General features: G+C 35.6%; 5 protein-coding genes across 7 annotated transcripts; 4 read left to right on the plus strand and 1 right to left on the minus strand.

The window, feature by feature from the left end:
* Nucleotides 1–2741: 2741 nt before the first annotated feature.
* Nucleotides 2742–13143, minus strand: LOC120084731 (syntaxin-42-like). Of its 2 annotated transcripts, none has more exons than XM_039040552.2 (8): nucleotides 12757–13143; nucleotides 5455–5728; nucleotides 4805–4894; nucleotides 4398–4475; nucleotides 3980–4051; nucleotides 3836–3901; nucleotides 3642–3722; nucleotides 2742–2987 (listed from the first exon to the last, which is right to left on the minus strand). In XM_039040552.2, exons 1-8 carry the CDS (start codon nucleotides 12945–12947, stop codon nucleotides 2880–2882), a joined length of 960 nt encoding a protein of 319 aa, XP_038896480.1. In that variant the 5' UTR covers nucleotides 12948–13143; the 3' UTR covers nucleotides 2742–2879. The 2 variants fall into 2 exon arrangements, with proteins under 2 accessions (XP_038896480.1, XP_038896479.1); XM_039040551.2 differs by having other exon boundaries at nucleotides 5455–5731; nucleotides 12757–13092.
* Nucleotides 13144–18224: 5081 nt separating this feature from the next.
* LOC120087191 (protein DEHYDRATION-INDUCED 19-like) lies at nucleotides 18225–21638 on the plus strand. Its single transcript, XM_039044097.2, has 5 exons — nucleotides 18225–18544; nucleotides 18655–18797; nucleotides 19657–19734; nucleotides 19884–20140; nucleotides 21266–21638. The coding sequence occupies exons 1-5, from the start codon at nucleotides 18466–18468 to the stop codon at nucleotides 21372–21374; spliced, it is 666 nt and encodes a 221-aa protein (XP_038900025.1). The 5' UTR covers nucleotides 18225–18465; the 3' UTR covers nucleotides 21375–21638.
* An 11743-nt stretch (nucleotides 21639–33381) lies between these two features.
* LOC120086731 (Myb/SANT-like DNA-binding domain protein) lies at nucleotides 33382–36574 on the plus strand. 2 transcript variants are annotated; one of them, XM_039043517.2, is made up of 5 exons: nucleotides 33382–33523; nucleotides 34308–34644; nucleotides 34750–34843; nucleotides 34945–35447; nucleotides 35839–36574. In XM_039043517.2, exons 2-5 carry the CDS (start codon nucleotides 34309–34311, stop codon nucleotides 36388–36390), a joined length of 1485 nt encoding a protein of 494 aa, XP_038899445.1. In that variant the 5' UTR covers nucleotides 33382–33523; nucleotide 34308; the 3' UTR covers nucleotides 36391–36574. The 2 variants fall into 2 exon arrangements, with proteins under 2 accessions (XP_038899445.1, XP_038899446.1); XM_039043518.2 differs by having other exon boundaries at nucleotides 34975–35447.
* Nucleotides 36575–45709: 9135 nt separating this feature from the next.
* Nucleotides 45710–50113, plus strand: NDT1 (NAD+ transporter 1). The gene is made up of 9 exons (XM_039040182.2): nucleotides 45710–46316; nucleotides 46532–46615; nucleotides 46828–46934; nucleotides 47182–47230; nucleotides 47329–47438; nucleotides 48764–48858; nucleotides 48967–49055; nucleotides 49139–49233; nucleotides 49559–50113. Exons 1-9 carry the CDS (start codon nucleotides 46247–46249, stop codon nucleotides 49793–49795), a joined length of 936 nt encoding a protein of 311 aa, XP_038896110.1. The 5' UTR covers nucleotides 45710–46246; the 3' UTR covers nucleotides 49796–50113.
* A 921-nt stretch (nucleotides 50114–51034) lies between these two features.
* LOC120086588 (uncharacterized) lies at nucleotides 51035–53395 on the plus strand. The gene is made up of 5 exons (XM_039043314.2): nucleotides 51035–51268; nucleotides 51367–51454; nucleotides 52761–52834; nucleotides 52923–52979; nucleotides 53066–53395. The coding sequence occupies exons 1-5, from the start codon at nucleotides 51173–51175 to the stop codon at nucleotides 53258–53260; spliced, it is 510 nt and encodes a 169-aa protein (XP_038899242.1). The 5' UTR covers nucleotides 51035–51172; the 3' UTR covers nucleotides 53261–53395.
* The last annotated feature ends 18694 nt before the right edge of the window (nucleotides 53396–72089 follow it).

Here is a 72089-nt window from a genome sequence, read left to right on the forward strand (position 1 = left end):
ATAAGTCACATCACCTGTTACCATACCACAAAGCGGGTCGCATCCATAGCGTTACCAGAATAAAGTTTCCCTCCTATATTCATATACTACAAACCATTTTGGTTATCACTTAAGACATGATCCACTTGTATGTCATCACATATATGTTTAAGTTACATCTAGATAACCAGGGATTTTAGGTTTATTGGTTTGTGGTAAAGCAAATAAAACAATTAACTTAGCAAAATCAAGAAGTGAAGTAAAATATCATATATTATACATCACAAGCGCTCGTACAAACTGTTTACAAATTACACGACACAAGACTTTAGGGCATCAACCCCAACCAGCTCGAAATCGATGACGTCCGCCTTGTGGGCATATTGATTTTTTTAATTATTTTTATATAAGTGAGATAATAGTTGTATTAATATGAATATTTTAATTTACATTTTAATATCTTTAAATTATGGAAGAAAACGTGAATGAGATGTTATTTTATATGATATTTCTTACTCACGCTAAGAACCACAGACACAGATACAGATACATGATACGAATAAGATACGACGATATGTTAATTTCTAAAAAACTAAGATACGGATACATTGAAGATATGTTATATATATATATATATATATATATATATATATATATATATATAATACTTGTTTTAAGTTAGATTAAAATAGATTCAAGAAGATAGTGAAAACTTGAAAAAGAAATCTAGTAACGTCGAGTGATTGTTGAGCGACTAGAGTAGATGGTAGAAAATAAGTAGAAGATGAAGATTGAAGAATGAAGTTGAGGATGAAAGGAGTGTGAATCATGATTTAAATTGTGAGAGAGAAGGGAAGAATGAAGATTTAATTACGTTTCGGTTTTTTTTTAATTTTTTATGTTTCATCATTTTTAATTTATTTTGCTTTGGATTGCTCCATTTAAATGGACTTTTATGTTTGGAAGTAATTTTAAAATTGTTGAAATCACTTTTGTCATTTTCAAAATCACCGTGAAACATGTTTAACTCTTCAAAAATAATTTTGATGATATGAAAATTGCATTAAAAAGTGTAAAATTGAAAATTAAATTAATTTTGAGTAACTAAAAATGTGTTTTCGAGTGATTTTAAAAATGGAAAAAGTGATTTTTTATGATTTTAAAATCACTCCTAAACATACACTAAAATAAAATGGTTGTGGGTTAGGCTTTTTAAATGATTGGGCTTAAATTCGAAAAAAAAAATGACCTATGTATCCTCTTCACGTATCTACCGACACTACACTACGTAGGTACCTGTGCAGGTGAGGCGTCGGTCGGTCCTAGAACCCGATGTCGTAGGTTCAAATCCTACAGAGCGTGATTCCGTTCTTGTTAGGTCTAATTACAATGAAATAACTTCACTAACTTGAACAGCAACCTGATCTGAAAAATAAAAATAAAAATAAAAAAATCAGATACTTCAAATCACGTATCAGACATGTATCTGGACGTATTCATATCTGATACTAATTCTCTGCACAATTAGAAGTATATGTGCTTCCTAATCTTAGAGTTAAGTTGAGAAAATGGTGATAAAAAATAATAACAAAGTGAATGAGGTGAAATATAATAAATAATAAAATGAAAAAGGGAGGTAGAGTATTAAAATAATAAAATAGGGAAAAAAAAAAAGATTGAATAAATGAGGGAAGGAAGTCGAGTGTTAAAAACTCGACTTCGACTTAGCCTTGTCGAGTTTTGAACACTCGACTTCCTAAACTCGACAATACTGAGTTAAAAAAAATACAATATTTTTCTAAATAGTTTTAAAAACCACAGTATTTTTCTAATTTTACCTAATCAAATCTATCTTCATCCAATTAAATATCTAACCAAACATCGTCATTCTCTGTCACACTCCTTCCAAATAAAATTTTAAATGTCTAAAGTTTCAATAGATAGATATAGTATATAAATAGATAGATATAGTATGTATATCTTCCTTAGTGTTGTCTGTCTAAAGTTTCAATTATTTTTTCTGAACTTGATTCTTATGGAATCATATTTAAGATTGTCAACAAAGTGTATTTTCTAAATACATGTATCTCACCCGTAAGTGGAAAATGCACCCATTCGATATTTTGTTTTCTCTAAACTTAGATCTTATGAAATTATTTTTTAATACTATAAACAGGCGCATGTTTTTCTCGCCATACATGTACTCATCCCGTTAGTGGAATAAAATTTTATTCTTATTAAGTTACAACTTAATTTTTATAGATTATAAATAAATTTGATTTTCAATCAATTTATGAATCTATATACATAAAAAAAATTTCATTAAAATTTTTTCAATAAATTTGATTTTCAATCAATTTAAGTCATAATAATATTTTCAAAATAGTGACTAAATTATAATAAATTGTAAATTAGAAAGACTAAACTTTTACTTATTAAAATTCAAAAGCTAACTAAGTTGTTACTAATTAGAAAATACATGAACTTAATCAATACTAACTAAAGTTTATGAATTACTAACTAAAGTTTATGAATTAAATTGTCATTTTTGTGAAAGTTTAGATATCAAAAGCATCTTTAAATGAATGATATGTCACGTTCCTGACTTCCCATTTTATACTAACTTTTTCCTCTCCGTATACAAACACATTATCCAGTTTTTCTGTACACATTTGTTTTACTAATTAATGACAAAACTGAAATTTTTATTTTTGAGTAAAACTTTGCTTTTCATAGTTGTGGAAACGAACAAGGTAATGAGATATTTCAAAGCAAATGATTTCTACAATGCCACATTCCAAAACTTTGAGAATAATACACAACAGGAAAGGCATCTGCTGATTGGCTGCCTACAGTTCTCAAAATGTTAAGCAGCGATAAGCCAAAAGGTAAAACATTAGTTACATAATGATCTCCTTCAGTATCAACAGAACCAGCATTACGAAACACATAATAACCAGCACTGTTGCACATTTTACCATTCCTCCATTCTTCTGACTCTTCTCTGCCTGCAGATGCCAAAACATCCAACCCATCAGGTCTCATACTTTCCCCAGAATCATCATTAAATCACCAATAATGAAATTTTTAAGCTCATCCCATTTGATAATCATTTGGTTTTTTAAAATTAAGCTTATATACACTACTCCTAACTAACGGGATCTTTGTTTTGTTATCTACTTTTTAAGAATGTTTTCAAAATGAAAATGTATAGTTTTCAAAAACTTGAAGTGGAAGTGAGGATGTCAGTTTGAGTGATGTAAACATTGGTGAGAATCCAATGTCTCGAAAATTGAGGATTCCTCCACAAGGATTGTTCATGGAGGGTGAGTCGGGACCTAAGATCAGGCCAAAAGAAGTAGTCGATAGACAACAGGTGAATATTCCTCCACTACATCTTGGTTGATCCCAAGGGACGAAGGATGCTAGGTCAGCCGAAAGATGGTTATGGTTCAAAGAGGTGCCCCTGTTTTTTTTTTTTTTTTTTCAGAGTGTTATTGAAATTTGAATTTAGTTACAAGTTTTGATATTTCTTTACAAAATATGAAAACCATTGTGAGAAGACAAACATAATTTTTAAAAACCAAATGGTTATCAAACGGAACTATATGATATCTCAGTTTTTCGCTCACAAATGAAAGTTTTCTTTGAAAGAGAGAGACCTTCTGTAGCTGCTTAAAGCCCTCTTCAACTGAAGCAGCAACATTCTGAATATTGTGGTCAATTCTATCGACAATGGTACCCTGATAGAATCAACATCGTTCATTAGTGGATTGTAAACCCTGATTGATGATCATGTTAAAAAAAAAAAGGGAAAAAAACGCTTAATACACGTTAAAAGAGTATGGGTTTTAACCTGGTCTATAACAAGGGTTGAGAGATCCTTCATAATTTGGGCGAGCTCATTTACCGATTTCACAACCTACACGGTAAAAGGATACATTTATCACATTGTGAATAGTTAGTCTCGCGATTAGGATTTTCAAGAACCTTCCATAACCTGTTTAATCTCTTTCTCCCTTCCCTGAATGTGCTGCCCATCTAATGTCATCGTTTGGTTTTCATTGGTTCCCTAATTCCCACACAACAGAACCAATCAAAGAGAAGTGATAGATAATGATATATTGTACCATAAAACCACATCCAAAAGAATTATCAGTCGAAAGTTTGCTATCCAAGCATACAAAACAATAAGACATTCAGCCCAGGCATGTGAATAACGAAATCAACCGTTATAAAATAGGGGGAGACTGAAGCACCATCCACTTATCACATGGAACACCCAAAAAGATTTGGCAATCATAAAAACATTGGAGTTAAAACAACATGTTATTTTGTGCTTTGAGTTTTCGAATATCCCTTGCAGGAGAAAATTTCGGTCTTAATATGCCTAAGTAGCCAAAGATATGAGCACATACAAATTCATCATATCCATCATCCTCCTGGACAGTTCTGTTTCCATTTAGATTTATCTCCAAATCAATTCCATCTTGTCCCTGCAATACAAAAGTAATTAAGCGTCACTTACTAAAAAGAACAGTGTTTCAATTGACATGGCTCCAGAAAAATTACTTACTATTCACCAAATTACAGATTTTACCAAGAATAGAACCCTAAACGACAGACGAACAGAACAAATGTAATGGGGAGAGAATTCTCAAAATGGTAAAGCAGTTTCTTATTCCCATATGTAACCCATTTTCAATAGACGAATGTGAAGTATAAGAAAACTGTGGAGTGGGAACAAAAGGATGAAACTCATTTTAAATATGCCAACTTCCAAGTCAAAACTTTTAAACATCCATTGTGAACACAAGGAACTAACCTCCTTTTGCTGCTGCAGACGTTTCAGATACATTGACTGTCTTCTACGAAGGTCCATTGAAAGATTCTGAAGCTCTGTAGCAAGAGAACGCTGTTAAGAAAAGGAGTCAAATCATCACAAAAAGGAACAAACTGTCAAAAGAGCTCGAACAACAGAATCCAGAAGCACTTGAGGGAGGTGAAAGGTTTGTTGGAACTTTATACATTAGTTTCCCCGCAGCACAAAAAGGGTCCAACAACAAAGACTATGAACAATAGCTAGAAAAATGTAATGACATAAACAAACTATACCAAAAGATGAACAATAACTCAGCTCCAAAATCGAATTATTTAGCCTCCATAACCATTTTGTTTTTTATTTTTGTTTTTGAAAATTAAACTTATAGACACTACCTCATTTCTAAATTTAGTCCTTTGTTTTCTATTTTTACCAATAGTTTAAAAAATCAAGCCAAATTTTTAAAACTAAAAAATGTAGCTTTTAAAATGTTGTTTTTGTTTCTAGAATTTGGCTAAGAATTCAACCATTGTACTTAAGAAAGATTAAATCATTGTAATAAATGAGGAAGAAATAGGCTTAATTTTCAAAAATCAAAAACTAAAAACGAAATGGTTACCATAAGCACAAAATTTAGTGAGGTTCAAGCATACCTGGACATTTTTTCTTATGTTAATATCCTCTGAGGACCCAGTACTAGAAATTTTCTTCAACCTCTTCTCAGAGGTTTTCAAAAGATTGGTAATCTCTAGCGTAAGTGCCTCAATTGTATGCTCATCTTCTTTTCCATCAGCAAAAGAAGGCATTAAAGCTTTAGAATGAGCTTTGACTAACTCTGCCATCTTCCTACGAATCTTCTGTATATTAACAGTTATTTCTTCAGAATCATCCACCCAAGCTGGAGGTAGACCCACCATAAATGCGTCACTGCTGCACCATAGATACAATATTAACAGTCAGGAGGGTAGGAGTTAATATTTTGCTAAACATATGTCACATACTCAGACAGAAAACTTCGGATTCTAAGCAGATTCATTCTAAGTTGAAAACTGAAATTCCCGGTAGTTCTCAACCAGTTGGAATGTATCCTGCAATTTTGGTAAATTCATTAACCTCAACTCTCTGACACCATTTTCTCAGCGAGCGTTTCCTTCCTTCCCAAATTCCCAGTCCCTTAATGAAACATCGAGAAGACACCTATATTGTCATTTGCACCTCATCCTAAAGCGAAGAAAAAGGCACAAGAAATTCCTGCTGAGGCGTTTCCTTCCCAAATTCAGAGTCCATTAATGAAACGTCATAAGAGACCTATACTTCTCATTTGCAACTCATCCTAAAGCAGAGAACAAAGCACTAAGAAATTTCCTGCTGAGGTCTGATTATGTCAAACAGCTTGAAGAATTACAAATCTTCAAGTCCAATTCCAATTATCTTTATAATAATAATAATTGGAGGACATGATACTTTCCTAAAACTAAAACTAGTTGTTGAGATACCAGAAATAAATGGTGTACTCATATCTAAGAAGCACAGACACTTTGATTTGGCTGGCGTGTCAGAAGTGTCGGACACGTATCCGACACTTGTTGATGGAACAAAGGTGTTACACGTGCATAGAACACTTATTGAGTAGACTAAAAAGATATATGACAATAATAATAAATTTTGAATGTAAAATACATCAAACTAATTTTCTAAGCATATAAATGTATCAACCCATTTACTTTTAATAAAGTGTCCTTATCGTATTGTGCCCTAGATTTTTTAAAAAGGGCGTGTCGCCTTGTCCTATTCGTGTCTCGTATCTATATCTGTAGACTCGAATGCGGAACACAAAAAAAACTGATTGTGGATTCAGAAAAATAACTTCCAAAAATGTAGAATATGTTGAAAATAGGGTTATTAACCTAGGGGTATTTATGTAATTTTGTAGGCCCCTAGGGTTTCCTACTGTCTATTTATATATTATGCTCCTGTATACTCTGGGTATCAGATTAACTAATAAGAAAGAATTCTATACCGTGGTTTTTCTCCCTGTACTAGGTTTCCACAGGACTGTGTTGTTTTCCCTCTTTTCCTCTTCTATATTTCATCATGGTATCAGAGCTGGCGACGAAACCCTAGCCGTCATGGAAGAGAACCAACCACAGTCTTCTTCAGCCGATGGAACGTCAAGTGTTGACATGAAGACAGCCATTCAAGCGGCTATAAAGGAATGCTTTCAAGCAGCACTTCCGGAGCTGATTTCAGCCGTCCAGTTGCAGTCAATGGAGAGTCGAGGCCAGCCGTCAATGGAGAGCCGTAGTCGATGGGAGTCTCTGCACCAGACAGAAGCCACGATCGGAGATCAATACCAGAGAGGTGCTGCCTTCGATGGTCGAACGGAGACGAAGCCGATCGAGTCCAGTAATGGGTTGCTGCTGTCCACGCCGCTCGCGCCGTTCGAATCCTCCACGCCAGGTCTGATCGATCGCCATAGCAGTAGGGTGTTGTCGTCTGCGTCAAGTACTTCGTTTGAGCCTTCCAGTCGGTCAAACCAGGTGCCAATCGAGCCATTCAGCCGCTCGAACCAGCTGATGCCACCTTATGCACCGGGCAGATACGAGGACCACTTGCAGCCACCGGCAACATCTGTCTAGCCGTCGGTGGCTGCTTCTTTTTCAGCCCCTCGTTGCTCGACCCAATGCCCTGATGACGTTCGATAACGGTTGGCTTATCTCCAACAAAAAAATTTTTAGACTTGGATACGATTCTCGACGCAAATCCCCAACCAGTTCAACCAGTCTACTCGGAGAATTCGGTAAATTCGTTCTCTATTTTGCCAAATGCTTCTTATTTATCTGGCTCGATAGGCAACTCTACAGGATTTTTTGTAAGAAAAAAATTAAATGGCCAAAATTATTTCTCCTGGTCTCAATCGATCGGAATGGCCTTGGAAAGACGTCACAAATTTGGGTACTTGACGGGGGAGATTCCAAAGTTGGTCCCAGGCAACCCTCAAGAACGGATCTGGAAAGGGGAAGATTCGCTGTTACGTTCTATCCTCGTTAATATTATGGAACCACAAATAGACAAACCATTATTGTATACTGCAACCACCAAGGATATCTGGGAGGCTGCACGGGATTTATACTCAAAGAGACCGAATGTTCTCGACTATATACACTTCACAAGCAGGTCCATGAATGCAAACAAGGGTCCATGGATGTTACATCCTATTTTAACAAATTATCAATGCTTTGGCAAGAGATGGACCTGTGTCGAAAGATTGTCTGGAACTGCACGCAAGACGGGGCCCAATACTTGAAACTTGAAGAAGCAGACCGTGTGTATGTTTTCTTGGCAGGGTTAAATCCTAAGTTCGATGTTGTCCGTAGTCGAATATTGGGCCAACGTCCTATACCCTCTCTTAGAGAAGTTTGCTCCGAAATACGATTGGAAGAGGATTGGTCATGCGCCATGAATAACCCTATTACTACAACTAATGCAACTGCTTTCATTGCAAAGTCACCCAGTGCTGATGGCGATAAAAAACTCCCTCCTGTGTGTGAGCACTGTAAGAAGCCCTGGCACACAAAGGACCAGTGTTGGAAATTTCACGGGAGACCCCCAAACAGCAGACGATGACAGTCTCATGACAAATCAAACACTGGTCGTGCCCTAGTGAGTGACTCAGCAGATGAACATACTCAGAAGCAGTCTTCAATTGACAGTAAGAACAGTTTGAGTATGGTTGGGGTGAGTGTTATTGCACAATCAGGTAATTTTCCTTCATTTGGGCTTGTTAGTATCAAATCAATGGTAAAAAAACCTTAGATTGTGGACTCAGGGGCCACATATCATCCTACCAACACTTCAGATCTGTTTATTTCTTACAACCCGAGTGCGGGAAATGAGCGTATTCGAATTGCAGACGAGTCCTTTGCCCCTGTTGCAGGGAAAGGTCATATCTCTCCGTTTGACGGTTTAGTTTTGTGTGATACTTTGCATGTGCCTAAAATCTCTTATAATTTGTTATCTGTTAGTAAAATTACAAGGGATCTGAAGTGTAAGCCGATTTTCTCACCTGACTCCATTTTGTTTCAAGATCTGAAATCGGGATGACGATTGGCACTGCTCGACACGATAGGTAACTCTATTTCCTTTCTAAAGATGCTTCCTCTAGAGATGATCATAGAACTGGTTTTATGTCATTAAATTTTTCTACTTCTGAAAATGACTTTATGTTGTGGCATTTCCGTTTAAGACATCCAAATTTTCAATATATGAAGTATTTGTTTCCGCATTTATTTCGCAATGTTAATACTTCCTCTTTAAATTGCGATGTGTGTATTCGTGCCAAACAAAATCATGTTCCTTTTCGATCTCAGCCTTATAAATCCTCGAGTCCTTTTACTCTTGTTCATAGTGATGTTTGGGGCCCTTCACCAATTATCACTTCTACTGGTAAACGTTGGTTCGTCACGTTTATAGACAACCACACTCGCCTTACTTGGGTCTTCCTCCTCACTGACAAATCTGAGGTGTCATCCATCTTCCAACAATTTTATACAACTGTCGAGACTCAGTTCAATGCGAAGATTGGAATTTTACGGAGTGATAATGGGCGAGAGTTCTTCAACACCTCCTTCAGGGATTTTCTTGTCTCTAAGGGTATTGTCCACCAGAGCTCATGTGCTTATACTCCGCAACAGAAGGGAGTAGCCGAGCAGAAAAATTGTCATCTGGTGGAAGTAGCCCGATCACTTATGTTATCTGCCACTCTTCCGTCATATCTATGGGGATCCATTCTTACTGTTGCCCATCTTATTAATCGGATGCCCTCTCGTGTCCTTAACCTTCATACTCCCTTGGATCTGTTTAAAGAATCCTTCCCAACCACTCGGTTAATCTCCAATGTCCCCCTTCGGGTCTTTGGTTGCATTGCCTTTGTTCATTCCCATGGTCCAAACCGCACAAAATTTACTCCTCGTGCTCAGAAGTGTGTCTTTGTTGGGTATCCACTTCACCAACGTGGGTATAAGTGTTATCATCAGTCATCTCGTAAATACTGTGTCTCCATGGATGTCACCTTCCTCAAGGATCAGTCGTTCTTCCCTGTTAGTCATCTTCAGGGGGAGAACATGAGTGGAGAGACTAATTGGTCCTCTTATGCTATTCCCTTAGAGTCAGCTCCTATTCATATTTCATCTAGTCCCAGTTCTGAGCATGACGACTCGGTCCTTCCTACCAATCAAGTTCTTTGGATAACTTACTATAGGAAGAATCTTAGGAAGGTAGTAATGTCACCTGTCGAACCAGAACCGCCGGCTCCAATACATGAGTTAGACCCGCCATCAGATCCAGGCACGTGTATTCCTAAAACTAATGATGTTGATGTGTGTACGGAGACTGACAATTGCAGGCAGAATAAGGGCGAAGGAAGTGGTAATATTGAAAGTATGGCAGAAGAGGAGACAGCTGAGAATGAAATTATACCGGTTAATGATGATGTGGAGGATACTACTGAAATTCTTGATACACAGATAACCGATCATGGTGAAAAGCCTGGAGAGTTGAAGGATCGTGATGCCTCGCTCGATCTTCCTATTGCTTTAAGGAAAGGCACTCGTTCATGTCCTAAATATCCTATGCACAGTTACATGACGTATAGCAATCTGGCACCTGAGTTCAAAGCTTTCACTACCGGTCTGGACACTTTGATGGTTCCAAATAACATAAGTGTTGCGATGGACAAACCAAAATGGCAGTCTGCTGTTATGGAAGAAATGAGAGCTCTCGAGAAGAATGGAACTTGGGAACAGGTGGTTCTACCTGAAGGGCACAAGACAGTTGGATGCAAATGGGTGTTTACTATAAAATACAAGTCAGATGGGACGATCGATCGGTACAAGGCTAGGCTTGTTACAAGAGGCTTTACTCAGACCTATGGAGTGGACTACTCTGAAACCTTTTCTCCCGTGGTCAAAACTAAACATTATCCGAGTGCTCTTGTCGGTTGCCGTAAATAAGGATTGGCCCCTACACCAATTTGATGTTAAAAATACGTTTCTGAATGGGGAGTTTGAAGAGGAAGTTTATATGAGTCCTCCTCTGGATTCGAGAGTCAGTTCAAAAACAGGGTGTGCAGACTAAGAAAGTCGCTATATGGGTTGAAACAATCTCCAAGGGCCTAGTTTGACAGATTTACAACATTTGTGAAAGCACAGGGGCATGTTCAGGGGCATTCTGATCACACTCTATTTACAAAAAAGTCGAGATCAGGTAAGATAGTTGTTCTTATTGTCTACGTTTATGATATTGTTCTATCTAGAGATGATGATGAGATTATGAGGCTCAAAACAAAGATGGCCGAAGAGTTTGAAATTAAAGACCTCGGTAAGCTAAGATACTTTCTTGAAATAGAAGTGGCTCGATCAAAGGAAGGTATCTCAGTTTCTCAACGAAAATACACTCTGGACTTACTAAAAGAAACAGGCATGACTGGGTGTAAACCTGTTGACACACCTGTAGAGTACAATGCGAAGCTCAGTGAGAAAAATGATAGAGTTCCTGTTAATAAAGAGAGGTATCAGCAATTGGTCGGAAAGTTGATCTACTTGTCCCACACAAGGCTAGATATTTCTTATGCAGTAGGTGTTGTCAGTCAGTTTATGTAGGCTCCCTGTGAGAATCATATGACAGTTGTTGAACGTATCCTTCGGTACCTGAAAGGAACCCCTGGCAAGGGACTGATGTTCAAAAAATCCGATAAATGATCTATTGAAGCCTACACTGATTCTGATTGGGCAGGTTCTGTTGTTGACAGAAAGTCGACGTCTAGGTATTGTACGTTTGTCTGGGGTAATCTAGTCACCTGGAGAAGTAAGAAACAATGAGTCATTGCTAGAAGTAGTGTTGAGGCTGAGTATAGGGCCATGAGTCTGGGGATATGTGAAGAAATATGGTTGAAGAAAGTGTTATCTGATCTCCAACAAGATAATGAACTTCCGATGAAATTGTTTTGTGACAACAAAGCTGCCATCAGTATTGCAAATAACCCGGTTCAACATGATAGAACTAAACACGTAGAGATTGACAGACATTTCATTAAGGAGAGACTGGACAGTAGAAACATATGCATCCCTTATATTCCTTCAAATCAGCAAGTTGCAGATGTGCTTACAAAGGGGTTACTAAGACAAAGTTTTGACTATTGTAAGCAAGTTGGGCCTTGTTGATATCTATGCCCCAACTTGAGGGGAGTGTTGAAAATAGGGTTATTAACCTAAGGGCATTTATGTAATTTTGTAGGCCTCTATGGTTTCCTATTGTCTATTTATATGTTATGCTTCTGTGTACTTTGGGTATCAGATTAACTAATAAGAAAGAATTCTATACCGTGGTTTTTCTCCCTGTACTAGGATTTCCACGTAACTGTGTGTTGTTTTTCCTCTTTTCCTCTCTATATTTCATCAAAATACATAATACATTTGATGCAAGAAATGTATAATACAAAAGGAGAATTTATTCTACTCGGTGACAAAACTGAAGCATCTTCAAAACATAAATGAACAGAGCTAAAGCATAGATAAACATCCGTTCATTAATTTTCCCAATTCTGTATTTCCTTTCTAATCTCTTATGCATGCGTCGATAAGAATTCCTAAAGGCACAAAGTTAGAACATTTTAAGTGAGAGCCCCAAGTAGGTATGGGAAGGAGAAAAAAAGCAAGAATACGTTGATAATGTCCGGTTATCTACTGTTCAAAATTTCACCAGAACTATTCTAGCAAAATAATGTCGCAGATAAGCATTTGATTCAAGAAAACTTCCCTGGCGCAAATAAGTAAGAAGTTCTAATTCACAGCAGAAGTTCAATTTTCCATCCTGATACTCCGCATGGCTAAGGAAAGAATTTAACAGAGGAAATTTCAACTTTGGGAGAAATGTTAGGAGAGAAAAGGAATATATACCTCGAAGGACCTGGATCTTCAGTGCTAAGAGGAGCATATGAAGAAGAGCGCTTTGAACGAAGAAGAGATGAACTCACCATCTCAATAACCGGCCCGCTCGAACCAGCTGCGGAGGAAGATAAAGGCGCACGGACGCTCTTCACAGCGTCCCTGTGCCTTCTAAACTGTGCAGTTCGATTCCTTGTCGCCATGGGAAAAAACAGCCGAAGAGAGAATCAAGAAAATTAGAGAATAGAGAGTTCAAATGATCAAAATCGATGAATTCGAGTCAGTTTCTGCGTAAAAATTAAATTAATTGAATAATTGAATGCGGAGAATTTTCGTGGAGGTTTTACACGTTAACCTTCGCCGGAAGTAATCAGATCAGGATTCAGGCGGGCCTTCATTGGATGTTGAATGGGCTCTCGTAATTGGGCTTATGGTCGTGGATTTTTTTTTTCTTTTTTTCTTTTTTAATTAAACTCTCGTAACTTTATGTCTAATATTTTGTCCCTTAATTTTTAAACATGTTTGATGAGTTGTCTTACTTTAAATTTTATATCTAATAAATCTTTAACCTTTAAATTTTGTTGTCGGTCCTAATTTTTCAATTTTTTATCCAATAGTCTTGATATATTCAATTTATAAATAAATAAATTGGCAAATGATTAACTACCTATAAAATCAATTTTATATCTAATCAAATCCTCAAGTTGTGATATATATATTACGGACTATTTTGGCTTAGGGGTATAAATATAAAGAATGAAAACTATGATAGAGCGATAAGCTAAAAGACGAAGCCCAAATCAAAATAGAGATTGGAGAAACAAAATGACATGGGCGGCGACCCATATCACAAGGCTCGCCCTAGGCCCATGTCGAGGCCGAGCCAATGAAGATGCACCCAAATGGGGGCTGCCCAAGGAGTTAGGCCCAAAGAGAAGGTTTTAGGGCTAAAAGGATGACTCGAAAATCCTAAAGAAAAAGGTTATGTCAAGAGAATTCTATAAATGGGAGGATGACTCATTAGGTGAAGTAAGTCCATTTTCACACTAAAATTTCCTTCTTGCTACATCTTTTCTTAATTACAAATTTACCCTTAATTACAAACTTACCGTCATTGTCACATAGAGGCCTCGTCGAAATTTGGCAGCAACATATATTAGGCAACTTATAAGTTTGAGAATTTCATAATCTTAAAATTGAAAGTTCAAAATTTATTAGACATTTTTAAAAATTCAATTATCTATTAGACACAAAATCAGAAGTTCAATATTTGATACTTTAAAAGTTTAGAAACCAATAGAAATATTCATTGATTAAATAGACATAAATCTGAAAATTTAATAACTAAACTTATATTTAGTCCTTTTTTCTATTTTGGTCCAAATAATTTTAAAATGTCATTTTGATATCTGAACCTTTTGTTTAGCTTAGTTGGTGTATTTTTAAGATGTTCATTTTAGTTCATATAAAAATAATAATATAAATAAATAAATAAATCGCAATAAAAAGTTAAGGTTACATCTCCGATAAATTTATTCGGCATATTGTTGTGCTTGAATATGATCCAAAAAATATACAAAAAAAAAAATGAAAAAAAAAAAAGTGAATACCCTATTTATAGGGTATGGATTAAAATGGACATTTCAAAATTGTGAAAATTAAAATGGACAAAAGTTGAAAATACAATGCTATATTGAAAGTTAATTGTAGAAACCAAAATAACCAATTTTTGAGTCAAAAATTTTCTAGTTGCAAACTAAAATTTGGATTGACCAGATAAATGACAAAATTTAAGGTTTCATTTGAAAAAAGAGCAAGATATTTTTAAAATTGTGAAAATGAAAAAATCGAATTGAATAATGAAAAATAGTAATGCAAAATTGTTAAAACTACTTTTACGTAAATAAAAGACCCAACATTCACAAATTGAAGCTAGAGAGTTTCTAAACCGTTCAAAAACAACAAATACACTATAACTAAACATAATTATGATGGTAAACAATACAGGCTACCAAACCTCAAATCTACACCAACCTGATATGATTAACCTGATATGATTGCTATACAAACCAAGGCTTGCACTCAAAATACAAAAAATATCCCAAACATACAAAGAACTCTAATCTCACAACAAAATAAATTAGGAAATTTTTACTTGCCTTGGCGGAAATCAAGACACACCAAAAGTGTGAAAAACGAAATCACTTTTTGTTTGGGCGACCAACCAAAAAACCTCTCTACTCAAGAACACACCACAAAATCTCTCTGTCCATTCGCATCAACACTAACAAATAGAATAGAGAATCGCTTCCATTGCCACAAGGTAAGTGACTATAAATCATGGACGAAGCTTTCACCTTCTAATGTTCACTCTTCTCTAGTCCTTGTTTATCTGTTCAGGAAAATCAAAATTGATCCCATTGCAAGGAAACCAGAAACTGATTCTTTTGTGAGCAAAAGGATAGGTCCAATGAATCTTTATTGTGGGAGAAGAAAAATCGACAATACCATAGGTTTTTCACAACAGTACCACATAATTTTTCACAAATAGGGAGACCAATCCGTGCACTTTAATCTGTTACATTGTTTACACGATTAAAGATAAGAAATAAGGGCTTAACATAAATATTTGGATATAATATATAGAGTTGTTTATTTTTCATAAATGATTAAAGATTTACCAAATTGTTTTAAAATAATATTTTTTAGCATTTTAAAAAAGAAACAAAACATTAGTTATTTATCTTCGTTTTTTAACTAGAGTCAATGAAAGATTGATGGCTACTGGAATAATTAGTGGGAGAAAAAAAAAAGTAAACAAAGACCCAAGTCCCAATAATTATCAACAGTGAAGATGAAGACGAAGTAACTCACTATACATTGTATTTTCAAAAGCTTGGAAATCAATTATTTCAATATTACGATTAGACTGTTGGATGGAGTCGTCTATTCCTACTAACTCATGTGCCAACAACTACACATACATCCTTATGGGGAAGTTTGATAAAACCAACATCAACCACAAAACATCTTTATCTTCAACAATTTGAATAAGATTCGATTTGTTGGAACCGTACAATATCAAATAAAATAAAGAGAAATTAGAAGATAGAAAAAGCTTACCTTGCATATAATCAACAAATTGTTGGAAGGATGAATTGGATGGAATAGAAGTCTTAACAATACAATAATCATGATAGTATGAACTTTCATCCCATTTAACGTTGAAAATAATCCTTACTCGTAGTAGAGCCATAACAAAAATAGAAAAAGATTAAAATGACTACTTACTTGTTTGGAAAAAAAAAGATTACTTTTTTTAGATAATGATAAAATGAAGTGTATATCAAAAAATATAAAATGATACAATAATATAATAAGATGATAAGTAATCAAACGTGATAAAAAATGAAAAATGAAAAAATTTGAATATAATATATCGTTTGTTTGATGATGATAAGTATAAAATAATTAATAAAATCTTAGTCGGAATCAAATATACTAATACAAATTTAAAATAATAAAAAATTAATAAGATAATCTAAAATTTGAAGATCTAGTATAAATAAAAACCAAAATGGAGATATACAAGTTAAAGATTGATTCATTTTGAATAAATTCGAAAAATGGTTATATCAAATCAAATCAAATATTAAACTGCCAATTCGAGATTCAAATTGGTCAAAAAAATGTGTCACATTTTTCTCTTGAATCCGTTTGGTTGAAATCTCATGCTTCCCATTTACATTGTATTTCTATTCAAAATTGATACATACTATAACAATTATATTGTATTCAATAATGTTGCTAGCCGACCATACTAGGGGTAAATACGGTATTATAAAAGTGGATGTCAAATGAGCGGCACACGTTTTGTTAAAATTCTTATTATTTTCAGTTTTTGACATAAATCCGAAGGACCTCTCAAATTTTGCCCGTTTTCACCAATTTTTCTTTAAAAAAAAAATTATAGGCTGTGTTTGGGCCAAAGAATTGGAAGTAGGAGTTTATAAACTCTAGTTCTTATTTAGCCTAAGGAGTTTGGTGGACCCCACTACTAAAAAATAAAATATATATTTTATCAACTCCTGTGAGCCTCGGAGTACATCCCCTACTTTTCCCATGTGTGGGATGTTCTATGTAGAAAAAATATTTTATGACAAAACTGTTAAAAATATTTATAAATAATAACAAAATACCACAATCTATCTGTGATAAACCGTGATAGACAGCGATAGACTAGTATTTGTATCTATACGTGTCATGATAGACACAGATAATCTATCGTCGATAGATAATAAAATTTTGCTAGATTTATAAGTATTTTGGTTTATTTTCCTATATTTGAAAACAACCTTTTTATGTAATATAATTTGATTTAGTTCATTTTATATGATGGTAGATCAAAATATTTATGACAAAACGAGGATAATTCAATTGACATATAAAATGTGCTAGTGATTAGAAGATTTAATTCAAAATTTTCATTCTATTGTACTAACAAATAACTAATGATTTGATTAGAGAAAAAAGGGTTTTTCAAAAGAAACATTTTTATTTAAACTCTTTTGATAAAAATTATTTAAAATAAAGTTTGAAAATATTTTTTTAAACCATTTTTAGTGGTTGTCTAACCATTTTTTTTCAAAATGATTTATTTTTAAAATTATATAGTTGAAAAGTTAATATAAAAACACCCTTAAAATCACCATATTTAAAACTTTTTTCCAAAATAAACTCCCACTATTTAAATATCAAGTGATTCATGATAAAATAACCATCCATATCTCATCTTTTTTATAGACTAAAAAAGTCATTCTAAAAGTTTTTATATGCTAAAATAAAAGGAACTAGAATGTTGATAAATTTAGACTTAAAATTATTCTGAAATTTTGAAGATTTCACCACAAATACTATTAAACATTTTACTAAAAAGAGATTAAAAAAATTAGCAAGAGTGAAATTATTTATTCAGATGTGTGATGTTGGAAATTTATTGAACTTCACCTTCTTTTACAATGTAGGGAGTTAACAAGTCATAAAATCAATATTTTTTAAATAGATAGACTCGTAAATACCTTAAAACAAACAAGTTGTAAAGATAACTTTTAAATATTTATTTTATTTTTAAAACATATCTTTTTTTTAAAGAATTTTAATCTATATTATAGATTATCTCAAATTAAATATGTATACAAGTTAGAGATTCAATTCCACTCACGACACTATCATCTGGGACATCATTTATTGAGAGAGAAAAAAAATGTCATTACAAAAAAGTTTTAAGACGGCAAAGGAATGAAAAAGACAATAATAACCCTACTACCTTTTCTCCCAACAAAATACTTTTAGGGAAATTTCCAGTAATATTTAGAAACGCCGAGGGCAAAAGAGTAATAAAAGTCCTAATCCAAAATCGTCGGTCCCTGGTTGTTGAGAGATTGAGAATAGTTTTTAATGATAAAACGCGGGAGTTCTTTTTTCTTTGGTCGTGTTAGAGTCAGAAATCGTGTTCGCTAAGGATCACGAACCCAATCTCTCATTGACCTTATAAATTCTTCAATCATAGTTAATTTGTTCTTCATTTTTCCAAACCCACCAACGCAGTGCTGATTAAGAGGTCTTGGCGAAGTCGTGTTGAAGAATTCATCTAAGTTTCGAACGGATTCAGCTCCCTGAATCGAATTCGTGTTGGGGTTTTCTTTTTTGTTTAATCTGAGAATGGATAGTGAAGCTTATAGTTATGGTCTCTCTGATTCTGCTTCTGCTTCTGCTTCAAGGAGCTCTAAATCCCAGTCGCGTGAGTCATGTCTCGATCTTAATTTACCGATGATTTGTTGTTTAGGTTTTTATTTGGGGTTTTGCTTTGTGGGTTTTTGTTTAAAATGATTACTGTTTGGTTTTTTCTAGATTTTTATTTTGATTACGAGGAGGTGGATGGGGATGATGATTTGAATTCGGAATATCCTTGCCCGTTTTGTCCAGAGGAATTTGATTTGGTTGAGCTATGCTGCCATATTGATGACGAGCATCCCGTAGAAGCCAACTTTGGGGTAAGAAAAAACGCTAATTTCTAACTTTGGAAGCAAGCGTTTTTAAGTTTGAAATTCCTTTATTCGGTTCCCCTAGTTTCAGTAGGAGAATATTTTCCTTGATATATGATATTTTCTCTTGGCTTACTTAATGGTTGAGGCAAAGTTTTGAGAGTCTTATCTGTCTAGCGTCGTTAAGTGAAGTAACCTTACTTGATAATAGCACCTAAAGCAGTAGAAAATTGGGATAACACTCGATATTTGGTGGCAGTTATATTTCTAACATATCATTGATGGCTATAGACTGCAGTCATTTCTTGCAGAATGCTTGATTTTCTTCCTTGAGTAACTATCTTGAGTAACTATGAACTACAAGTTCAAGGCATAAGCTTGTCGGCTGTTAATGTTTATGCAAGTCTTTTCATTCTAAGCTTTTGTTGGAAACTTGTTTCATGAATCAGAAGTTTCTTTCTGATCTATCCTCTTATTCACTGTTTATAGAATCTATCATCTTTCAAGTAAATGAGATGTTGGTACTGCACTGTTGCTTAATGGATTATTCTATTGGGTTTGACCTGGAACATTATATTACTATGGTTGCCTTTAGCTTGGATACCTTGGTGATATTTTGCTTATATTTTTCAATTCCGAGATATACTTGGTTGGATATTGTACTTCAGTACTTGTCGTGCTTCTAGTCAAGAATGTTTGTCTATGGTTATTGGTTATTATGTTAGTATCAATGACAGAAGTTTAGAAACTGTTTTTGGGCAGTAGTTTATATCCTCTTTTGTAAGTAAAGCTTGTTTATTGGTTTCTGCTTGAAATTAGTTTGTCTTTTTTGTGCTTTTTCACAAAATTGGTTTTCGTTTCTTTTCAGATATGCCCTATTTGTTCTACAAACGTGGGAGAGAATATGGTTGGACATATAACGATGCAGCATGGAGATGTATTTAATATATCCTTTTCTTTCATTGTTTAGATATTGTTAAGTTTCTGCAATTTTTTAAAGCTCTCAGCTTTTTTTCTGGAGTATTTTGTTCAGTTTCTTGTTTATATCCATGGCATACCGGAATCTATGAATTGAATTCCTTAACTTGAGGTTACAGTCAACAAAGATTGAAATTCCACAAAGACGATTTTCCTCAAAGTCTTTCTTTTGAGAGAAAAGAGTTAGAAGATGATCATATAAGAATTCTTTCGGGGTTCTCTTCACTGCATTCAACCTCCAAGATGGCACCTGATCCATTGTTGTCATTTTTATGCAATGCACCTGTCAGCAATGAGTCTAAAACTGTTCCGGCCGAACCTTCAAGTAAAGAAAAATTGGAGGAAAAAGATGCGGATAATACATTGTCTGAAGGGTAAAACACAAATATACTTCTAAATGTCTCGTTATATAAATATATGATGTTTTTTAATCTGACTTGAAAATCATGCACTTCTTACATCATCTGTTTGACCAGAATTATGATTTTTGCTGCTTAGGTATGCATTCTGGTTGGTTGTTTAAAATTGTTGTTGTAGACATCAGATACGTTTTGCTTGTTCCTATGAGCTTTAGTTAAACTTGAGTTACCGTTGTGAGCGTGACAATATGTTTACAGATGTTATAAACTTCTCTTAATATCAATTCATTGGTGGTACATAGCTCATATCTTTTCTACTATGGGTGGAAGATGAGGCCTTGGAAATGGTACTTGCATCACTAAAATATAGTATTACTAAAATCCATTAATAATGTAGGAGTTGAAGTCCATCCATGATAGCCCTGAATTACTAGTGTGTATGTATGTAAGCATGCGAAGAGAGGGGGTGGTAACATGTGTGAGGAAAATATGCAAGGTGGTGTTGGCCCGTTGGGGGGGGGGGGGGGGGGGGGTATTTGCTCTCTGTATGAGAACTTGAAGAGGGGGGGGGGAACTCTCAAATTCTCCCTCTGCTTGATGGAACAAATTGGGGAGAATTCCTTCTAATAAAAATGCTTTTGGACAATTATAGTGATAATGCCTAGAATTATATTTAGTTATGCTAAAAGTTTGATACCTGTAGTATAATAGTATCCATGCCTTAATGTTTTTCATGTTGAGAGTGCTTTTGCACTAAAATATATTGCTTTATTCTGGGGGGTGAATGTCAGATGAGAGATCAGAACAAATGCATAAATTAATGAATATTTAGTTCCATTCCGGTGCAATTCTATTTCAGTTTCCATTTTCCTTCAAGGGCCAGACTGATTGTTGCAATTTTGGAATTATGCTGTCATATGATCTGTAAAGTAACCTGTATCAATTTCATGGCTTGGCATTTGGATCCATTTAACAAATGGCCTTAAATTGCTCTGCATTTTTCATGTCGAAAAATCGAGTTATATTTGCTCGTCCCACAGTCTTAGCAATCTTAGCAAGTCTATAACTTCTGTGATGGAGATACCCCATATCCTATAACAGTATCTCCAACCTAATAATATTAAGTTTGTGCATATGCAGGGATGTTCAGTTATCTTCCATACCTGACACGAACCAAGAAGAGAAGACTCGGAGATGTGACTTTGTACGCGGGTTAGTTTTCTCCGTCATCCTAGGCGATGATTTATAATAGAGAGCAGAAAGGCAGAAGAGTGAAGTTATATCAAAATTGTAGGAAATGCTATTATGATTAGTGTTTTATTTCAATGTCCATATTACTTTTGTGAGAACATGATGTAGGAATTCAGTGTATTAATGTGGGTTAGTAAATATAGTTAGAAAGTGTAAGCATTATCCAAGTTATTTTCCTGGTTAGGGAAATGCAGTTGGTGTTCTTCATTCAAAGATTAGTAATTGGTAGTCAAGGAGAATGAGCTTGCATAGAAAAAGTAAATCTGGTTTACGAAGTTATCCTTACTCGAGACTCGAGATCATTATCATGATTCAACCTAACAAGCTTCTTGGAAATAAGAATGGAGATAACTACTACAAGATAACTATGTTACCTATAATGTCACAACATTCCACACGATAATTACAAGATATAATCAGGAGATAAATGAACACAAGAGATTGGAAATCCAGTTCGGTGTAAGCCATCGATGTCTTGGGGGGTAGTGTGTCCAATAAAGATAACTTCACTAATATTATGATAAACTATTACAAAGTAGTACTTATCTGTAATGATAACACAATTATAATGAATTTCAAACAACTTTATCACTTAATCGTACACCTAAACTCTCCTTAGGTTTGAGACTTTCTCTCACGGAAACTTAGGCTCCTTCTAAGTGAGAATATCAGTGAAGAATGTCTTAGGCTCCCCTAAGATCAAGACTTCTTCTCTATAAGGTTTGAGTTTCTCTCAAGTCTTGCGACTCATTCTCACTGGAATTGTATCTTTTCCTTTAAGAAGTCCCCTTAGCTCGAATGACTTTGGACTTCTCCCAAGCGCTGAGAACCCTTTCTGAAATGAATTGAGATACACAAAACATAAATAAAACGGAGTATGTCTTTGAGTGATGCATTTCGCTCGTTCTTACACAATCGATACACTTACAATGTTGTTCTTGTAAAGATAGAATGACCAATATAAACCGGAGGACAAATTGTTCTTTAAATTTGCATAGCGGAAACAAGGAAGAGCAACCCTAACTTCCAAAATAGTAGCACACTAAACAAGAAAAAGATCGGCAAATAATGCAGAAGAAGGAAAATCCCAATAAGGAAAGAATTTTGCAATTTTTGCATTTTTGAGAAACATTTCTTTGCTAGAAATCGCAAATGCAATGACAACTCCAAAAACATCTGCAATACTTAAACAAATAATGTCAACTACATAAGATCTAACAAATTCTCCATTTGGCAGTATTTTCTAAAGAAGTGACACACACAACCAATCAAGACAAAATCAACAGAAAAAATCACTTGAATAGTTCATAACAGTTCGAAGAACATATCACAACATCATTAAAAAAAAAAAAAAAAATAGAAATCATCACAACAAACCAACAAAAGATCAACCAACACAAAGCACAACTAACCAAACCAAACAAGCAGTCACCAAAATCAACACAAACTGTTCTCCCCCTTTTGTCATGCTTAAAAAAACGAAGGGAAAAAAAAGGAGAAAATAGGAGGCATCAAATATTCACATCCTCATCTTGAGACGAGAGGTGCCACCCTGAGCAAAAGCATCCATAGAACCATGAAAAAGGTTCAACATGTCATCTACCTCGGCTTTGCGATAATTTTTTTTTGAAGTAAAACTCCCAAATCCCTTGACTCATTTGCCAAAACATGCATTACCTTTTTCCCACAAGGTGTCAAAAGAAATTCCTTAGTCAGGCCACTTTCAGAGGAAGGCACTGTGTTGTGAACCAAATCAGGGATATGTTTCCCTTGATATAAACGATAACTAAAAGACAAGGTAGGGGAAGAGGTACAAGAGAATCTGAGTCAGTCAGGAGGTTAGGTTTCTAAGCCAGAAGAATACCACAAATAAGCCTTGGAAAGCATAAAGGAACTTTAGTGGCTTGCAAGCCAATATGACGTTTGATTTGATTGAGAATAAAGACTTCATAGTTGAATTGAGTCTCTATGCCAATTTGGAACAAAAGACTTGCCAACGTAATAGAGAGCCCATATTTGTGTGAGGAAGGACACTAGGAACAACACATATCTCACATTGAGATCAGAACAAGGCAATTGTCCCTTCTTAGGCCAGACGCACTTTACACCTCTTGTAAGTTCAAAAACAAGATCTAACATGGAGGGTCTCTGTTCAATGATATCTTCTGGAACTTGTCTATTCATAAACTTGTTGATAACAGTAACTGAAAAAAACAAAATAGTGCCCTCTCATGTGAACCCTTATGAAATCAAGGCTACCTTAAACATCAAACTGACACGAGAGTTTCACATAAAATTCACGAACTAGCTGATGATAATAAGGCCCTAGATTTAACATAGAACAAACAATATCAGCCTTCACCAATAAATCCATAATTTCTAGACAATCTTGAACTTTTTCAGAGAGATCTCTTTCAACTACAATTCTCCCGTTAACCACAAATTTCCAGATCTGAGCATTATCCAAAAAATGAAACGAGATTCCATCAAAGAGCACAACAGGTACAAAACTGGAGTGTGATTTTTTCTTGGTCTGTTTAGCAGGATGCTTCTCTTGAGATTTAGGGGAGGGTTATGATGGAGACTTTTAGATTCATGATGGTCATTTTTCTCATCAATCCGTTCCAAGTTAGAACTCATCTCATTACTCTGTTTAGAGAAGCATGGACCAACATCACTTATTTTCTTCTTTCCTTTTAAACCTAACTAGTTGATTGGGATGTTGTCATTAGAAGTGTCACTAGTAGAAGTAGACACATCCACACTCTCACGATCTCCATCAGAGACATTAGTGTTTTTCTCCCCACAATCATCAAAATTCATAGAAGCAAACTTATCAAGATTATCAATTTCTTTCTCTAGCTTAGAATCATTATGCTTAAAGTACAGAGGTGGCTTCTCAGGACCAGACTCCTTTGAGCACTATCATCCTCATTCAAAAAACCAGATGTAACAACATTTGATAAGACGTAGAGAGGATGATCAACCACTTCAGAATTTTCAACATTCGTAATTTTCTGACTTTTAGGGTTAGAACAATGTTCTTCAAAATTAATAATACCATGAACAAAATCGGTACTTAAACCAACTGAACTAATAGGACCATTTGTTTCAATAACCCTAGTTTCTCTCTCAACATCCTTCTCATTAAGAACATTAGTTACACATTTTCAACAGTATCAATAGCAGCGGAAAACTTCTCACACCCATCAAAACCACTAACAAACTCAACATGCATTATTTCAACATTTTCATCAACACTTTTTTATACAACAGTCTTAGTAGTAATTGAATTCAAAGACTCATTTTTACACTGAGGAGAAGTAATGACAATACCTAGCCCTACCAAATCTTCCATCGTAAGGGCAAGAGATGTCTCCCCTCGTTTCTTCTTCCCTTTTTGATTTGAGATCCAAATAGATCTTTTCCTCTTAGCAACCAGAGAAGGATCATCATTCTTAGGGGAAGGCTTAGTAAATTCTTAATTGACAAAAGCGTTTGAGCATTTAGCCCCAATGCAAACATCTTCTTAAGGAATTTCCAACAGTTTTTAACGATTTGCTTTATGCTTGTATCTCATTATTTTTCGGCCCATCAGTATCAGTCCCTCGTTGAGTACTTACCATGATGGGAAGCAGTTTTTTCGCAAAGACACAATCACAGGGGAAGTTGAAAAGATCGTGTGTGATCAGAATTGTAAATTCAAAATAAGTTTTCCTGCCAAAACATAACTGATAAGTAAAAACAATAATAAACTCAAGGTAATAAATTTCTGTCTTTCTCAATCATGCACCAAACTAAGACATAAACGAGTGCCACATCACATAACACATGCAATGGGCCTTACTCCTCGAAAGGCCTATAAATCTCCTTTGATTAATTGTTACACTTTAATTTTACATAGGCCCAAAGAAGCTCTGAGGGCTTCAAATTGTTTCACGTTAAGGGCCTTGGTGAAAGTATCTGCTATTTGCTTGTCGATTCAAACATGCTTGAGAACAATCTGCTTGCTTTCAACTAAATCTCTGATAAAATGATGTCAAATGTTGATGTGTTTAGTTCTACTGTGTTGGACTGAATTCTTTGATATATTGATTGCGCTCAAGTTATCACAATACAATGTCATAGTATTTTGTGAGACATTATACTCATTCAACATCTATTTCTTCCACAAGAGTTCGGTACAACCGCTACCAGTTGCTATGTATTCAGTCTCTGTAGTAGGGATACACAATTTTGTTTTTTGCTAAACCAGGACATTAAGTTGTTCTAGAGAAAGAAAAAACCTTCAGAAGTACTTTTGCGATCTTCTGAACTCTCAGCCTAATCTGCATCGCAATATCCGACAAAAAAGTTGTTAGTACCAAAAGTGTACAAGATTTCCGACAAAAGAGCTGTTAGTATCAAAAGTGTACAAGATTCCATAGTCACTGGTACCGTTAATATATTTGATGATTCACTTGGCACTTAGCAAGTGACTGTTTTTGGGCTTGCTTTGGTATCTAGCACAAACCTACAGTAAAAGCTATATCAAGTCTACTTGTTGTAAGTACAAGAGACTTCCAATCATGCTCCTGTACACGCTTTCATCAACATCCATCCCTTCAGCATCTTTGGATAGTTTAATATGAGTAGGAGCAAGAGTTTGCTTCACAATAGTTTTGACATACTTGCTGAGAAACAAAGATGCCATCCTTTATTTGCTTAATTTGAAATCCTAAGAAGTATGCCAGTTCTCCAACCACTCATCTCGAACTCAGTTTGTATTTGTTTAACCAGAAGATCCACTAAATCTTGTGACATTCCACCAAAGACAATGTCATCTACGTAAACTTGAGTAATCACTAGATTTCCTTGTTTTTTTCTTTACAAACAAGGTTTTGTCAACTCCACCTCTCATTTAGCCATTATTGACAAGAAGATAGTCAATATATCATACCAAACCCAAGGTGCTTATTTTAAGCCATACAAGGCTTCTTTGAGTTTGTATACATGGTCCGGGTGGACAGGGTCAGTAAAACACTTGGGTTGTTCAACAAACACCTATTCTTTCAAGTACCTGTTTAAAAAGGAACTTTCACATCCATTTGATAGAGTTTGAACTTTAAGAGACAGACAATTCTCAGCAATAGTCTGATAGCTTCCAATCGAGCTATGAAGCGAAAGTTCCATCAGAGTTAATACTTTCAATTTGAGAGTAACCTTGAGCTACCAGACAAGCCTTATTCTTAGTGACCATGCCATTTGCATCAATCTTATTTTTGAAAATCAACTTGGTTCCAATCACATTTGCTGACACAGGACGTAGAACCAACTCCCAAACGTCGTTCCTTTCAAACTGACACAACACTTCTTGCATTGCATTAATCCAACATTCATCTTTTAGAGCTTCAACAACATTTTTAGGTTCCATCGGAGAGATGAAACAGATGTTCCCAATTGTTTATTAGTAATCCACTTTATAACTTTTTTTCTGGTGGACACTTCAGCTTCAAGATTCCCAATAATGTTACTTGAGGGATGATTTTTTAAAATTCTATTGGAGAGCTGCTTTGAACACACTTGATCATCTCCACTATCAAAGGGATCGTTTTGATCCATATTCTTCGAGATGTCACATGGAATGTCACTTTCATTTGAAGTGACACTTATCTCAGGACTACAATTTTTTGTTCTGACAATTTCATTCTTATCATCTTTAAAAGGGGATGTACTGTTTCTTCCATTTGTATCATCTATAACAAATTTTATGAACTCCATGACACACTTAGTACGCTTGTTGTGAACTCTAGAAGCACGGATGTTTGCAAAATACCCCAAAAAGATGCCTTCATCACTCTTTGGATTCCATTTTTTTCTTAGGATCTTAATCTGCCAATATGTAGCATGGGCTGCCAAAAACATGAAAATATTTGACATTGGGCTTTCTCCCCTTCCAAATTTCATAGTTTATGCAGTCAGTGCCAGGGCGGAGGGAGATTCTATTATAAATATGGCACGCAATACTCAGAGCTTCAATCCAAAACTGGTAAGGGAGATCATAAGCACGGAGCATGACACGTGCCATCTCTTGAAGAGTGCAATTTTTTCGTTCAACAACACCATTCTGCTGGGGAGTATAGGAGCATAGAACTCATGGTAAGTACCTTTAGTAGTACATAATCCAGTAGTCTGACTATTTTCAAACTCCCTTCCGTGATCGCTGCGAAGACGAACAATGTTGGGACCTTTTCCCCTCTGCAGTTGAAGACAAAGAGATTTGAGAAGTTGAGCAATCTCTAACTTCTCTCTTATAAATCTAACCCAAGTGTATCTTGAAAAATCATCAACACAGACCATGACATATTTCCTCCCGCTAAGACTTTCAACTTGCACGAGGCCCATAAGATCAACATGTATTACTCAATAACACAATTTGTAACTGTGACAGGTACCTATCTATAAGACACTATTATTTGCTTACCTTCTTGACACTTTCCATAAATAGTTCGTCCATTATTGCCAACATTTGGAATACTGATCACAACCTTTTGAATAGCTTTAATGCTAACATGACCCAAATGTTTATGCCATAAGGTAGTTTCATCATGCTTCAAAACAAAATGATGTTGAGAGTCAGTGGGTGTCCATAAATAGCAGTTGCTAGACAATCTTTTACTTGTCATGACAAGAGATCTAGCATTATCAGTGACAACTGACAACACACCTTACTTTTATAAAGTTCACATTTAGCCCTTGATCACACAACTGACTGATACTGATCAAATTTGTAGTCAGACCCTCTACCAGCATTACACCATCAAGTACAGGAAAGCCTGGATAATTGAGTTTTCCTTTTCCAATGATTTTCCTTGTTGCTCAATCACCAAAAGTAATATGTTCTGATCCAAGTTTTTTTTAATCTAAAAAACATAACTTCTTTCTCCTATTATATGTTAAGAACAACCACTATAAAAAAAAAACTAATCCCCTTTGGTTGAAGATATGAGGGATGTAAGAACAACATTACAGAGATTTGGATTGTTTTTTACTCTCCATATTTGCTTCATTACAGGAGAATGAGATCTTTTGCTATTGAAATAACTAGAAGACCGTGAGTTGTGTTGGAAACTCCAATATCCATACAGCTTGTAGCAGTAGGGTCTAATATGGCCTTTTCCCCCATGGAAGTGGCAGGTCCACTTCTTTCTGTTCGAATGTTTCCTGGTCTGAAGATGACCAGTAGTAGGATATTTTGACTGAGTAGTTTTCCATGGTTCTTGTTTTCTGACAAATACAATTTTATGTTTGCCTTTATCTGAACTTTGATGTCTATTGTCAAAGCTGGAACCAGTGAAGCTAGTACCACAAGCATCTTTAGAAGATTTACCTTCTAATAAGATTTGTTCTAAACAATCAGTTCCAGAATTTAACATCCTAACAAACTAGCTTATGGACTCTTTCTCAGCCATGATTTTATTGAGTTCATGTTCAAATTAGGAATAACTTCCATAAGACGAGGATTGTTAGCAATAAGAGACTTAATTCTTGCCTTCTGAACATCAAGGGCCTTCGCATCCTCACACATCTGCTTGTAAAGGTCACGATAGGACGTAGGAATAGATGAGTCATGGGTTTCCTCATCTCCACCAACAACAGCAAATTCGCTGATAGATATTTTCTCTTTTGAACTATTTGAGGAAATGGAACTGACAAAAGCCATGATATCTTCTGTTAGATCACTACTTCATTAGACTCCTTGTTAGATAGGGTCAGAACATAACTATCGTTTTGCCTCTTCAGAAATGGACATTTTGACTAATAGTGATCAAAGCCTTCACATTCACGATACCAAAAACTGTTTATCTTTGTTTATATCATTACCATTCAGTTTGTCAGAAATCCTTCCTTGATTTTTGAGATTGATAAATAGGTAGTCCAAATGTGTTGCTAGATTTGGTCATCCTTGGGGAGTGGAAACCTGATTTCCTCTCAAACCTCTTTAGCACGCAAGAAAACTGTTTTGACATTAAAGAGATGTCATTGGCAAGATTTTCTTCGAACTCCTCTATTGGATCAGATGAGTGCCTTTGAATTGAAGATTGTAGAGCTATTCCTTTGTTCCTTTTCTAAGGTTTGTCACTAAGGGACATTTCAAAAGTAAGTAAAGATCCGATGAGATCATCGACCTTCATTATAGTGATATCTTGAGCTTCTTCTATTGTAGTGACTTTATATCAAACCTCTTAAGTAACGATCTGAGAATTTTCCTGACTAGTTTTTCTTTAGAGATCTTGTCTTCTAAGGAAAACGATTCATTTGCAATGTCAAGTAACTTGACATTGAATTCAACAATAGTTTTTTCTTCTTGCATTTTTAAGGCTTTAAATTTTAAGGCCAACTGTTGCAATCTAAACATCTTAGCTTTGGAAGTTCCTTTGTGAGCAACAACAAGAATATCCTAGGCTTCTTTAGTAGAAACACATGTGTTGATCAACCGGAAGATGTTTTTATTAACTCCATTGAATATGACATTTAAGGCTTGAGAGCTTCTAAGAGAGGCTTCATCTTCCTCTTTAGTCCACTCTACTTCAGGCTTGATCTTCAGATTACCTTCCTCATCAGCCACTTAAGGATGTCTCCAGCTAACAATAATGGACTTCCATGACTTGTTGTCTAAAGACTTTAGAAAGGTTGACATCCTCGCTTTCCAATATGCATCGTTTGACCCATCCAATATAGGGGGACGTGTAGTAGATCCTCCTTCCTTTATTCCTTTCATTGAGAGAGGCCAGATCATAGCACCAGAGATAATGGTAACCTGCTCTGATAAAAGGAGATGAATACTGCAAAACCATGTTACCTGTAATGTCACAACACTCCACACAACAATTACAAGACATAATCAGGAGATAAATGAATACAAGAGATTGGTAATCCAGTTCGGTGTAAACCACCTACGTTTGGGGGGCAATGTGCCTAAGAAAGATAACTTTACTAATATTAATGATAAACAATTACAACGTAGTACTTATATATAATGATAAGTGATTTCCAAACAACTTTATCACTCAATCGTACACCTAAGTTCCCCTAGGTTTGAGATTTCCTCTCACGGAAACTTAGGCTCCCCCTAAGTGAGAATATCAGTGAAGAATGTCTTAGGTTCCCCCTAAGACCGAGACTCCGTTTCTGTAAGGTTTGAGATCCCCTTAAGTCGTGAGACTCCTTCTCACTGGAATTATATCTTTCCCTTTTAAGAGAAAGTCCCCTTAGCTCAAATGACTTTAGGCTTCTCCCAAGTTGTGAGAATCCCTTATCAGATGAATCGTGATACAAGAACATAAACAACATGGAGTATGTCTTCGAGTGATGTAATTCACTCGTTCTTACACAATTGATACACTTACAATGTTGCTCTTGTAAAGATAGAATGACCAACCTAAATTGGAGGACTAAGTGTCCTTTAAATATGCATAGCGGAAACAAGTAAGAGCAACCCTAACTTCCAAAAAAGTCGCACACTGAACAAGGAAAAGATCGGCAAATAATGTTGTAGAAGGTAAATCCCAATAAGGAAAGAAATTTACAAATTTTGCATTTTCGAGAAACATTCCTTTGCCAGAAACCGCAAATGCAATGGCAACTCCGATAATATCTGTAACACTTAAATAAATAATTCCAACCACACAAGATCTAATACACCTAATTTCAAATCTTCATCTTTGTGTATTTTTTTTTCTCGTGAGGTCGAAGGCTTAAATTTTCATACTAATATTGTCATCATTTCATTGCACCCATATGTATGAACTTATGACCTTGCACATTTAAGAGTAGCAAAGGATTTTTTTAATAAAAATCTTCCACCAAACTTCATATGAAACCGGAGCAAAGTATAAAGTTTGTCCTTTAATCAAGTCTATAATTCAATATGATTAAATTATAAGTAGAGTAAAATGTTGACTTTTCTTGCCAAGTTACAGGGTAAATTTTGGTTTTCTTTTCTTTTTAAATTCTAATTACTATAATTAATTTTAGATTAACCATTTAACAAAAATCTAAATTGACGTTGATAGTTGCAATGAATTGAAACTGACTTTTAAAATCTTACGTCTGAATTGTCTCAATATGGCACTATCGTTTTGAAAATTTTATTCAATTTTATGGTTTGGTCAAATTTTACCGATTGTCTCTTGTGATAGTGTTACCAAATTGACTATATGACAATTTTTTTTAATGTTATATTTTTTTGCTCATTTTTAGCCCATTTATATAGAGGTTTAAGACTGAATCTTGCCAAAAAAAAAAAAAAAAAAAAAGTTAAGACCAAGTAAAAATATGAGGAAATAAATATCAACTTAAAAATAAGTCAACTCTATGTTTTTTTTCTTTTCTTTTCGTTTTGAGATAAAACCGATAACAAACAAACATTAAATAAAATGGTTACAAATGAGGATGAGTTTGTCTCTTATTCTTAACATGATATTTACATGTAGCATGACATGTCCAATTTGGTAGCTCGTCCAACCATAAAACTAAGTGTTGAGTTGTGTGAGTGCAAAGAGTAATAGTGTGGACTACATCATTTGCTTCTCTAAGTCCTATATCAATATTGTTAAATCTACAATATCATTTTGAAACTAAACCGACCTATTAAATACGAATTTAATAAGAACTTAACTATAAAATTATAATTAAACAAAATTTTATTAAAAATAAAAGGGAGATTTGTAACTGCAACCAATAAAGATAGACATTATTAAAATAAACATAAAGTATATATTATCAACTTTGATGTTAGAAGTTCGAGTCCTCCACCTCCCTATTGATCTCAAATGAGAAAAATAAATGAAGACACTAGTGCATAACTAGAACATCGGTTGACTTTTCGATCTAAATTTAATTTAATAGTCAGGATATGTTTTAAGTTGGAAAAAGGGTAAATTATATATAATAAAAATTAACCTTGAACTTTGTGTTTTTTTAAGAGAAAAAAATTAATTTAAAAATTACTCATATATTTTCAATAGTTGTAATATTATTCCAAAACTCTTATTAACGTTTCAAAACTACCATCATAGTAGAATTTCTTCCAAATTTTGAACTAAAAAATTGAGACTTTGAACATTAGGGTAATTCAATTTTCTGTTCAAGGTATGGCCATACCAATTTTTTTTCTCTCAATTTTCATTTGAAATTCCAAAGAATTCTACTCCCACCTTCGTTTTAAAATGTTTATGAAATTTTAGGAGTAATATTGCAACTTTTAAAAATATAAGAGTATTTCTTTAAACAAATGATAAAGTTGAACCGTATTTTTTTTTTTGGTTAAAAATCACTTTTAATCTCTAAACATTCATATAAATAACAATCTAATCCATGGATTTTTGTTTACAATGATTTAGTCCCTATACTTTCAATTTTATTTGTAACAATTTAGTCATTAAATTTTACTATATAACAATCTAGTCCTTGAGCTTTAAAATTTGTAACAATTTAGTCTAATTAGAGATTTAATATTCTTACAAAATACAAGTTTTACATCATAAAGTATTAAAACTTGACATCTAATTTTGATGAATTCTTTTACATTAGAGACTAAATTGTTATAATGTTGAAAATACAAGGACTAAAATTGTTATATACTAAAGTTTAAGGACTAAATTGTTACAAAATTGAAAGTATAGGAACTAAATTGTTACAATATAAAATTTAAGAACTAAATTGTTACTTTCGTGAAAGTTGAGGGACAAAAATTGTTTTAACCTATAATATATATATATATATATTTAACCTATTTTCAGGGACAAAAATTGTTTTTTATCCTCACTAGATTTCGTGAAAGTTCAGGACAAAAATAATTTTTTAACCTGTTGTTTTATATATATTTTTTAAAAGAGGATTTTATGTAAAAAATCTAGTGGGGATAGAGATGAGATGAGAACAACCCTATCCCGGTTTACAAAATCCGGTTGGAGTATCGTAACACTCCACTCTCGCTTAATCTTAATCCGGGTTAAAATCTTACTCCGGTTAGGGTTACTTCAAAATCCCACACACCAGTTTTCCTTAAGCTTATCCAGGAAAATCCCGTCCCCAAAAATTCCCATTCCTTCCTTCCCAATTCTCCTGGAAGCTCCACCGTCGCCTCTCACTCTCACTCTGAAGGTGCGCGTTTCGATTCATTCTCCCAACAAATTCATAGGATTTCCCTCGTTTTAATGTCTTGGAATGGATTGAAGTCAATTGGGTCTTTAATGCTCTTGTCAATTTAGCTTTCTTTTTCCTTTCTGTTCAGTATTGGGATGATGGGTGTGACGTTGTGATTCTTTAGACTCTTAATTGTGATTCTTTAGACTCTTAATTGTGATTCTTTCGACTCTTACTTTGGTCTTCCATGGAGCTTTGAAGTCGCATAATGGAGCTTTTACCCTTGTGGGGTGGCTTCAACTTGTTGGCTTATGGCTTCTTTTCTAATGCCCTCAAATGGGGGTGTTTCTATGGTTCCATTACCTTGTTCCCTCTTGGGTTTCTTTTTATTTCTTGTGTCAGTGAAGAGACTGGGGGATTAAAGATCTGACTTTACTGATTTCCTCTTTGTTGGAAGGAGATTTCAATTATTTTTAGGAATTTATGGGAAGTACGAAAATTCCAGCGTTCATTTTGTTGTTGGTATTCTTTACCGCTGCAATGTAGGCTATGTTTGGGTGTGTTTTGGGCATAATCAAAAACACTTTTGCCAATGGCCAACAAAGCATTTGTAGAAGTACTTTTAGCCAGAAAGCTCTCGTATGAGTGTAGAACCAATATGTTGTCATAAATTTTTTGTTACTATTAAGTTATTTTAGAACCTCCCCTATCTGAATAACTGAATGTGAGTAATTGTAATTGCAAGTATATCATATGTTTGAGTTATGTACATCAGACTGATACCTTGCTAAAATGATAGCAGTATGGGTGTACAGACACGAAACAGTAATGATCGGTTGAGAACAGTTTGGACGCCTGAAATGGATCGATATTTCATTGATCTCATGCTAGAACAAGTTGACAAAGGGAACAAATTTGATGATCATTTGTTCAGCAAACGAGCCTGGAAAAACATGATCTCACTGTTCAATTCAAAGTTCAGATTCGAGTATGAAAAGGATGTTTTAAAGAATAGACATAAAACACTAAGGAATCTGTACAAAGCTGTGAAGAATCTTCTTGATCAGAGGGGTTTCAGCTGGGACGAAGTTCGACAAATGGTGACCGCTGATAATAATGTCTGGGATGAATATCTCAAGGTTTTTATGCCTTTAACAAATCCATTGGAAGCATCCCTGTCTTTCTTTACTTTGTTCTCTTCTTTATTACTCAATGTTCAAAGAATTTATTTATCATGTTCACAGGCACACCCTGAAGCACGATCATTCAGAATTAAGAGCATTCCGTATTACAATGATCTGTGTATAATATACGGAGACACAACTGTTGAACAAAAAAGTAATGATCATTGCCTTGACACTAATATAACACCCAATTCTCTGGATTTCTTTGAAAAAGTAGAAATCTTGTCGTTATACTTGTTGATTATGGGTTATCAGGGATTTATTTACAGGAGTCATCTCATTCAGGTGAGAATGAGGCAATGTATACGAAGCCACTGGGGACTGCTAGCGAGGGAGATGTCGAGTCACTTCAGGAAATCATGATTGGTGAAGACTATAAAATCTCTTTACCTGGAAATGTTATTGATGAGATACCACAACATGGGTCCAATATAACAGCAACCACCACCATTTGTCGTTCCCGAACATATTGGCAGCCTCCAATGGACAGGTTCTTCATAGACCTAATGCTGGAGCAAGTGCAGAAAGGCAATCAAATAGATGGGATTTTCCGCAAACAATCATGGTCTGAGATGATTGCATCATTCAATGCTAAGTTTGGTTTCAATTATGATGTGGATGTATTGAAGAATAGGTACAAAACTCTAAGGCGGCAGTATAACGTCATAAAGAATCTGTTAGACTTGGATGGTTTTCTCTGGGATGAAACACGTCAAATGATTACCGCTGATGATTACGTTTGGCAAGACTATATCAAGGTATGCAAACTACATGGTACACACTGGCTCCATAATTCTCTTTCTTGTTTGTCTATGCCTATTAGCGAGTATTAAAATCTTAAAAAGCTATAATAGAAAGGCTTTAGTTATTTGTTATTTACAGAATTGCACAAACATTTTAGCTGCACTTGAACATACTGAGCATTTTGCAGATTAAATTTGTACGGGAAAAAGAAATGTTACGAGGGTATGGAGGTAACCACATTAGTTACATTAGTTTTAACAAAACAATCAACATCAATATTCTGTCTTGAATTATAGTTATGGAAGAAGTCTTTGTAAAGTCTTTAGATATAAAGCTGTCAAAAATTCATTTGATGGTGTTCAGGATAATAACAAAGTTCTAATCACTTTTGTTGCTGAACGGTAGGGACATACAGATGCTCGGCAATTCATGACACGGCCAATCCCGTACTATAAAGACCTGTGTGTGATCTGTGATCCTAGTTTCGACGAAAGAGACTGCTTATCAGGACAAGGTATAGAGCAGCACCATGACGCTGAGGACGGAAAACTTTCGATAGGTTTCCAATCTCCTGTTACATCGGTTTCAAGTGAAGAACAGGCGAGTGTGAAGGAATCAACACATTTGGGTCCAAAGAACAAAAGGGAATTAGAAAGTATGTCTAGTTTCAATCACAATAAGAAGCTAAGAGGGGAAGATGAAAGCATGGCTAGTGCTCTACGGGAGATGGCGAGCGTTGTTTCTTCCTTGTCGGAGAAGAAGAATGATGATAACTTGAGTTCCATCTCGATTGAGACAGTGATTGAAGCTATCCAAGCATTGCCAAACATGGATGAAGATCTTGTATTGGATGCTTGTGATCTCCTTGAGGATGAAAGGAAGGCAAAAACGTTTATTGCATTGGATGTTAAATTACGACGAAAATGGTTGATACGAAAACTTCGCCCCCAGGGATAGCTTCTTTTAGCTTTTATTTATTTTATTCTTTTTCCCCTTATAGAGTGAGAACTTTATAGAGAAAACTTTTGATGTCATGAAATAAGAGCAATAAGATGTTACATTATTAGATTTTGAGCGTAAATTTGTAAGTGTACACAACGAATGACTAGTATAAAAGAATAGATTTTGGTGGTTCTGAGAATCGGGGAAATTTGTATGGATGATCCAAAAATTGGGTCCAAAACGTCAAATGATCATTTTTTTAAAAATAATGTCAATTGACCATCTGTTGGTGTCATCGCCCTACCAAATTACTTAATTTGTCCTTACACCGGTCTCATGCACGAGGTAAATCTTGCTATTGTCTGATGACATGCTTTCGCTCTCACTCTTGCCCTTGCTTGAATTTTCCCGGTTGATGTGATTACTCGTCAGTGTACTGTTGATTTGACAAAATGTCACGATGGAAGCCTCAAATCAAATCAATAATACCTAAACACAATACAATGGTGATTTCTTTAAACTCTAAACTCCATTTCAAAGTTGATTACTTTTCTGGTTTTTGACGGTATTTTGTTGAACGGAGATTTTTCGAACGGGGATATCCAAGACGAGGCTTTCTCAGCAAGGAACAGAACAACTTTTTAAGAAAGGTGAAACATTATTTTTTTTGAGTCTGTTTAATTATTTTTGATGTGTTATTTCTAGAAGGGTAGCATTACGAAATTTTGTATTGGGGGAGAGTAAGAAAGAGGAAGAGTAAGAGAGAGAGCGAGATTTTGAGAGAGAGCGAGATTGAGAGAGTAAGAGTACACTTCAATTGCTTGTACAACTTAATGACAAATGTTCTCTTGCTTCGTAGGATGATAGGAAAGTGTATATTTATTCGATTTGGAGGTGCTTGGGATGAGAATGAAAGTTCGTATATTGGGGGACAGTTGAAAGGAATCGTTGTGCCCCCTACAGTGAATTATGAAGAATTTACAGGGCTACAAAAACCAGTTCTTCAGAGTTTGATCTTATCCTGAAAGTTAAATATAATATTGAATTTGAAGCCCCTCCACAATGCATAACAGATGATGATGATCTTAAATTCGTTTTTTTGCGAGAAGAGGTTAGCAGACTTCAGATAGTTGTAACGTTGAAGTCTAAACAGGATGAAAGGGTTGGAATGGGGTTTGGAGATGCGAGTCATGATGATACGGACAGACAATACAAGGAATCATATCAATTTCTTCGGGAAGAGGATGATATTCCATTGTTTACCAATACTGATATTCCATTGTCTACCAACACTGATATTCCACTGTCTACCAACACTGTACCATCAACATTCGATTATATGGATTGTGATCCTTCAGTGGACGTGGATGTGAATGAGCAACCAGCAGGATTGAATGAAATAGATCGTGATCATGGAGATGTGCGTCGTTCTACAGCAGCTTCAGTGGTTCCACCATTTGTGTCTTCAAGTCATAGGACAGAGTGATTATGTCTGACACCTCTTCATCTGGGATAGAGGACGTTGAAGTTGGTCAACTATTTTTGAGCAAAAAGGACTTGAAAATGAGATTGTCTATTCTGTCCATCAACAGAAATTTTGAATTTATGGTCAGGAAGTTAACCAAGTCTCTATTCACTGTCAAATGCATTAGGGAGACATGTAAGTGGAGCCTTCATGCAGTCAAAATGGAAGGGTATGATATATTCAAGATCACAAAGTACTGCAGTTCGCACACATGTTCCATAGGAATTTGAATCACGACCATAGACAAGAAACTGCATGGTTGTTGGTCAACTCATCAAAGATAAGTTCACGGGCATATGACGTGTTTATAAACCTTGTCATATCGTTGAGGATATGAGGAGAGATTATGACGTGAACATAAGTTATGATAAAGTGTGGTGTGCAAGGGAAGCCGCGTATGACTATTGTAACTACTGTGAAACCCGATTGGCAAGTGAAGTTGATAAGGGCAGACGATATCGGGTGGAGCCTATCGATTGTTATCGAGTACACGTGCGAGATAATCGATTGGACGGTATTGTCAATCTTCACACGAAGGAATGCACGTGTAGGGAATTCGAATCACTTGGTATCCCGTGTTCCCATGCAATTGTTGCTGCCAAGGAAAGAAATAAACCCATTCATGGTCTTTGCAGTAGATTTTATACAGTGGACTCTCTAATGACTACGTATGCGGAGCCTATAAATCCACTTGGCCACATACTGGAAAAGACCTTATGGATACGTAGAAAATATTATCCTTCCTCCGAAGTTTGTGCCACAAGCTGGGCGACGGAGAGTGAGAAGGATACCATCTAGAGGAGAATTTTGCAGACAAATGAAGTGTGGTCGGTGTGGGAATTATGGACATAACTGCCAAAATTGTATTGAACCGCTTACAACCGTGCGACGTGCCGAAAGTGCCAGAGACCAAGACACAAACACCCCTCATCAAGTTTAGTTATAAATACCATTGACCATTTTTTCATATGTCATACTTGTAACTTTTTCATACTTGTAACATATTTCATATTTTTTCATACTTGTAACATACTTCATACTTGTAACACTTGATACTTCATACTTTCATCTTGTAAACAAAAAACAATAACAAGCTGGAGTATTTATATAATAGCAATATTCATACTCTCTCAATCTTCATACTCTCTCCATCGTCATACTCTCTCAGTCTTCATACTTGTCACAAAAATGGATCATACTGAAAACAAAAAACAATAACTTCATACTCTATCAATCTTCATACTTGTAACAAAAGTGGATAACAAATACTTTCTCAATCTTCATACGTGTAACAAAAAACAATGACTTCATACACTCTCAATCTTCATACTTGAAACAAAATGGATAACAAAAACATATCTCAATCTTCATACGTGTAAAAACAATGACTTCATACTCTCTTAATCCTCATACTTGTAACAAAATGGATAACAAATACTCTCTCAATCTCGCTCTCTCTCACAATCTTGCTCTCTCTGAACATCTCACTCTCCATCGCTCCTCTTACAATCTCGCTCTCAATCTTGCTCTCTCTTAAATCTCGCTCTCTCTCAACATCTCGCTCTCTCAATCTTTGAACTTTGAACCTTGAACCATATAGTGTTCTAAGCTCAATTATGCATGTTCTGATAAAATTCTGATGTTGAATTTTGAACTTTGAACTTACATGTTCTGATAAAATTTTGATACTGATAGTAGCAGAACACATCCAAAACAATTATACAATGAATGTTTTTACAGAACACATACTTGAAACAAAATGGATAACAAACAAAGATTATACAATGAATGTTCTTTTAATTGGATGTGTTGTATAATTGGTTTTGGATGTGCTCTGTTCTGATACTAATAAAATTCAATTATACAATGAAAAGAGCAGTAACCAGGTGTTCTGATAAAATTCTGATACTGAACTTTGAACTTTCATAAAAAAATATGTGTTCAATTATACAATGAATGTTTTTACATACATAAAAAATAAATGAATGTTTTTGCATACATAGAAAATAAATGAATGTTTTTACAAAGAATAAAAAATACAATGTTACATATAAAAAATATGGAGTGTTTGCCCATAGCTGACATGCTAATTGCCTCATAACGAATGTCATTAAGTCTGATTTTGTCCTCTTCACTTCTCTGAGCAATATGTGATGGACAATTGGGCTGTTGAACACCATATCAACGTCAACAAATTGCCCAAAAACTGTTCTTTTGAACATGGCCAACTGCGTTGGCGTGAGCTTCTCTTTGACAATCTTGTTTGCATTGGCAAGGTGGGCCAAGCTAATTACTTGATCGGGAAATCTGTCACCTTCAGCTATTCTGAAACGTGTAGCCATTTTAAATCACTCCTGCATTTATTAGAAAATTCAATCAGTAAACTCCTTTAGAAAAAAAAATGAAAAAAAATATTCTATTTAAATCTCGCTAGAATGGATCTCGCTGGCATCGCTCTCGCTAGAATCGCTCTCGCTGGTGTCGCTCTCTCTCACAATCTCGCTCTCTTCGGTGTCGCTCTCTCCGGTATCGCTCTCCCTTATCTCCCCCACATTCTTTCTTTTTACTCATCTTCAACCCATAATATATCGAAAACCAGAAAAACAAACAAAAAAACCATAGGTTCACTTATCTCTTCGGTGTCGCTCTCTCCGACGTCGCTCTACCGATTTCACTCTCACTTATCTCACTCACAAACTCTTTCTACTCGTCTTCAACCACAGAATACATCCAAAACCAAAAAAACAAACAAAAAAAAAACCATATTGAAAGAAAGATTTATTTACCGTTAAGATTCGATTGAAAGTCAGAAGTAGAATCGTTTGCAAGTCGGAAATAGTTTTTTTTTTTCGTTTATGAGCAATATAGCCGTTAGCCTTGGAAAATTTGAATGAATAATAGTTTAGTTTTAGTGGGTTTTCTCAGTAAAAAGCTAAGAAGACGTAAGGGCAAATTAAGTAATTTGGTAGGACGATGACGTCAGCAGAGGGTCAATTGACATTATTTTTTAAAAAATGGTCATTTGACATTTTGGGCCCAATTTTTGGGTCATCCGTACAAATTTCCCCTAAGAATTGTTCAATTACTGATTATGTTCTTTTTCCCATCAAAATAGACACATTTAAATGTGTGTGTTTCTTTTTCCTAATAGAGATGTCCAAAAAAATCCATAGAGCCCATGAGGACCCATCCCAAACGGGACAGGGAATTCCCGAATACATGGGAAATGGAGAGGGAGGGGAATCTTTTCCCGTCGGGGATGGGAAATATATTTTCCGACCTCGCCCTGTGTCTTTGCTTGTCCCAACTTTACTTTTATGTATAAATTATAAATTTATAATATGTATTGATATTAATATTGCAGGCTTTATTAGGATAATTATGGAAGTTTTAATTATTTAAGTTTGAGATTTTATTATTTTAATTCCTTAGATATTGCATTATTTAAGATAGGATGTTCTAGTGGTTGAATTTTAATTTATAAAAATTATGAGAATTAGCATTTTAATTATATCTTTTTAAATTGAATGTGTATTATTGTTTTTATTACCAAAATTGATAATATTTTATTTAAATGAAAGTTGTATTGGATATGTTTAAGGAATTGTTAAAAAATATATATTTAAATGAAATAAAAAATGTTAGAAAGAAAATGATGGTGGGGAAATTCTCCCCGTGGGGAACCCGATCCCCGTGAAATCCTTGTAGGGAATCCTTGCCCCTTTCCTTGTGGAAAAATTCGTAGGGACAAGGAATGAAATAGGGGGACGGGGACGGGGAGGGCTTCTCTGTCGCCTCGCCCCATGAACATCTCTAATTAAAAATCACTTTTATTTTCTAAACTTTGATGAATGTAACAATTAAGTTTCTAAACTTTAGTTTGTATTTTTGTGTATACACACTTTTTAGACGGTATGAGATGGAGGAATTGAACACCCAATCTCGAAGTTGATAATATAAACATTATGGCCATTGAACTACTTTTTATGTTGAGTAATTTGTAATGATTCAATCTTATACTTCTAATTTTGTAATAATTCAGTCATCAAACTTTATTATGTAAACATTTAGTCAGTATTTTAAAATTTGGACTTTACACAATCTTACATATTAAAAAGTTTTTTTTTTTGTTGTAATTGATGTGATCTTCCTCCCTAGAAGTTCGAGGTTCGATCTCTTATCATTGTAATTGTTATACTAAAAAAAGAGAAATTATTTTAAATAATAAAATTCCTGAAAATATTTATAAATAATAGTAAAATATCATAATCTATCTGTGATAGATCATAGATACGTACAGTAGTTTATCGCAGATAGATGGTAAAGTTTTGCTATATTTATAAATATTTTCATTCATTTTTCTATATTTGAAAACACAAATATATATATTTGTAATACTCATGATATCATGTGCTTTTTCACACCTCGAGTTCGCCGAGCCCTACATACCAAAGAGGTTTTGGCCTTTACACAATCCTACATGTTAAAGAGATTTATTTATTTTTGTGAAGATTTACAAAATTTGATGAAATTTTGTGGATTAAATTATTATAAATTTAAAAATACAAAGACTAAATTATTGCATACTTAAATTTTAAGACTAAATTATTACAAAATTAAAATACTAAATTGTTATTTTCATCTATTTTTAAACATTCAATAGATATAAAATTCACAATCTCACAAGTCACTCATTATATCTCCAATCAAAAGATTATTTGTTTGAATCTCTACCTCACATGTCATTCAACTCAAAGAAAAATAAAGGTCAAAATATAATTTTCAGTCTCATATATTAAAGATTTAATAGAAACTATAGGAATTAATTCGAATATTTGAATAAATAAAAAGTTCATGGTTCACGAGGAGTGAGGAGTCCATTAAAGTGGTTTGCAAAATGAACGATAGCCACATAAAGCACTTACTTTGGACAACAATGAGGCCCCACCATGAAAAAAGAGCACCAACTAGATTAATGGTCGTTGTGTACCTTTCTATATTCTAATAGAGAGTATGACTTATGAGAGAGTTATTTTAAAATTCAAATAAGATTTTTGCCAATTAAAGAATTATATTCCATCACTTTATATGAATAATAAACGATATAGACAAACTTTAACATTTATGGTTGGATATACAAAAAAAACATAGTCCTTCCAACAACAAAAGAACATAAAGTTACAAAATTGATCAACCCAAAAAGGAGGTTGATCTAACCTATTTGTTAGATGTGGATTGAAATATCCACTTTGTTGCATAAATTTGGATAGACTTGTTTCAACGATGGTTTTATCGTTTTGGAGAGACGTGAGTTTTTTAGAATTAGAGTCCAAATAATGATGAATTTAACACTACTATTAATGCCAAATCTAGTATAGCTCAATTGACATAAGAATATATTATTAATCACGAGATTTGTCATTCAAATCTTCCAACCTCAACTGTACTGAGAAATACAATCCCTAGTAACTACAAGATATAAATTCAAAGTACTTATGGTTTCTTTTATATATATTTGATAATGCAATACTACTAGTCACATTGTGGTGGCCTCTTCAATAAACCTATTAAAGTTTATGAATCTATTAGATACAATAGTAAAAGTTAATTTAGATACAAAAATTGTTTTTATATTTATTAGATCCATTAGTTTTGAAAATGGTTGAATATACCTATTAAACATTGAGTTGAAAATCCATAGACTTATAATACACATTTTGAAGTTTAGATTTTTTTGGAAAGTTTAGAATATTCACAGAATAAATATTTGAATAACGGCCAGACACTTTTAAAATTTTAGAAACATGTTATACGCAAACATTTAAATTTGAAAGTAAAATTTAAATTTTTGCTTCAAAATGATTTTAGGTATAACTTAAAAATATGTTTACTGACTGAGAATGAGAATAAAAAACGTGAAACCCATTTTATTTTCATTCATAGTGTTTTTCAAAATCGTGAACAAGAATAAAACGTGGTCCTAGTTCGATTATGAAAATCTCAATCTAATTCAACGTAAAATAGTGATAAATCTCAATATCATTCTTTATTAGTAGGGCTCATACCTTCTAATTTTTTTTTTTATAGATGGTTCATTTGTAGTATTTTCCATCATTTTGAACCTAAAAAGCTCTCTATATTTTTTTTAAGTCTAGTATTATATATTAGACACAAAATCGAGATATCAGTGGTCTAATATATATATTTTAAAGTTCAAGAACTATATATAACATAAATTGAGACGTTAATAGGTTCTAATTTTAACTTTATATAAAATTGTGCCCCCAAATATTATATCGATGCATCTAAAATTATATTTATATAAACTTATGCTAAATATCTAAAATTCTGATCCTAACATTATATGGTATATAAAAATAATTATTAAAGTGTTTCAATTTAATATGGCCACTACAACTTTGTCACATTTTATAAATTGTTTCTAAACTGGTCTTTTTTTCTTTTCTTTTCTTTTCTTTTTTAATCCAAGGAAAAACACGTGCACACTTTTTCTATTTTTTTTTATCACCAAAACCTTAATACAACTCACAGTTTCTTTAGTTGAACAACATATATGATGAGAAACCAAATCATCAATTTTTAATATAGTAATTAATTACTGAATGTATTGAAATACTACCGGCTAACCTAATATAACAAAAATACATCACAAATAGAGAGAATTGATTAATAATAAAGATCAAATTAAAACATTAAAAACCATTAAAATCAAAGTCAATGAATAAATCTAAAACTGTCAAATAATATCCAAATTAACCTTACACTTTCTTTTAGGTTAATAATTGAAAGTGGCACCTTTGGCAAATTGAGATTACCCTATAACTATACACCATATAAATTAAGTTAATAGTATATATTATATTTTAAGGCAGTCATAAAAACTATCTTAAAGTACGGTGATAGTTGCAATTATATCCTTAAATTTTTATTTTAAAAAATTTAGTCCTTAAATTTATGTAAGTATTAAAATTAAGTCAAATTGAATATTCAAATTTACATAATTGTATAAATTGTAACATTTGTATAAGTTTGATGATTTAATTTTTATCATTTGTAGGTCCACTTTTTACGGTTATTGTAAGCTTGGAGATCTAATTTTAACACTGGTAGAAGTTTAAGGGCCAATTTTTACCATCGAAAGTTTGAGGGCATAATTACAATTACCATCCTATTTTAGAGGTGGTTTTAACAATTTTCCCTATATTTTATTATGGTTATAAATTAATGGTTTAAATCTCATTTTAATCCCTGAACTTTGAAACTTGTTCTATTTTGGTTTATAAACTTTAAAAAACGTCAATTAGTTTCTGAACTTTTAAAAAGTGTGTATTTTAGTCTCTGCTATTAAAATTATGTTAACTCTTCGATAGAAATTTGAGGAAGCTTGTATTTTTTTATGACTAGGGTCTAGATGTATTTAGTAGGATGAAGATGAAGTAAAATGTCAACAATCAACACGCAAGAATACTGAACAACCAAAATTTTGGTATAAAAATATCTTTTAAATTCTCCTGTTTTGCCACCTTATTTAAAATTGAAACTCCAGATTTTTTTTAGCGTGACTAAATTATTTGGTAGTTTGGTCATAAAAAAATACAAGCTACTTCGTCATTTTTGAAAGAGTTAACCAAATCTTAATATATCAAAGATCAAAATAAATGTTTTTTAAAAGTTCAAGGACTAAAACAAATATTCTTAAAAGTTTAAAGATTAAAATAAAATAATATTAAAAATCTAATTTTTAATAATTTAGGCAAAATAAACTCAAAATCAGATTTAAACCATAATAGTTTAAGGCTTAAATAAATGATAATTTAATAGGAGTAGAGTAGATGGGGAGGGGGCGGCTTACGAAGCAAAAGTAATTGAAATCAAAATGGAATTTTGATAACATCAGATTTGATTTCAGCATCCATTTGCGGCGAATCGTCTCGTCGGGCCACGACCGGGCGAGGTTTTTCCGGCTCCACGACGACGAGGACGAAGAAACCAAAGGGCCCATAAATTTCTCTCTTTTCTATTTTTCTTTTTATTTATTTTTCCTCGCAATTTCTGGTCCACATATGAATATCCCTCAGTTTCGTATAGGATTCAACTTACCCCTTTTCCCAATCCATTCCTATTTCTTCTCAGTTTCCGATTTCTTTCCTTCTTCTTAAGAAATACAAGAGTCTCTGCATCAATCGGCTTCAATTTCCTTTCTCCTTGTTCTGGCCATGCGACTCTGGTTTTCCGAGAACTGCCTCTCGAAAGAGGGTTCTTCTTCTTTTCCTGATTCTTGCGCTCAATTCATTGTTTTTTCTTCTGGGTATTTGATTCAATACCATGGCTTCCGATTCTCATGCCCCTACTCCGAGGGGTCTTCTCTGTAATGCTGGAGCTGGTGCTGCTGCTGGTAATTCCATCTCTTTCTCTTTCTCTTTGTTGTCGATTGTTTTGAGTGTATATTTGTGGGATTTCAAACTGAAAGATTTAGTTGTTCCTGATTTATATCTGTTTCTTGCGTTTGTTTGGATGATTGAGAAGAGAGGGGTGGTGGGTAGGGATTTGATCTCTGTTTCTCGATTGGCTTGAGAAGTTTTTGAAATGTATTCTGGAATTCTGTTGCAGGTGTTCTTGCTGCGACGTTTGTGTGTCCTTTGGATGTTATCAAGACTAGATTTCAGGTTCATGGACTACCAAACATTGGTAAAGGTATGCCTTTTCTTTTTGTTTACCGATATGCAGCAATTGGGCTACACTTTGTTTTGCTTCTATTTGCCTCTATCTATTCACATTGCGAAAGTGAGTTGTATTATTGTCTTAGCTATTGTGGGTTGGTTGGAGGGTTTGTATTACAATTGAAGTGCTTTGATTAATTATGATGTTTTTCTTCTGATGGCTTTTGTTCTGTTTTATGTATTCAGGGAGTCTTATAGTTGGTAGTCTGCAACAAATTTTTAATAAGGAGGGGTTACGTGGAATGTATAGAGGTCTCGCACCTACTGTGCTTGCATTACTTCCTAACTGGGCTGTAAGTCCCTTGTTGAATTCCTATTCTGGTTCCTCTTTGTGCACTCGAATCTCATAAAGTTGGTTGTGAAGCAATATTAGCTACCTCAATGTTATTTACTGTGCTTGTGTAACTTCCTTGTGACGTTGAATCCTTGAAACAAACTTTACCTCAGTGTTTTGATTGTGTATAATTTGGCTTGTTTTCATTTCTTAAAGAATAATTGTAGTTAGTTTTCTTTCAATGACACAATATTTGCCTGTGGCAGGTTTATTTCACAATATATGGGCAGCTTAAAACCTTTCTTGGCTCTGATGGTCAGTTTGATCATCCTCTTCTTTTTTCTGTTCCCCCCCCCCCCATTTAACGACTTTTTGTATCTTTTTTCATGGATATTCTCATGGTATATGTGCAGATGAAAATCATCAGCTTTCAATAGGTGCTAATATGATGGCTGCTTCTGGTGCTGGGGCTGCCACAACTATTGCAACGAATCCTCTATGGGTAGTTAAGACCAGGCTTCAGGTAAGGATTTCAAGCTCATTTTCATAATTTTCCTTTTCTCTTTTGAGTAAAAGCTCATGTTTTTTTCATCCAAACTCCTCTACACCAACTTTCTTGTTATATATGTTAAAAAAATCCATTTAATAAGCCTTAGGCCCGTAGCCCAAAAAATCCTGAAAGTGAGCATACTCAAATCTTGCAAATTTCCCTACCCCAAGCCTATCTCCTATCAAGGGATGGTGTTATACTAAAAAAAGTGAAACCAATCAGGAGAGTCCAATCCTTGCCCCTTGAACATGTGGCATGAGGGAGTGTTTGTTGCCATTTGGAAGAATCAAAAGACATCCAAAGGCTTGAAAAGAGTATTCCCGAACCAATCTAGTAAATGCCTAACTAGTTGTGGATTGTCGCATGGGATCCATCTTTGTGGATTGATAGCCATGGAACCTTCTTCTTTGGTTTAATCAATGATGTTGATTTCCCAGTTTGCACCTAGCCAGGCAAAATTATTAAAATCTCCGACTGCTAGCTTGACTTAAAATATGGCATAAATGTAGACATACTAACCTAATGTTTCTAGAAATCTAGTAACATGGTTAGATTGCTCACGAGTTTTGTGTAAGTATAAGGACCACAAAATTGGGGACACTGAAATGTGTTTTAACTTTTAACTGGTCCCCCCACCCCCTATCCAAACAAGAAAAAAAACCCCCCCCCACCGATTTTACAATTTTTTTCATTATGCCTAACATGTTACAATATACATATTTTTTTTGAAAAGGAAACGATCTTTATTAATCATTAAGATTTAGTACAATAGACGTGTACTTGAAAATAAAGACAAATATAAATAACCAAGAAAGAAACCAAAGGATCAGTAGGCACACTACAATATACATATTCTTTAGTAGGTTGAGGGATATTTCTGGTGCATTAGTTTTATTTGAGCATCGATTACCACCATAGGGAATGTGATTTCTGTATTATCATGTCTTGAGGGGAATTACAGTGTGAAATTGCTGTTGGTTTTGTGAGAAATCTTAACAGTTTTGAGTTTGCCCCGTTCTCTGATTTTTTATGATTGGAGAGTGTCCTTGTTACTCTCTACTTTGAGTTTGGTTTGACTCAAAGTTTTCCTCAACTTTTATATTTTTTCTGAAATAAAATTCTTTCTTGTTCATGTCTCTAGATTTACCATGACTTTTACACAGTAGTATTTACTGTTTGTGCTTTTATTGGTTGTTTTAGATGAATCGGGTTCATTTGATAGAAACTAACTCATCCAGTTATGAGTCTTATGACCATAGACTTGGAGTAGTCTAAACTTTTTCTCTTTTATTCTTCAGACGCAGGGAATGAAATCTGGTGTGCTACCATACAGAAATACAGTGTCTGCCTTGAGGAGAATAGCCTCTGAAGAAGGCATTCGTGGATTGTACAGGTTTGCTCTTTATTATTATGTTGCTATTCTTATCTATGTATTTTATATGGATAAGAGGATTATAAGGATGATTAGCTCAAGTCTAACACTCAATACTGTGTTCTACAGCGGTCTTGTGCCTGCTTTGGCTGGTGTAAGTCACGTTGCGATCCAGTTTCCAACATATGAAAAAATAAAAAGTTATTTGGCTAGAAGAGGTAACTGTTTGATAGCCCATTTGATGTCTTCCCTCTAAATCCATTCAGTAAAAAGCTAGCATTAACTTGTTTCGGTAACACAGACAATACGACAACGGACAAACTCACTGCACGTGATGTTGCAGTTGCCTCGTCTGTCTCCAAGATATTTGCTTCCACCTTGACCTATCCACACGAGGTACGATTTTTAATTTGCTTTTTTACCTTTAGATACGCTGTGAATCATCCTATATTGGAGTATATTCCGTCTTCTGAATTTAAGCCTTGTCTTGAAAGAGAAAACATCAGGAAGTAGAGATTTTTCAAATTTCTGTTTTGTCTTATGATCATTGTTCAGATAAAAAACCTTGACATTCTAAAAGTAGGTCATTACTTAGAATTTGGTAATTCATAAAATTTCAGTCTCATTGAGATAAACTCAACTGGGTTTGAATCGCGCAGCACATCCACGATCCAACTGTCTTTGTCCAGAAAAAAATCATGTCATTGCACTCCTCTTGCAGGTTGTACGATCCAGGCTTCAGGAACAGGGGTTTCACTCTGAGAAGCGTTATTCTGGTGTAGCTGATTGCGTAAAGAAAGTATTTCAGCAGGATGGTCTCCCCGGTTTCTATCGAGGGTGTGCAACCAACCTTCTCAGGACAACGCCTGCTGCTGTCATCACATTTACCAGCTTTGAAATGATTCATCGTTTTCTTGTCAACTTATTTCCTCCTGATCCACATCCGCATACATTATGAAGACGAGTAACGTTCATGCAACATTGCAGAAACTAATCAACTCGACTTATTCACTATTCTTTGGGTACACTAATTGGCCCCCCAGTAGTTTGTAGCAGCAACTCAACACATTCTTGCCTCAGTAAAGCTTCAATGTCAGTGTCCCTTCTGGTGAAAGGCAGTTTGCCATTTTTTCCCCTTTAAAACATGACGACGACGAAGAAAATGACAATAATTAGATACACTCTTTTCTAGTTATTTCTATCAGATATACCATCTTTGTCTTTGGAAATTGTTTGATTTGAGACATTCTGAATTGAGTTTATGGTAGTTTTGGTATCTTTGTGAGCTTCACACATCTCTAAAAAGGTTTTTATGGTATCTTGTAAAGCTCGAATATGCAACCAAATTAACACCTTCCTCAAACCAAGTAACAAAATCACCAAACAAATAGCAGTATAGATTTTAATTATGAAAGTTATAGCTATATAACAAATCTGTCACGTTTATTTTTTACATGGGGGAATCGAATCTCAAACCTCGAGCTTGATAAAACAAACACTATATCAGTTGAGCTATGTTTTTGTTGGCTATTATTACATTCTTTCCTTAATATTTGACTCTAGCAATAAATGTGATAGATTCATAGTTATCATATTATATCATATTATTATACTAACAATGTCTATAATGGTAAAAGTAAATGTAGTAGGTCTTACGTAATTTTCAAGCAATTAGATTGAACAGATCAAAAGCATATTCCACAGTTTATTACGATTATATGCAAACAACAAAGATAATCAATTGGGGCCCACTCTTTACTTTTACGTTTTAGTTAGGGGTAAACATGACCTTAATTAAATTTCTTATACCTCCACACTAATATTATATTTTCCTCACTAGTGTATCATATCATGTCATGGTTTTTCTTAATTCAACCCTAGTGAGTTGAGGATAGATCAGATCCAAACCATCTAACTTTAGAATGATAATGAATGTATTTATCTACTACATATTGTTCAGATTCGTCATAGTTTATTTAAATGCACTCATCTTTAGGTATCTCACCCTCACCACATATAAAAAGAATTAAAATATTAAAGGAAAATATACAAAATTAGGTACAACCCAAACACCTAAATATTTTTCTAAAATTACACTAATTATGTGGCCACAATGATCCCAAGCAAAAAGAGAACCAATCCGAACAAAAAGAGACTGAATCTTTATTTACTTTTTGCAGTACTGGAAAACCAAATTCCAACCACAATTCCAACACCTGGTTCACATTCACAAGGAACCCTCTGGAACCTTCTTCGTTCATCTTCTTCCTCTGTTTTAAACCCACGTCGCATCCATGCAATTTCTTTGTCCTTCCTCTGTTCTTCCCGGCCAAAAATGTCCGGTGGTGGTTGTTGTTACTATTCTGTTCTTGGCCTGTGTAAGCAAGCTTCTGCCGATGAAATCCGAGCAGCTTACTGTAAACTAGCCATGGTACGTTTGGTTTTACACAGATTCAACATTTGGAATATAATTATTAATAATAATCTCTGTGTTTATTACTCCATTTTCATTTCTTTGATTCTTTGTAGAAATGGCATCCCGATAGGTGGATCAAAGACCCAGAAATGGCCGCTGAATCTAAAGCCCGGTTTCAGCAAATTCAACACGCTTATTCAGGTCTAAACCCCCCCTCAACAAACATTTATACCTCAACTTCTCTGTTTTTTCTATACAATTGGGACTGAAAATTCAAACCACAAATCTCTTACTATATACTAATTGACCAATACTTTGGCTAAAAATTCAATCACAGATTTTGTTTACTCGGTTCCATAAACCCTCCCAAAGAACAACCATCCACCGATTAAAATCGAAAAATCGGCGGCCAGTTTGATCAGCCATCGATGCCAGCCAACGAATCATCACCCATACCAAAAGTTGATATAAAAAGTTTTAGATTTTTGTTTTAAAAAATTAAGTCTATAAATACTACTTCTATTTTCAAATATTTTCATTTCTTATCTACATTTTACTATTAATTTAAAAAATCAAGTAAAAATTCGAAAATTAAAATTTTTATGTGAAAAGTTATTTTTGTTTTTGAAATTTAGCTAAAAATTCAACCATAAAAATGTAAATCATTTTAAGACTGGAAGAAGTAAACTTAATTTAAAAAAAAAACCGAAAAACAAAATAATTACCCAATGGAATCTCAGAAAACTTTGTAATTTAACATAGCTATTATATTTTATTCATTAAAATTTTAGGAATTATGTCCTAAAAAGTCTAATAAAGTTTTTAACATTATAAAATGATCGAGAGAAGAACTAATGATTAAGTGCAACAATTCTTCTCCTTATTTTACACAAAAAGAAAATTTAATATTTTTTAAGATGGCTACACCCATATTTTATTTGGAGAAAAAATATCTTCATAGTGTTAAAAATACTTTCCCTTAAGGTTAAATCTAAATACCTAATTGTAAGTTGTCTTGTTAATTTTTTAAAATTATTTTTTATAAAAAATATAATATTTCTTTGATGATTAAAAAGAATGCATAGAGACGACTACAATTTAAGATATACCAACTTATTACTTTTTTAGTTTTTTAAGTTTTAAGGATAGCTTTTATTTAGTTCATATTTTTAAAATACATCGATTTTTATTTTTAAGTTTTAGAGTTTAATTTTTATTAGACTCCTCTATTTTAAAATTTTATAATTTTACTTTTGAGTTTAGTTTTTATTTGTTAATGGGAATTTGGTATTTTATTTTTATACGGTGCATAACCAATGATAGCTTTTGGTTCATGGTGTTAAGTTTCAATGAATTAATTTAAAATAATGATGATGTGGTTTCTCCAATTAATTTTAATTATGATGGAATAACGAAAACGAATTTAGTTGTTTTATATTAATTAAGATAATTTTATGATCCATAATAACAGAAAAATCTATGTTTACGCTTTGCATTGTTCTTCCAGTTCTATCAAACAAGGGAAAAAGAAGCATATACGACGCCGGCTTGATTTCATTTCTGACCGACGAGGATGACGAAGTAAGCCACTCTGTTTCAGAACTTTATTTTTTTTTTCGCGTCCAATAATCTCTAAAGCAGATCTGTGATTATTTGTTTTGATGAACAGGGATTCTGCGATTTCATGATCGAAATGGTATCGTTGATGAAGAGCGCCACAGAGCAGGTAAAGAAAAAGATCAATGAATTCATATTCGTTTGGATTCTGCGATCTCAATTTCGATTTTGCATTGAATCGTATTGAATTGACAGGGGAAGAAGAAGAAGAAGAGGAAGAACAGTTTGGAGGATCTAAAAGGATCATTAATGGCGATGATGGGAGCCGATGAACAGGTTGAAGAATTAGGGCTCGACTGGGGTTCTCCTCCTCCACCACCTCCTCTTAATGCTACAAAAAGAAGTCGATTTGTTTTTTTTCTGAGATTTGAAACACGTTTTAGTCCCTAAATTAATTTAGAATTTAGTTGTGAGAATTTAGTATGTATTTTCAGTTTGATAAGAATTTAGGTTACGTTTATCAAACCATAATAAAAATTGGTGTAATAGAAATGAGATTTTAATAGGCATGACTTATAAATTCAATTGGATTCTTTTGATCGCGTTTATCTAAAATTATGAATCTGTCACATTTTACCGTTATCGCTTGATGATAATGGTAATAGTAATGGTAACGGGAGAGATAGTGGATCCCACACAATTAGATTGAATACTTTTATCAAATTACACGATTTGATTACAAATATTAAGGTGGATCCCACATCTCATTATGATTACGGAAAACAAGTAAACAACAACAAAAATAATCAACTAGGGCCACTTTTTACATTAGACTATTTTTTAATTGATGTAGACATGATCTTAGTTTTATTGTAAAAGATATAGTTAGATTTAACAAAATTTCCTATTTTGTTAGATAAGAAAGATTGACATTATTATGAGATTTTTTATGGTATGAATTAAATGGTTACAAATTGTAAAATAACTATACCAAATTGTTACATATTAAAATTGGAGAACTAAATTGTTATTTTAGAAGAAACATATTTTTTGACTTTTTTTTTTTGGTTAAGTATGCAAAGTTGGTTTAGCTAAAATTTGTGTATCTTGTATTATTAAAAAGGTTGAAGTCTGGAGTTAATATGGTTATATAGTTAGAACGTATGTGTTTGGGGTGTTGTGTTGAGTTGTTTAGGTTGAAATTAGAAAGTCTGTATTTGGAGAATATAGTTGAGTTATTTAGGGCTCGTTTGGATTGACTTAATAAAAAAGTATTTTTCAAAAATCTCATTTTTATTTAAACACTTTTGATAAAAACTGATTAAAGTACACTGGAAAAACTATTTTGAATGGTTGCCAAACACTTAAATTTTTTTAAAATGACTTATTTGTTAAATTCAACACTTGAAAATGTATTCCAAACACACCCTTAGTCATAAATATTTGGTGCAGTTTTTTGTAACTCAAAATACATGATTTTCTTGTGGTTATTTTTATATGCTCAACTTTTTGTTCTCCTTCAATTGCACACAAAGTTTCAAAATTTTAACACTTAATTGAGATGTCAACTTAAAATCTTCACAAATATTTTATAATTTTTTAACAAGTTATTATTATGTTTGAGGTAGACAAAATACTCGTTTCATATAAAAATAAAATTACAATACACTTTTACATTAGTGGTATTTTCGAGTGTAATATGCACACAAAAAAAAGTAGACCATCAAGAGGTTTCAGACTTTTTATGGCATCTTATGTCGAATTGTAGGCTATGGTTTATTACGCATGTATGCTAGTGTTAAGAATGCAATCAAAGTCTCACATTGGCTAGATAAGGAAATTATCATGTGTATATAAGAGAGGATAACTAACTTCAATAGTATGAGACTTTTTGGGCGAAACCAAAAGTAAAGTCATGTGGGTTTATGGGCAAAGTGGATAATATCATACAATCGAGGAGATATCTGAAGGTCCATGTCCCTAACAAGTTATCTTAGAGAATTTGAATAAAGAAAGGGACGTAGAATCCTTAGGTGCAGAATAAAGAAGTGGAGACCTCAAAAGATAAGTTAAAAAAAGTTAAATTTGTATGTCAATCTTAGTGTCAATCTCGGGCGAGAGTAGACCAAGAAAAATTATGGAAAATTTGTACGGATGACCCAATTTTTGGGTCCAAAATGTCAAATGATCCATTTTTGAAAAATAATGTCAATTGACCCTCTACTTATGTCATCATGGTATGAGATTACATGAATTTCCCCTGATAACTGTCTCGCTCTCGTTACTTGGATCTCACTCTCATTGTCTGTTTATCTTCCATCGTGTTGTGATTGTTTGTCACTGTATGATTGATTTGACAATTTTCACGAAATCTGTCTATAACTTAAAATCGTTAATACACAACAAAATATGTAATGGTGAATTCTTTAAAATCTAAACTTCATTTGAACTGTCATTTTGTTGAACGAAGATTTATTGAATGAGGTTTTCCAGAGCAGAGTTTTTTGGAACCAAACAGAGTTTTTCAGAATGGAACAAACTTTTCTTGAACTTGGTTTCATTGTGTTTGTAGAAACGTGGTCTAAAAAAAGGTATGTAAATAGACATTGTAAATAGCATAACGAAAGGGGTGCGAGAAAGAGTGACAGCGAGAAAGGTGGAGAAAGCGATAGTGAGAGGCACGAGAGCGAGATACAGCTAGAGTGAGAGCAAGAGGCACGAGAGCGAGATATAATGAGAGCGAGAGAAATTGGGAGTAAGAGTCGCGAGAGCGAGAGCACTTGGGAGCGACAGCGAGAGAGATCCATGTGTATTACTATCTGCTTAATAAAAAAATGTTCTCTTGCTTTGTAGGATGACTGAAAAGTGTGTACTAATTCAATACGGAGGTCATTGGGATGAGAACCAAAATTTTTATGTTGGAAGTGAGCTAACAGGAATCATTGTGCCTATTACCTCGAAGTATGAAGAACTTTTGCAGGGTTGCAAATGAAAGTTTTTCAGAGTTTGATGTTGTTATGAGAGTTAAATATAAGCTTGAATTTGAAGCCCCTCCACAGTACATACGGAATGACGGTGATGTTTACTTTCTTCTTTGGCGGGATGATATTTCTAGAGTTCAGCAATATGTAACACTAAAATCATACCACGACGAAAATGTGAATATGAGTCATGATGGTATAGGTGTAGACAGACAATACGAGACATTATATGAGCTTAATCAAGAAGAGAGTGATATTCCATTGTCTATGAACACTCAACCATCAACATTATCAATAGACAATAACAACATTCGTGCAGTGGACTTGGAAAGAGAAACTCAATGTAATGGACCTGTGCTTGGTAATGAGAGATCGACAGGCTTGAATTTTATGGATTGTGGTCCTTCAGAAGAGTATGATCCTTTCGTGGTTGATAATGAAAGATCAGTAGGATTGAATTCTATGGACTGTGGTCCTTCAGAGGTGCATAGACCTGCAGTGGCTGTTATTGAGAGATTAGCAGGATTGAATTCTATGTCTTCATGTCGTAGAGGGGAATTGATTATGCCTGACACCTCTTCATCCGAGACAGATGTTGAAGTTGGTCAATTTTTTTTTTTTTTAGTAAGAATGATTTAAAAATGAGATTGTCTATTTTGTACATAAATAATAATTTTGAATATAAGGTAAGGAAGTCAACTAAGTCTTTGTTTACTGTTAAATGTATAGAGGATAATTGTAAGTGGAGCCTTTGTCTAGTTAAAATTCCAAGGCGTGACATATTTAAGATCAAGAAGTATAAGCGGTCGCACACATGTTTTATTGGAATTTTAAATCATGACCATAGACAAGCAACGACTGTGGTAGTTGGTGAACTAAACAAAGACAAGTTTACAGGCATAGGACATGTTTATAAATCTCGTCACATCGTTGAGGATATGAGGAAAGAGTACGACGTAAACAAAGTTACGATAAGGCATGGCGTGCAAGGGAAACCGCTTATGCTCTCGCTAGGGGTACTCCAGAAGAGTCGTATGTTGTTTTACATGCATATGGTGAAGTGTTAAAAATGGAGAATCCAGGTACAAGGTTTGAAATCGAACTTGAAAATGATGTCCATTTCAAGTACATGTTTATGGCATTAGGACCTTGTATTAGAGGTTTTTCAAGTTGTCGGCCTGTGATAATTGTTGATAGATCGCATCTGAAAAGAAAATACAAAGGAACCATGTTGGTCGGCGTCTCCATGGATGGCAACAACCAAGTTTACCCACTAGCATATGCCATAGTGGACAATGAAACTGATTGAGCTTGGAAGTGGTTTATGTCGAACTTGAAGTGTGCCATTGGAGAACCCTCTAACTTGGTGTTCGTGTCCGATCGAGTGGTATCTATTGGCAATGCCATTCGTGCAGTTTTTCCCACAACATTTCATGGATTGTGTACCTACCACCTAGAAAATAATATTTTTTCCAACTTTAAGGACAACACAATTGTTGGGATGTTCAAGGATGCAGCCAGGGCATTTCGCATGTCAGAGTTCCAAGCACACTGGAACCAACTACATACTTTTCGAAATGGTGCAGTATCGAAATATTTGGAGGATATTGGTCTTAAAAGGTAGGTGCGTGTTTACCAAACAGAACTAAGATACGATAACATGATGTCCAATAGTGCAGAGTATTTCAATTCATTGACCAAAGAATATCGACAGCTGCCCATAATGTGCTTGTTGGAACATGTTCGAGACCTCATCCAGTCATGGTTTTATGAACGGAGAAATTATTGGGCATCTCGAACGACGTCACACTCAAACTACTATAAAAATTGATTAGCAATTGAGTGTGACAAGGGTAGATGATATCAAGTTGAGCCGATTGATTGTTATAGGATCCATGTACGGGATAATCGATTGAACAGTATTGTAAACCTCCATACGAAGGAATGCACATGCAAGGAATTTGACTCACTTGGTATCCCATGTTCGCATGCAATTGTGGCTGCGCGAGAACGAAACATCCCCATCCATGGTTTGTGCATTCCATTCTATAGCGTCGACTCCCTCATAGCTGCTTATGCAGAGCCCGTAAATCCACTCGGTCACATATCTGAATGGAAGAGACCTCCGGGATATGTGGAAAAGCATATTGCACCTCCTAGAAGAATGGTACAAGTCGGACGACGAAGAGTACAAAGAATACCATCAAGAGGAGAACAACGCAGACAAATAAAATATGGTAGGTGTGGGAACTATGGGCATAATTGGCAAAACTACAGTGAACCGCTCACGTCCGAGTGACCTATTGATTCTAATCCAAATGATTCAAATGTCGGTCAATTGTAATTATCTATGTGCCACTTGTCTATTCACGAATCCTCAAAACTGTAACTTTCTATGTGCCACTTTAATCCTCAAAACTGTAATTTTCTATGTGCCACTTGTCTATTCACAAATCTCTTCAAATGTATCGCTTATCTCGCTCTCCCTTTTATAAGGTTATTTAAATTGTTGCTATTCGTGAACAATTCTGGAAACGTCCCGCTCTTGCGAATCTTGCTCTCACTAATCTCGCTATCGCTAATCTCGCTATCACTTGTAATCCATTTTAAAATGTCTCACTTATAAGTTTGATTACTAAAGTTTGTCTATTCATGAATCTCTTCAGATGTCTCGCTTATCTCGCTCTCCCTTTTATAAGTGTAATTAAATTATGGCCTATTCGTGAACCATTCTGGAAACGTCTCGCTCTCGTGAATCTCGCTCTCGCTAATCTCTCTATCACTTGTAATCCCTTTTAAAATGTCTCGCTTATAAGTTTGATTACTAAAGTTTTTCTATTCATGAATCTCTTCAGATGTCTCGCTTATCTCACTCTCCCTTTTATAAGTGTAATTAAATTGTTGGATATTCGTGAACCATTCTGGAAACATCTCGCTCTCGTGAATCTCGCTCACGCTAATCTCGCTATCACTTATAATCCCTTTTAAAATGTCTCGCTTATAAGTTTGATTACTAAAGTTTGTCTATTCATGAATCTCTTCAGATGTCTCGTTTATCTTGCTCTCCCTTTTATAAGTGTAATTAAATTGTTGGCTATTCGTGAACCATTCTGGAAATGTCTCGCTCTCGCTAATCTCGCTATCACTTGTAATCCCTTTTAAAATGTCTCGCTTATAAGTTTGATTACTAAAGTTTGTCTATTCATGAATCTCTTCAGATGTCTCGCTTATCTCGCTCTCCCTTTTATAAGTTTAATTTAACTTGGCTATTCATGAATGAATATTCTATATTCACGGTAGTTCTGCACTAACATGAATATATTCATGAATGAATCTTCTATATACATAATATACATGTACGTCAATAATATGGAGTGTTCGTCCACAATTGACATGCCAATTGCATCTTATAGTCAGTCATCTAATCCTGAGTTATTACATATGGGGCACTACTAGTCACTAAATGTTCTAAGAATTTTACAACAAATATTCCACAATCTAACGACCTATGCTATGTATTCGTAGAGATAGGTTGGGATATATTCCAACGAGTAGTTTCGATGTCCGGCTTCCAACGTTTCAAGTTACAGTAGTGAAGAAGCGATGGTAAGGTGTAAGTCAACAGTTTAAGGAAAGACTCCATCTTCTTCTTTGATGCCATGGACGATAGTGAATCAAATATGAACAACCGACCTCTATTTAGATGAATGCTATCAACATCCAATGTTGATCGATGTTTGTTGCCGTATATACGAAGTCTACATTTGACCACTTGACATCGAATTTACCCATGACATAATCCGGTAACGTCTCTTCCCCCCATGCTACAGCATCATCCAAAGTCGACTTGTTCTTAATGTGTTTGTAGACCTCATCTTGAGAATTTAGGCGACTCTACATGGTGAAAAGAACATTAAAAACACATAATAGTCAACCAATGTATTCCTATTCAAAAGTGCAGTAAATGATTACCGTTATTCCAATTGGTAGGATGGTGAAGCGGGCACACATGTCTGGTCGCCTATAGAATTTATCTTTCATGAACTGAAATAAGATATTTAAGGTCTGCATCTAAAACAAGATATACGTAAGGAGAGGGGAGTAAACTGTATGTACTTGGTAAAAAGGACAAGGATCGTAAACTTACGTCACACTAAACCCATGAACTTGGTTCAGTCAACTCCTGGAAAAAGGATTTGGATAATGGCTGAATTGCATTTTCTTGAACCTCGTTGTCCGTATTCTTATCGGCAATCCAGTTCACCATTTCCTTGAATATAACAACTGGAACTTCATGCTCCAAGGAGTATTGGATCATCGCTTTAAACTGTATCGTAGGTACCCCAAAGAGAGGGTACTTAATAGTTGAACGATCCAAAGGAAGTTGAACCATTTCCTTCTCTTTTGTTATTTTCTTTTTTGGTTCGACGAGAGGTGTGCATTTATCAACGACCTTTCTCTTACATATTTTTTTTTTACTCTCTACCATAACCTATAGAAATATAACAAAATAGTGAACATGTTGAATAACAAATATGAAGAAAGAAATTTTCGAATCACATAATGATCATACCTGTGAATCGAGATGTAGGGTGTTAGAGGAGGTCGTGATATCAAGCTATACAGATGAATTGAGAGGTAGAGGTGGGATCAGTGACTTAGGTGGAGGTGGGGTAGGTGACTTAGGTGGAGGTGGGTGATAACTTGTAAAAATACAAGTTATCTTTGCCCTTAAGTTAGAACAATTAGGGTTTTTAATGATAAACTCTCCTCATTTTTAATAGAAACGAATAGATTTACTTAAACAATAGCAATTTCATGTAAAAGAAGTTTATCACTAAAAATCGCGGCGCTAACGCACTACTTTGCAGAAATTCAACGCAAGAACTGACAATAACGCATTAGACAAGGGCTGCAGGAAACGCGCTAACACATGAGCCATGCGTCGGAGGGAATTCAACGCATAGAAGATTCATTGCTTCGGGCTGATTGTGTCACATCACCACTTGCAAGAATGGGCATCTGCAGCAGGCGGCGTCTGAAAAGCTTCCAGCAGCAGGCGGCATCTGAAAAGCTTCCAAAGGTCAAGCGACCAACCAGGACATGGAGTTTAATGCTGACCAGGGCATGGACTTAAATGCAGCCCATCCTCCAAGTGGACGAGACCAACACCTATAAATACTTGAAGACCCTCAAGAATTAAGAGTTTAGACAATTAGAAGCAACATACTCTCTGTAAATTTGTAGACTTAGTTTTAGTTTGTACAAGCTGTGCCGAGGTGTAAGACGATTGAAGGAGCTGAGAACCACCACCACCGCCGACTAGGGAGTGGAGAAAGTTATTCTTGAGAAAGATACTTTGTCCTTGGCTCTTTAAAGTGATTGTACACAACAAGATTGAGCCAAAGAACTACAAGAGATTGTATTCTTTGGTTTGACTCAGTCTCTCTCTTAATATCATTTTCATTTCATTGTGATTGAATATAGTTCTTCGTAAAGACTCATTGATCCTTTATAAAATTCATATATTTGATCATCACTTTTGTTATTGTTTATCTTCTGTTTATGTTGAAAGCATTAGTACTTCATGCATAATTCTGTTCCAATGCCTAAACCAACTTGACAACTTGGTGAAAGCTTCTTTACCTAGTTGTTCGAAAGAATAGCTAAGCCGCATTAAATAGAACGCCTAGTACAGCTAGAGATAGACTTACTAGTATTTCTTGCATTCTAGGTTAGACGCATGCACCCTAGAGATAGGCTTGTATGTTATTCGCATTGAGAAGTGTTGAATGATGTCTAACGCATGATCAGAAAGATAAGCAACCCATCCCATTTCATCCACGATACATCAGTTGTGTGCAATTATCTTTAACTGGTGCATCCACCTACTTAAATTCCATTTTCACATGATCCGTCATTTTCCACTCAATTCTTTTGTATTGTCTTGCACAGACATAGCATGTTAGTATAAATAACATATTTCTCACATTTATTAGGAAAAACCTCCTACTGTAAGTACAACACATAATCTGTGTTAGTGAAACTGAATCCCTGTGATCGACCCTGGACTTTCTAGGAACCTAGATTAGATTTATACTTGGGTTTAATCTAGGAAAACTTGGAACGTTATTATAAGGAGTTGTGTGCCTTCTGTGTATAATACTAACGCCTCAACGCGTTGCATTCATTTACGCATCAAGGCAGAACGCAACATTTAGACTTTATTCTTCTAATTTGTTTTACTTTATACACTCTTAAAGCATCTCACGATAGCAAGCGAACAGGTTTTTGGCGCCGTTATCGGGGATTCAGCAACAAGAACTAACCAGAAATTTCGTTTGTATTTGTTGTAGGGACATTTCAATTAAGTGAAGTATTACAAGCTACGCCTAGGCTTGTGAAAGTGTATGAACAGGGAGAACACTTCTGAGTTCAGATACAACCCCGAGATTGAACGGACCTTCTGGTGTAGGAATCGATCCAACCGTCGTTGAAGGTTGAGGCTCAGTTACTCAGATAGCAAGAAAGGGAAAGAGCAATGGCGGAAGAACAACAAAATTTGCAACTAGCTCAGCAACTGGCCAAGCTGCAAAGAACCCAATCTTGATGGCAAACAACAACACACGTCCTATGAGAGAATACGTGTCTCCTATGCTATATGATTTCTCTCCAGGAATCATATATTCGACGCCTGATAAAACCAATTTAAAATGAAATCTGTTATGCTCCAAATGCTCCAGACTGCTGGGCAATTTGGAGGTAGTAGTGGCGAAGATCCTCATGCCCATATGAAGCGTTTCCTGGAAATGTGCAATTCCTTTGTGATTCCTCGAATCACACCAGAGGCAATCAAGCTCTCCTTGTTTCCCTATTCTTTGCGAGACGACGCAAAGCAATGGGTGAGTTCATTAGAGCCTGAGGAAATCACCACATGGGAAAAGTTGGTGGAAAAGTTTATGCAGAAATACTTCCCACCTACCACCAATGCGAGAAGGCGTTGGGAAATCATGAACTTTGAACAAAAAGACACTGAGACCTTGAGCGCTGCATGAGAGCGTTTCAAGGGCTTGGTCAAGAACTGCCCGACGGACTACCTTTGACTATTCAGATGGAGACGTTTTATGGCGGACTAAACATGGTGTCACAGATGGCAACAGATGCAGCAGCAGCCAAAGAACTGATGGAAAAATCCTATATTGAAGCTAAAGAAATATTAGACCGCATTGCCAAATATAACATGGAATGGGTAGATGACACATACGATGGAAGAAATGATAGGAGAAGAATATCTCAGAACATTAACGCTGTTGATGCCAACGCGATAGCCACGATTTCCACTCAAGTGGCTACCATGACCAGCCTTCTACAGAACATAACCCCAGGTAACGCACCAAACCAGCAGAAGGTGAATCAAGTGGAGGCATTTGGGCAACCTGTGGTAACCTGTGTGGGATGTGGAGATTTTCACTTATATGCTGAGTGTCCTCAAAACCCTCAGTCAGTATGTTTCATCAAGAATAACCCATTTTCTAATACTTATAACCCTAGATGGAGAAACCATCCAAATTTTTCTTGGACAGGAGGAAATCAACAAGAGCACCACCCAGGCACGAGCCATCAGCAAAGGAATGGACCGCTGCCTGTCTTTCAGCAAACGCATCAACAGCATCAACAACCCTTCAATAGAGGTGGCCACGCATCGAGTTTTGGAACTCCGCTGGAAAACTTATTGAAGGAATACATATCTCAGAACGACGCTATGCTGAAGAGCCAGGCGTCATCAATTAAAAACCTGGAAATCCAGGTGGGGCAGATTTCAAGCGAGTTGAAAAGTAGGCAGCCAGGCGTTCTACCTAGCAATACAGAGACATCTAGGAATAATAACGGGAAAGAGCAATGTCACGCAGTGACGTTGCGAGTGGAAGAGCCCTTGTAGAAAGAAAGATGAATCCAAGAAACAATAGTCCTTCGAAAGAACGCATTACATGTTCAACGGATCAGGAAGAGAGAACGCTAGAAAATACAAGCCATTTGGAAACCAGCACGTCTAACGTGGGAAAGTAGGAGGTGCCTCTGAACGCACCATTCCCCAGGCGTCTGATGAAGAAGAATGATAAACATCAGTTCAAGCGCTTTCTCGAGCTCCTAAAGCAGCTGCACATCAACATTCCACTCATAGAAGCTTTGGAGCAGATGCCAACATACGTGAAGTTTTTGAAAGAAATTTTGACGAAAAAGAGAAAAGTCAGTGAGAAAGAAGTAATAGCACTAATGCAGGAATGCAACATGTTAGTAAGCAACATGCTACCATAGAAGTAGAAGAACCCAGGGAGCTTCACAATTCCTTGTTCAATTGGAGGATTAGATGTAGGTCATGCATTGTGCGACCTAGGAGCGAGCATCAATCTCATGCCCCTTTCAGTTTTTAAGAAATTGAGAATTGGCGAGGCATAACCTACTTCTATCACCCTTCAACTCGTTGACAGGACAATTAAGTACCCAGAAGGGAAGATTGAAGATGTTTTGGTGAAGGTTGACAATCTCATATTCCTAGCAGACTTCATTATTCTGGATTATGAAGCAGATAGGGAGGTTCCAATCATCCTTGGACGCCCTTTCTTGGCTACTGGGAAAGGTCTGATTGACGTGCATAAAGGTGAGCTAACCATGCGCATGGATCATGAAGAGGTGAAATTTAATGTGCTTAACGCATTAAAATTCCCAAACAGTGATGATTGTCAGCTAAACAATATTGATTTGACTGAAGAAAAGACTCGAGTATGTGAAGTTCTTGCGTTAGAGGGAACCTTGAAGGAATCTGAGCCGCCAAGTTTGAGTGAGCGGCAGACAAAACCAATGCGTCCTTCACTCGAACAACCACCTGAACTTGAATTAAAATAGTTACCCGGACATTTGAAATATGCTTTTCTTGGAACTAATAATACATTGCATGTTATCATTTCCGCTAATCTCACAAAGCCTAATGAAGATTCACTCTTGCAGATGTTGAAGAGACATAAATACGCAATAGGGTGGATGCTTGCAGATATTTGTGGAATAAGTTCATCCTATTGTATACACAAAATTATGCTGGAGGAAGGGAAGACGGGGTCAATCGAGCCTAAAAAAAGGTTTAACCCCATTATGAAAGAAGTGGTCAAAAAGGAGATTCTGAAATGGCTGGATGTGGGAGTTATTTATCCAATATCCGACAGCAGTTGGGTTAGTCCAGTTCAATGCGTTCCCAAGAAAGGGGGAACGACCGTGATAGTAAACAACAACAATGAACTCATTCCTTCAAGAACTGTCACAGGCTGGCAAATTTGTATGTATTATCGAAAACTCAACGCAGCAACTAAAAATGACCACTTTCCTCTCCCTTTCATCGATCAGATGCTTGATAGACTTGCAGGTAAAGAGTTTTATTGTTTTCTCGATGGTTATTCTGGTTACAACCAGATTTTAATAGATCTGAAAGATCAAGAGAAGACCACGTTCATTTATCCCTCTGGCATTTTTGCATTCAGACGCATGCCCTTTGGGTTATGCAACGCACCAGGGACATTTCAATGCTGTATGATGACCATTTTTTTTGACTTCCGGGAGAAGACCGTGGAAGTCTTCATGGATGAATTTTCAGTCTTTGGAGACTCATTCCAGTCATGACTGGATAACTTAGAAGCCATCCTCGCTCGGTGCGAGAAAACAAACTTAGTACTGAATTGGGAAAAATGTCACTTCATGGTGACAGAAGGAATTGTTTTAGGGCATAAAGTATCCAAGGCTGGCTTGGAAGTGGATGGAGCCAAGATTGATGTAATAGCAAAACTTCCACCACCAACGAATGTCAAAACGCTAAGAAGTTTTCCAGGACATGCTAGCTTCTATAGACGGTTCGTCAGAAGCTTTTCTCAAATTGCGCGACCTCTGAGCACATTATTGGAGGCGAATCGACCCTATGTTTTTTACGAAGACTGCACTGACGCGTTCGAAACCTTGAAGTATGCGTTGACAACAGCCCCAGTGTTAATAGCACCGGACTGGACGCAGCGTTTCATTCTTATGTGTGACGCGAGTAATGTCGCAGTGGGAACTATGTTAGGGCAGAAGAGGGGAAACTTGATACATCCCATCTCCTACGCGTCCAAAACATTAAACGACTCTCAAGAACACTATACAACTACTGAGAAAGAGATGTTGGCTATAGTATTCGTTATTGAAAAATTTTGTTCTTACTTAGTTGGTGCATCAGCCACCATATAAACCGACCACTCAGCCATCAAGTTCCTGATAAGAAAGAAGGACGCAAAGCCGAGACTGATAAGATGGGTTCTACTACTACAGGAATTTGACGTTGACATCCAAGACAAAAAGGGAACAGAAAATCAGGTGGCTGACCACCTGCCCAGGCTTGAAAATCAAGAAATGCAAGTCCAGGAAAACGACATCAAGAACGCATTCCCTGATGAGAGCCTGTTTAGAATTGAAGGCAGAGAACCTTGGTATACTGATATAGTTAATTACTTGACCACCAGTTCCCTAAAAACTTCAATTCCCAACAGAAGAAACGACTAGTCCATGACAGTAATTTTTATTTCTAGGACGAACCATTTCTATACAACAAGGTCTAGACTCTATACTGCGTTGATGCGTCCCAGAGGAGGAGACACAACGCATCCTAGCCGAGTGTCATAATTCTTCTTATGGTGGGCATTTTGGTGGGCAAAGGACCACGACGAAAGTCCTTCAATGTGGTTACTTTTGGCCCACCATTTTTAAGGATGCACGAGAGTTTGTTCAAAATTGTGACCCCTGCCAACGCACAGGGAATATTTCTCCAAGGGACACAATGCCCTTGAATAATATTCTTGAAGTGGAGTTGTTTGATTCTGGGGCATAGATTTTATGGGCCGTTCCTTCTGTCTTGTGGTCACCAATATATCCTGTTGGCTGTAGACTGTGTATCTAAGTGGGTAGAGGCAGTAGCCTGTGCCATAAATGATGCGTCTACTGTATCTAAATTTCTTATCAGGAATATTTTCACACGCCATGGAACGCGGAGAGCTCTGATAAGCAATGAAGGTACGCATTTTATCAATCACATCGTTTCAAAATTACTTGCAAAATATAATGTCAGGCACAAGATTGCTACCGCTTACCACCCTCAGACAAACTGCCAGGCAGAAATTTCAAATTGAGAAATCAAATCAATTATGGAAAAAGTCGTCAGCACAATGCGAAAAGATTGGGCGTAGAGGCTGGATGAAGCACTCTGGGCCTACAGGACTACATACAAAATGCCTATAGGTATGTCTCTTTACTCATTTGTATTTGGTAAAGCATGTCATCTTTCTGTAGAGTTAGAGCATAAGGCATTTTGGGCAGTAAAGAAGTTGAACATGAATCCGGATGCGACGGGCGTTCAACGCGAGCTTCAGCTCAACGAGCTTGAAGAATGGCGAATGAACACATATGAAAACAACAAGATCTACAATGAAAAGACAAAGCGTTGGCACGCGCATCAACAAGAAGATACTTGTTGTTGGTCAGAAAGTTTTATTGTTCAATTCACGCTTGCGTCTGTTTCTAGGGAAATTGAAATCTAGATGGTTCGGGCCCTTCATAATTAAAACGATCTTTCCCTATGGTACTGTGAAATTAATGCGAGAAGATGGCACTGATGCGTTCAAAGTAAACGGCCAAAGGGTTAAGCTGAACTTTGAAGACGAAGTGGAACGCCAAAAGTCATCTCTTGCGCTATGCGAGACAAGTTGAATCTCGCATCGAGGCATCTCTGCGGTTGTAACGCCACATCTTCCAAGGACGCCTCTCTCAACCTTATTCTTTTGCATTCTGTATTTTAAGTTATGTTTGAATTTGTTAGTTTAGTTATTTGAAGGTTTCAAGTTGATTGTTTTTCCTTTATAAAATTTGGAAATTTGATTATTTTTCTTTTAGAAAAGTTGTGTATAATTAAAACTAAAACATTGGACGCGTTAGACACAAGTTTAATGCAGGGGGCAGTTGAAGGGACACGTCTTGAAAACAAAAAACACTCGAGTGTTTTGGCTAAATGAGGCGACCCTTCCACTTTGCATTAATTGCAGACGTCAGTCACCACCTGACGTTAGCCACGATCATCCTCTCCCCCTACAAAAACCTCACTTGAATCAAACCGTTTCTTCTTATCCTTCACTGCGCCTACGAACCTCCATTTCTTTAGAAACCTTAGAACCTCAGATCCACCAAACCTCCATTTTCCTCTCTCGCTCAACATCTCCGATGAACAATGTCGTCCGGCTCAGATTCTCAGAACCAAAGCTACAGCCTAGGCAACGATTCGCTGGTAAGTTCCTTTTCCTCCTCTTCATTTTCGAGTTCACCACCACCTAGCCCTTGGAAATCAACATTTGTCCCTACCCAATCAAAAGCCTCTCACGACGGCCTACCTCTGCTCAGCGTCTGGCCGCCCCTACATCGTCTTCCACCTCCATGAAAGCTTTGGCCAAGAGCTCCAAGAAACCTGTAAACCCCTCCGGCCAAAACTTCTCTACCTAGGGCTAAAACCCCACAAAAACCCAAGTCTGCCTCTAAACCAAGGGTAAAGACACCAGCCAAGACCAGGACGCATCCGTTATCTATTGCTGCGTCCAAACCTTATACCAAGCCTGCCCCACCACCATTTATCCCGAACATAACCTTGGTGGGTGCAACGCATGAACCCCTTCCTACCTATGCCCATACCGCACCATCTCCAGCAGTGCGTCCACCTCCCCCTCTATCCATTTGAACCCTTAGCCATAATTTACCCGGTGGAATCAGACACATCTAACCAGCTAATAACTTCACCCATCCTAATATCCTCTCCGGGGACGCCTCACACCCTTGTGAGCACCCCACCATTCACTCCACCTATCCCAGCCTCTGACAGTCCTGCGTTAAAATATAACCTTGAAGACTTGGCAGATTAGCAAGACGTGATAGAGAGGAAGTATTTGGAGTTATTCTAGCATCGCTCAACCAAGAGCAAGAAGCAACTCAAGTGATGTGTTTAGATCCACCAAACGCATAACTCGAGTTGGATGAAACAGAAAGATATGCAGCGATGCTAGAAGAAGAGATAAAAAATGAAGAAAGGGAAGAGAATGAAGGAAGAGAAGAAGAATGTATTGAAAAGAGAGTTGGCCCCGATGCGTCGCAGCCACGCCCATCTGACGCAGATGAAGGTCCTATAAAATCAAAGAGAGTATCAAGGAAGAGAAGGTTGATACTGGAGGAAGAAGAAGAAGAATAAGTTGCACCCGGACCTGAGAGTGCAATGCGTGAAAAAAGGGCACAACGCATTGGAAAATGAATTGGAAGAATGTGAGCCTGCGAGACAAGGGCAAAGGAAAACCAATCTCCAAAAGGAGTTGGAGAATGAGTTAAGAGAGTTGGCTAAAGAGGCAAGAGAACATGCAGCAGGGAAACGCGAGATAACGGAGGCGTTACCTAAGAAAACCATGGGAAGGAAGCGTCAGTTTAGTGACATATTAGTAGAGAAAGGCTTCTTCCCTGAATGCCATCCATTGTCAGTCTATATCATGGAAACCATCAACGCACTAGGGTGGAAACAATTCTGTGTTGGGCACGATCGCATTTGGCCCAACCTTGTCCGCGCGTTCTATAACAGCAAATTCGACATGGAAAAGAACACCATCTTTGTGGAAGGGGTGTTAGTGCTGTTCTTGGCAGACAAGATAAATGAAGTGTTTAACTTGAATAGTAATCCTGACGCAGAAGAAAACCGCGTCTTAGAGCAACCAACGCCTGGTCAATTGGAAGATACGTTGAAGACAGTGGCCAAACCTGGAAGTAAGTGGCAGACATTAAGGAATTGATCAAAGATGCTTGCTTCCAGGAATCTGAACCCATATGCTAACATGTGGTATTATTTAATAAAACGCAGCATCATGCCTACAACGCATGATGAAACGTTATCCAGAGAAAGCGTCCTGGACACTTACTACATAATGTAATGCATCCCGTTGGATATTGGGAGGATTATATGGGACCAGATCAAGGCCATCAAGAATAAGCCTCGAGGGCAAATATATTTTCTGTGGCTAATCTGCGCGTTATGCGAACGCGGGGGCATCCCTCTGGGGGATGAATATGAAGAAATCGATGGTCTGATAGATATAAAGGCAGTAAGGCGTCTTTTTCGAGGATCACAACATCAACCAGCCTTACCTACGAAAGAAGTGGCACATAGACCTTGACTAACATAACTCACCCCCAAGAAAAGACGCGTCATGGTAGTTGAACACAGCGATGAAGCTTCAGAGAATGAAGAATGTGAAGCTAAGGCAGAAGCTTTGGCTGAAGAAACGCAGCCTGCACTCGAATTTTTCCATGACTCACAAATAGGCCAGCCAGAAAGGAGTCCTAAGCAGACGCATCAAGAACCCATATTCATAGATTAGGACCTCCCTCACTCCATTCCTTCGCCCCAACAAAGTCCAATCCAAAATTATGTGCCACCTCTAGTGATCTTTGAGCCAACTGGGTTAGGGTCCAGTAATGCAGTAGCATTTGAAGACCCAGTTGAACAAGAAGAACCAGTACCCCAACACAACATAGACTTGGAGGAGTTGAAAACATTCATCAGTGACAAACTCCGATCGTTGGCTGCATCAATTGAAAATCTTCAACAACAAAACCGGGTATTAAGGGATTACTTGAGGCAACAGACAAGACGCATGCAAGACCAATTTGTCTACATAACGCAGTATATCAATTAGGTCTTGGTGGGTATGTTTGCCTTGCCTCCATTACCAGCCCATCTCAGAAATCCCTTGCACTTCATGGACGAGAACCCCGAAGAAGAACGCAGAGATGATGCGCCAGCACAGTAGAACCTTGGGGTGTTGGGTTAAAATTATTTTGTAATTTTTGTTTAATTGTCCTTTTGCATCTTTTTGCTGTGTTTATGCAATCTATGTTAAAATATGAAAAATGAATGAGAAGTTATTATCACTTTGATCCTTGCGTTTGTCCTTAGCATACTTTATTTTTGTTCTTTGATTGTTTTCTAAGTCTTGTGCTTAACTTAACCTCAATGATATCAACTATATGAACTCATAAGCATAAGATAGGCGTTAGGAAAATAGACAAGGCTTAAACTTCTCTTAAAAAGATTAAGTTTACTTTTTAACGCATGCAAGCTTGAAGTCTTAAACTCCTTTCAATTTCTCAAAGCCTTTTAAAACTTTTTTTTTCTTTTAGCAATGAGGATATAGCTCATCTCCAAATTTGGGGATGAAGAAAATTCGAGCGTAGACACGTCAATGTATACATCATAAAGAAAAAGGGAAAAAAAATAAGAAGAATTTTGAACGCAGCTCCTCTATCATTACTTCAAAAGAAAGAAATTTCAAATGACATGAGCTTAATTGGAACAGGCACTTAGCCGTAGTTGGATGCCCGTATGACACCCGTGGGGGTAAGCCAAAACGAAGTTAAGTATCCTAGACCAACGCGTCCCATAAAACTCCTCTATCTAGACTAAAGAAAAAAAACTATACTTTGAAAAATGAATGAATATTAGATATGAGTTTAGTTGTAAAGGGTTCTCACCCATAGTTGGATGCTCGCATGACACCCGAGGGGGCAAGCCAAAATGAAAGTGAGATACTTGGAGCAATGCATGGGTAAATAAGTACACAATCGTTTTCTTTTTATCCACCATTTGTTTTTCAAAAGAAATAGCATCTAAAGCATTGCTGGTTTAGAAAAGATTGAAATGTTTTGAGAAATGAAAGGAGTTGCGATGAGAAGCCTGCCGCATCGGAAACTAAATATTAGTCCTTTTAAGAAAAGCGTCAATCTAAGTTATATTTTCCCAACTCTTATTTAAGCTTTGAGACTAATATAATGAGAGGTGAAATTTGCACATCTAAGGCAGAGGAGATAGCAAAGAATTGTTTTAGAATGCTTGAGGACAAACATTGTTCAAATTTGGGGGTGGTTGATAACTTGTAAAAATACAAGTTATCTTTGCTCTTAAGTTAGAAGAATTAAGGTTTTTAATGATAAACTCTCCTCATTTTTAATAGAAATGCATGGATTTACTTAAAAAATAGCAATTTCATGTAAAAGAAGTTTATCACTAAAAATTGCGGCGCTAACGCACTACTTTGCAGCGCTAATGCACTACTTTGTCGGAGGGAATTCAATGCATAGAGGATTCATTGCTCTGGGCTGATTGTGTCACATCACTACTTGCAAGCATCGGCACCTGCAGCAGGCGGCGT

The sequence above is a fragment of the Benincasa hispida genome, chromosome 9 (assembly GCF_027475165.1).
Source record: "Benincasa hispida cultivar pf3 chromosome 9, pf3_genome.v1.1, whole genome shotgun sequence".
NCBI lineage: Eukaryota > Viridiplantae > Streptophyta > Magnoliopsida > Cucurbitales > Cucurbitaceae > Benincasa > Benincasa hispida.

Coding starts and splice junctions, on each gene's coding strand:
- LOC120086588 (XM_039043314.2), top strand. CDS start 51,173: ATGTCCGGTGGTGGTTGTTGTTACTATTCTGTTCTTGGCCTGTGTAAG. Junction 52,835..52,922: donor TGACCGACGAGGATGACGAA/GTAAGCCACTCT, acceptor TTTGATGAACAG/GGATTCTGCGATTTCATGAT. Junction 52,980..53,065: donor TGAAGAGCGCCACAGAGCAG/GTAAAGAAAAAG, acceptor TTGAATTGACAG/GGGAAGAAGAAGAAGAAGAG.
- LOC120087191 (XM_039044097.2), top strand. CDS start 18,466: ATGGATAGTGAAGCTTATAGTTATGGTCTCTCTGATTCTGCTTCTGCT. Junction 19,735..19,883: donor AGCATGGAGATGTATTTAAT/ATATCCTTTTCT, acceptor ACTTGAGGTTAC/AGTCAACAAAGATTGAAATT. Junction 20,141..21,265: donor GATAATACATTGTCTGAAGG/GTAAAACACAAA, acceptor GTGCATATGCAG/GGATGTTCAGTTATCTTCCA.
- NDT1 (XM_039040182.2), top strand. CDS start 46,247: ATGGCTTCCGATTCTCATGCCCCTACTCCGAGGGGTCTTCTCTGTAAT. Junction 46,317..46,531: donor TGGAGCTGGTGCTGCTGCTG/GTAATTCCATCT, acceptor ATTCTGTTGCAG/GTGTTCTTGCTGCGACGTTT. Junction 47,439..48,763: donor TAGTTAAGACCAGGCTTCAG/GTAAGGATTTCA, acceptor TTTATTCTTCAG/ACGCAGGGAATGAAATCTGG.
- LOC120086731 (XM_039043517.2), top strand. CDS start 34,309: ATGGGTGTACAGACACGAAACAGTAATGATCGGTTGAGAACAGTTTGG. Junction 34,844..34,944: donor CACAACTGTTGAACAAAAAA/GTAATGATCATT, acceptor ATGGGTTATCAG/GGATTTATTTACAGGAGTCA. Junction 35,448..35,838: donor TTTGGCAAGACTATATCAAG/GTATGCAAACTA, acceptor GCTGAACGGTAG/GGACATACAGATGCTCGGCA.
- LOC120084731 (XM_039040551.2), bottom strand. CDS start 12,947: ATGGCGACAAGGAATCGAACTGCACAGTTTAGAAGGCACAGGGACGCT. Junction 4,895..5,454: donor ACATAAGAAAAAATGTCCAG/GTATGCTTGAAC, acceptor TTTTCTTAACAG/CGTTCTCTTGCTACAGAGCT. Junction 3,723..3,835: donor CAACCCTTGTTATAGACCAG/GTTAAAACCCAT, acceptor TGATTCTATCAG/GGTACCATTGTCGATAGAAT.